Source organism: Cololabis saira, chromosome 22, assembly GCF_033807715.1.
Source record: "Cololabis saira isolate AMF1-May2022 chromosome 22, fColSai1.1, whole genome shotgun sequence".
In the NCBI taxonomy this organism is placed as follows: domain Eukaryota; kingdom Metazoa; phylum Chordata; class Actinopteri; order Beloniformes; family Belonidae; genus Cololabis; species Cololabis saira.
Window position 1 is genome coordinate 34,002,325 of NC_084608.1, and position 72,089 is coordinate 34,074,413.

The following is a 72,089-nucleotide window of genomic DNA, read 5'->3' on the forward strand; positions in this document are numbered from 1 at the left end:
GCGACCATGCTCTCTCTTCTCAGCAGTCACGTGGTTTCTTGTAACTGCAGGGAGGAAGTGCAGCTCTGATTCTAACTGGTAAAAGTATTCAGAGTTCAGACTCCATGTTGATGTGGACGGAGCAGCAGAGGAGACCAGGTTAGTGTTGGTTCAGTCTTCTGCTGTTTAAATGTCATTTCTGTGGTTCTGGTTGGAGTCCAGCTGAGGGGTGAAGTGAGATCTGAGGTTTGGGTTCAGGTGGAAACACATAACAGAAGTATAGAAGGTCCTCATAAGGACAGCTGGACAGGCGTGTGTGTGCTGAACTTCCTGTTTCTGAACATTTCCTGTTGTGGTGGTTTCTGTTATATCTACATTTTAACAGGTCAATAAACTGTATTTATACGATGATTCAGTCTCATGAAGTTGATTTAATGTACAAAGATCTCAGAGAAGATGTTACTTTGGGTATGTGGTGACTTAAAAAGACTTAAATCTTGTTTTTCTGCTGCGTGCCGTCGTCTCCACAGACAGATGTGTCACGTTCTCAGAGGTTCTCCACGCTGGAAATAACTGTTTGATCAGATTTGATTGAATTTGTTGCCAAAACTTTGCTGCATTATTTTGAACATGCAGATAAATGTAATGTGACGTTTTCAGGACAGTTTATACTGAAAAGCTGAATATTGTTTCGGTTGAAAGGATTAGTTTTCTGGAGACCAGCAGATCCTGGATCAGGAAACATGAACAACAAGTTTCTATCTACTTCAGAACTTTAGACTTCTCTCTGACACTTGAATTTAACACAAAGTTTCTTTGTAAGTCTGTTTCTCACCGAGTCATTCAGGGGTTTGTTCACCGAAGAAAGAAGGAACTTAGATACTTAGATTCATGACTAAACTAACCAACATCTGAAGTCCGACTGTTTCCTGAAAACTGTTGTTTTATGATTTCAGAGAAATAAAGGGATGTTTTTGTGTAGAAAATTGAACACGAGCAGGTAATGTTCAGGTTGGGGCTCTGTAGTGAGAATCAGTGAAGAAGTGGTTTCCTGGATGACTTTGTAGAGAAAATCCTTTTCGGGATCTCCACAATAATACAAAGTTTTTCCTTACTCCGCATCGTCTAAGTTTTTCCTTCATCCGCGGACTTGAAGAAAAACACTGGAGTCAAAGTTCAGCTGGTGTTCCGTCCAAATACTGTGCATGTCTTTATTGCAAGAATTTACAATCAACATTACGCACAGGAGAGCCGGCATGGTCCCGGTACCGACTCTAAAACTTTGCATCAAATCATCCGTCTTATATACTTTTGAAGGATCTGAGGGCCACGCCCCTGTATCAAGGAGTCTTCCTAAAAACTTCTCCGCCTGTCACTTCGGCCAGTGGTACAGCAATAACTCATTCAACCTCTTCCCCCACTATCCAAACTCCCCGGCGTCATTTTCACCACTTAAAGGTGCCGTCTCCCAGTCTCATGTCTTTGCTCAAAAATCTGGGGATTGTTTGAGCACTCAAAGGGGAGGCTTCCCCGAAAGACACTTACATTTGCTCAAACAAAGGCACCGGGTGTCCCTAAAAAAGGGGAGATAACTTTGCATACAGACAGTGAGAGAGAGAGAGAGAGAGAGAGAGAGAGAGAGAGAGAGAGAGAGAGAGAGAGAGAGAGAGAGAGAGAGAGAGAGAGAGAGAGAGAGAGAGAGAGAGAGAGAGAGAGAGAGAGAGAGAGAGAGAGAGAGAGAGAGAGAGAGAGAGAGAGAGAGAGAGAGAGAGAGAGAGAGGGGCCTCTCGCTCAAGAGGCCGGTGTGTTTTTTTTCACATACAGTGAGGCCTCTCACAGGAGGCCGTCGTGTTTTCTTCCAATCTGAGCAGATACTTTATAGCACACAACATTCCTTTACATAGAGTTGCAGTGATTCTTCACGGACACCAAAGTTTTTATAGACAACAACCATGATTATACAAAACTGTAACTCTCTTTCTACTACAAGATGGGGAGGAAAGACACACACATACCCCCACACAGAGAGAGAGAGAGAGACACAGAGAGAAACACACACCCACACCTGCGTCACACATGCTGGAGAGATAGACACTGTCCTTTTTCTTCCTCCATTAGCTCAAACTTCATATAGCAATCATTTTGAAGTAGAAGGTTCCCAGTGTTAGATTTCAACCAAATGCATACATAAAAACAATTCCTCTACAACTTCATCAGTCTTTCTTTGAGTGTTTAATGAAACAGAAAATATCTTCTCCAGGTGAAGACTCGGCTTCACAGATCCCACCTGGACAGAAATGTTGGCGTCAGGTTAGAGGAGACTCAGCTTCAGGTCTGTCTCATCGTCAATATCAGTAAAACCTCTTTCTTCCTCCTCACGAGATTTGACAAAGTCCTTCAGGGAAAGTTGTTACATTGATTTCATGACTTAGTCGTGTTCTAATAAAGTTTCTGTCTACAGATTCAAAGATGGTGGGTGTTTGTGGTTCATGTCTCTGAAAGACTGAAGTCCAGAAGATGGATGATTGTGTGGAGGAAGAGGAGGAGAGACCAGAGTCTCCAGGATCCAGCTGTCTCTCTATGAAGAGTGACCGGTCCAAAGAAAATCCTCCAGGCTTCAGTAAAGAACCTGGACCCTCAGACACAGAGTAAGACAACTGTTGTTAACTGATTCTATGACTCATCATGACTTTATATTTTCTGTCCATGGTGGTTTATTTGATGATTTAGTTTCTTCAAACATCACTTTTTCCTTCTGGTTCCTGTTTTTCCACCACGGAGTCTTCAGTATTCCTCAACCATGTGGTCCTGCTGGTTCAGAGAGCAGAGTTTGGTTCAGGATGAAACGAGCTCTCCAGATCCTACCGATACTACTGATACTACTACTACTACTACTACTACTACTACTACTACTACTACTACTAATACTACTAGTACTACTACTACTACTACTACTACTACTACTACTGATACTACTACTACTACTACTACTACTACTACTACTACTACTACTATTACTGCTACTAATACTACTACTACTACTACTACTACTACTACTACTACTACTACTACTACTACTACTACTACTACTAATACTACACTGGTTCAGGATGAAACCAGCTCTCCAGATCGGTCCAGGAGAGTCTGCAGCAGTTTAGGACTCTAGTACTCCTTCATCACATTAAAAACTAATCACTCACACATGTTTTGCTAGTAATAAATAGATATTTCCCGTTACAAATGTAAGGCATTTATTCATGTAAAGGTTTGACACAAGTAAAACAGACAGAAGCTGCTGCTTCCTGCTCTCATGTATTATGAGCCGCCAGCAAGAAACTCGCTCCCTCTACTGGACAAACCACGGTGACTCGTTGATGACATTAAAAACTATCAGTTAAAGATGTTTTGATAGTTATAACTATATAGATTAAATAAATCAATAAGATTATTAAACAACAGAAATCAACTTTCATATAATTACATGTGATCTGGTTTTAATATTTCTTTATAAACTAAAATTGATCCTTTCATACCTCCCATTGTTCTACTTCTATATGAATAAACCTTTTATTTTATATATGTAATGTGGGTCCAGGTGAATGGTTAGATAGTTGGACCTCTAAGTATTCACAGTGCTACCCAACCCTATTATTGATCATTTTAAGAATGAGGATGGTCTGTTGGACGTGTGGAGAGCCAGCAATCCTCACACAAGACAGTTTACACGGTTAAAACCTGATGGAAATGCTAAAAGGGACAATTGACTGGTTCTTTCTGGTTCCATTATGCAGTTTAAAGTCACTTCCACTGTTTCTATACTGGCTAATAAGACACTTTCAAATCAGACTCTGCAGGAAAAGGAAAGATCATTGGAAGTTCAATCATCCTTCTTAAAGAATGAACATCAAAGAATTGATATTAGACATAAATAATAGTACCAACCTTTCCCAAATACAAAAATGGGAATATCTACAATTTGCAATAAGAAAACTCTGTTGCTTTTGGTAAACCGATTAAAACATTGCTCAATTATTACTCTAGTCAGAATCGGGGGGAAGAAGATAAAAGTAGGAATCTTAAATACTCAGACTCAATCAGAGCAGTTGTACCTTAACAAAGCCCCAGGTGCTTTTGTCAGATCACGGTCCAAGTGGAAGAAGATGGAAAATCCATCCTTTATGAGGCTGGAAAAACCAAGATAAGGAAAATCTGCAGTTTCTTCTTTATTGATTAAAGGGGAGGAATGTACAAACTCAAAAATAATATCTAAAGAGTCTTTGAACGTTTGAATGATGCCTCTGCGATAAAGTACGGCCGAGCAAATTAGGAAGGAATCTTTTTGCCGTCTAGCATTGCCACGGTAACCCTATTGACGGAGAAAATTAACAACCATGGAAGGCAGGATGGAGACGCACGTGTTGATGTCTGCCATGCCTAGGAGCACGTTACGGTCCGGGCCGCATTAACGGATGAAAAAACGCTTGGAAGAATAAGTGGAAGAAGAAAAGGAAAACCGATCCTGGATCCTAAGATCTCGCCCGGTCAAACTGGTTTTCCTAATTTTTTCTGGTGTTTTTCTTTCTTCCACTACTGGCATACACATAAACTTATGAATGTAAAACATATACACATAAATAAATGAATGTGCTCTTCCAGAAGCATCAGTTTTATTCCCGTCTGGAGGCTGAATTCAAACAGAAAAGCAGCCGCACTTTTACTCTCTGAGACCACCTGAGCTTCTGGACACTGTTGACTCATCTGGATGTTTTTCTACAACAGTCAGAAATGACTTTAGTGATGAAGACATGTGTTCACAGAGGGAGGAAGAGGAGAGGAGTTGGTGTGGAGGAGCAGCCGTCCAGTCAGAGCAGAACTGTACCAGGTAAGACTGAACTTCTGTCTGCTGATGGAATCATTTCTGACAACTGGAAAGACTTTTGTTCTGTAGTTTCAGAGTTCTTCTTGTCTTTCAGCAGATGCTGGTCTGCAGGAGGTCCTAGATGAACACAAGACCAGTCTGAGGAGCAGATGTGAACATGTGACTGAAGGAACTGATGAACCAGGAAGTAGAACCCCCCTCAACAGGATCTACACGGAGCTCTTCATCACAGAGGGACTGAGTGAAGAGGTTGATACCCAACATGAGGTGAGGCAGCTGGAGACAGCTTCCAGGAGGAAGAGCCTCCATGACGCTCCAATCAGGTGCCAGGACATCTTTAAAGCCTTACCTGACCAACGTGGAGCCATTAGAGTGGTTCTGACCAACGGCGTCGCTGGCGCTGGGAAAACCTTCTCGGTTCAGAAGTTCTCTCTGGACTGGGCCGAGGGCTCGGAGAACCAAGACGTCACCGTGGTGATTCTGCTCTCGTTCAGGGAGCTGCACCTGATCAGAGATGAGCAGCTCAGTCTTCTCAGGCTGATCCAGGTTTTCCATCCATCGTTACAGAAGCTCACAGCAGAGCAGCTGGCTGCCGGGAAACCGTTGTTCATCTTTGACGGCCTGGATGAAAGCAGACGTTCCCTGGACTTCAACAACGGTCCGGTCGTGTCTGACGTCACACAGAGCTCATCGGTCAACGTGCTGCTGACCAACCTCATCCAGGGGAACCTGCTTCCCTCAGCTCTCATCTGGATCACTTCCAGACCTGCAGCAGCCAATCAGATCCCTCACAAACACGTGGACAGGGTGACAGAAGTACGAGGCTTCACCGACGGCCAGAAGGAGGAATACTTCAGGAGGAGGTTCAGGGATGAAGAGCGGTCCAGCAGCATCGTCTCCCACATGAAGACATCCAGAACCCTCCACATCATGTGTCAACTCCCGGTCTTCTGCTGGATCACTGCTACAGTTCTGGACCACATGTTGACCACAGAGCAGAGAGGAGAGCTGCCCAAGACCCTGACTGACATGTTCTCCCACTTCCTGCTGGTCCAGACCAAGAGGAAGAAGAACAAGTACCAGGAGGGACATGAGACGAGTCCACAGGAGCTGACGGAGGCTGACAGGGACCTTCTTCTGAAGCTGGGGAGGCTGGCGTTTGAACATCTGGAGAAAGGAAACATCATGTTCTACCAAGAAGACCTGGAGCAGTGTGGTCTTGATGTCCCAGAGGCCTCGGTGTACTCAGGAGTTTGTACCCAGATCTTCAGGAGAGAGTGTGAGGTCTTCCAGAAACCCGTCTACTGCTTTGTTCATCTGAGCATCCAGGAATTCCTGGCTGCAGTCTACGTGCTCCACTGTTACTCCACCGGAAACACAGATGTGCTGGAGAACTTCCTGGGAGAAGACTACACATACTCCTCTCTGGATAACTTCCTGAAGAGAGTCATGCGGAAATCCTTGAAGAGTATAAACGGCCACCTGGACCTGTTTGTCCGCTTCCTTCATGGTCTTTCTGTGGAGTCCAACCAGAGACTGTTAGGAGGTCTGCTGAACCTGACGGAGAACGATCCAGAAACCATCCAGAGAGTCATCAACAACCTGAAGAAGATGAACACTGATGGAATCTCTCCTGACAGAAGCATCAACATCTTCCAGTGTCTGGTGGAGATGAACGACCTCTCAGTTCATCAGCAGATCCAAGAGTTCCTGAAGTCAGAGAACAGATCAGAGCAGAAACTCTCTGATATCCAGTGTTCAGCTCTGGCCTACATGCTGCAGATGTCGGAGGAGGTTCTGGATGAGTTGGACATGGACAAGTACAAGACAACACTAGGGGGTGGATGGAGACTGATTCCAGCTGTGAGGAACTGCAGAAAGGCTCGGTGAGTCCAGATGGATCAATAACACCATCAGTTAGCAGTTCACTTCTTCAATTCTTGTTTTGATCTTGAAAATGAAAACTTTTGAAGTCAGATGTGTTTGTTTTATTCTGGGTCACCTCAAGTCACGTCAACCAGAGGTTCATGTTTCAAACACTTGATCTAGTTGATGTTTTAGCTGCTCAGAGATGAATCTATGTAACGGAGAAATATGAAACATCAGAACCACCGGGGAGTTTTGTTGATGTGAACTTACAGACAGTTTTACAGAGAGAGAGGGGTTTTACAGAGAGTGAAGAAGTTTACAAGTTTAAACGGCTCAGAGTTGTAAACCTACAATAGTTTTATCTGGACACAGTTGTACTTGGTACGTGACTTTAATTCTAGTAACTCTGGTTCTGTGATCTCCTGCACCGTCCTGTAACTCCTGTGGGTCAGTCTGGCTTTAAATCAGACTTTATTACAACTGACATCATGTTTTCTCTCATCACAGATTTGTTGATTGTGAACTCTCAGAGACTCACTGTGAAGTTGTTGCGTCTGCTCTGAAGTCCAACCCCTCCCATCTGACAGAACTGGACCTGAGTAAGAACCAGGACCTGAAGGATTCAGGAGTGAAGCTTCTGTCTGGTGGACTGGAGAGTCCAAACTGTAGACTGGAGACTCTGAGGTCAGTCCACTGGAGATGTTTCCACATTTATCCACTTATCATCCTCCAAAGATGGAACTGTCTCCAAAAGTTCTGTCTCTAATAGAATAAAATAGAATAGAATAGAATAGAATAGAATAGAATAGAATAGAATAGAATAGAATAGAATAGAGGTTTATTAGCATTTGCACCAGACGGTACCGGTACATTGGAATTCTTTCTTTCGTTCTCCCAAAGTCAGGCAAGGATAAATAACTATATAACAACAATTAACATATATTGCAATAACAACAATGTACATATAATACAAAAATATATACACCGGTATACAATGTCCTTGTATAGCTGAGGACCCTGAGTTGCATCACCGTTAAATACAGGACATTTACCAGGTAGATGAGAGATTTATTGTACATTTTACTTCTGCTTTCAGGGCTTTCCACAAGCGCCGGCTACCGGCCATATAGCCGACTACACAATTAAGTCCAGCCGGCTACTTTAATGACCATTATTTTTATAGCCTATAAATATTATTTTTCGATTTTAATAAAATTACATGTTTTTCTCACAGACTGATAATAATGTCAAACTGAACCGCACTCATTAAAGTTGTGATTCGCTCTGCTTGTACTGATAATAACCACAAATTACTCTGATCGACGCCGACTTCATTGAGAGAAACTCCGCTGCCCCGACATGGGTGTGTGCGCGCACTCAGCGGAGTGAATGTGTCGGAACTCGGAGGCAACAAGCAGAGATCACCATGATGCTTCTTTTGTCACCATAAAAACGGTACGTCCTTACTTACTCAGGCTATCCACTGCAAAATTTCACCAGTTTAACCAGTTCGTATTAAAAAGAGACGCCAAAAGAAAGCCTAACAGCATTGCATCGTTTAGCCCAAAACGTTCTACCGGTAATCCAGTCTTCTCTTCAATAGTTCAATTAGCACCACCTGCGACACGTGAGAGTGTTTTCATACACTTCATTAGTTACGCTAATGAATAAAAGAAGATGCAATATGTTTGTTGTAATAATAATGATATGATAATAATATATAGAGTAGATATTGATGGTGATAATAATAATAATAATAATAATAATAATAATAATAATAATAATAATAATAATAATAATAATAATAATAATAATAATGATAAATGATAATGACAAAGTAGCGGCAAGGCAAGTTCAGGAAAACAGGCGGAGTGCGGGGCTCTGAGCAGGAGAATAATCTGACACCGCAGCTTGTGGGAGGTTTATGAGCAGGCTGGATGATGAGGCTGAATAGTTGTGGAGAAAGTGATCAGGATCAGCTCCGGCCAAGTCTGACCAGGCTTTGGCGCCCTCTGGCGCCTTACCGGGCCTGTCGGGGTGGTCGTGGTAGAAGGCCCGGAGGAGGTCTTTGTCCAAGATATGTCGTCGTGGGATCCATAACCGCTCCTCCGGGCCGTACCCCTCCCAGTCCACGAGGTACTGGAACCCTCCACCTCTGCGGCGGACGTCCAACATCTCCCAAACGGTGTATGCCGGTGCTCCATCCACGATCCGGACCGGGGGAGGATCGTCGGCTGGGGGTGACAGGTCAGACTCCACCACCGGCTTTACCAGGGACACGTGAAAGGTGGGATGGACCTTCATGGAGTCCGGGAGCCGCAGTCGTACCGCCGCTGGGTTGACCATCCGGTCGACCTGGAAGGGGCCACGTACCGCGGTGCCACCTCCACCCTCAATGGCAATGTCGTGTCCTTCACGTGTGGTCGTGAACTTACTGATGACGTCACGTTTCCTCATATTCTGCACTTCACTGCATCACCAGTGAGTGTCGCCAATGGACAAAACCTCTGAAATGTGCGTACGCCAGACATGATGTGTGTGTGAAAGACCTCAACTTTCCACGTTCAAATCACTTTTTGAACATTCGACCGTGAGCGTAGAAAGTGGCGTACGCACATTTTTCATGCGCCACACGTTTTGTCCATGAGGCCCCAGGTGTTGCAGAATTGAAGTGCCAATGCCACCGCATCATCCACTGATCTGTTGGAGCGGTAGGCAAACTGAAGAGGTCAACAGTGTCTGGCAGCACAGAGTTGAGCTGTCGGAGGACCAGCTTCTCCAGACTCTTCATGGAAACTGAAGTGAGTGCCACGGGTCTGAAGTCCCAGTACATCAGGTCAGAGTACATGTTTGATAAGTACTTTGTACTTTCTTGTGTTTGTAGTCTGCAGTTTCCTGAGTCTGAACTAGTTTTAAAACAGCTGCAGGTTTTGTCATGAGGTGAGATTACAGAACCCAAAAGCAGGAGACCCAAAGGTGACAGAGGGCAGCAAAGTCCTTTATTTGAACAAAACATAAACACATACAAGAGAGAAACCTGAAGATGACTGGAAGGCGTGCAGACTGACAACCAGCACAGAGCCCCCTCAGGGACCGACGCCACCCTCCATGGTCTGTTCCAGTGGGGGGGCTACAACCTGAGCATCAGCACCTACAGAGCTTCTACAACAGCTTCTACCAGCTACTGTAAGGCTGTTGGCTCCGGACACCAAGGAGGGAACCCCCACTCTCTCACTCAGAACCATGAACCCCCCGGGACTCTGGGACATGCACAATACTTCCTAGGTAGCTGTTTTTAACTTGTACAAATGGCAGTAAACTCTGTTCTGTTCTATTCTATTCTATTCTATTATATTCTATTCTATTCTATTCTATTCAATTCTAGCAGAAAACTTCAGGATGTTCATTAAAAGGTGAACATGTCAGAGGAACAAACAGGAACCAACATCATGGACATAGAACTTTTAAACCTGTTTTATAAAGTCCCGATACCAGTGATGACCCACATGAACTTGATGACAAAGTTGATATTTGAAGAACTTACTTTTTGTTCAGATTGCAGGACTGCGTGTTGTCAGAGATCAGCTGTTCTTCTCTGGGCTCAGCTCTGAAGTCCAACCCCTCCCATCTGGAACATCTGGACCTGAGTCTGAACTACCTGCAGGATTCAGGAGTCAAACATCTGTGTGGTTTCCTGGAGAGTCCAGACTGCAGACTGGAGACTCTGAGGTCAGTTCACAGATTTAAAACATCGTAAACGCTTTGAAAAGTCCGTCCAAACAGATCCTCCACAAACACAGATGAAACTAAGGAGTGTGTTCAGTCAGAGACGTCTTCAGGTTCTCCGTCATACAGACGACTGCAGGAGATCATTCCTGAACACACCTGCAAACTTCTAGAAAGACTCTTTCTAATGACTCTGTAACACTGACTCTTTCTGCTGCAACCATCACTTCCCTTTAGAGGTTAATATAGTATAATTAATGTAATTAAACATGTCCAGACGTTTATTTCTCTCTTCTCTCCTGTAAGAGATGTGTGATGATGTTTAAAGTGTAAAAGTTGGAGTTGAAGTTTAAACTGGTGTTTCTTCTTCATTCAGGTTGCAGGACTGCGGTCTGTCAGAGATCAGCTGTTCTTCTCTGGGCTCAGCTCTGAAGTCCAACCCCTCCCATCTGGAACATCTGGACCTGAGTCTGAACAAGCTGCAGGATTCAGGAGTGAAACGTCTGTGGGGTTTCCTGGAGAGTCCAGACTGCAGACTGGAGACTCTGAGGTCAGTTCACAGATTTAAACCATCGTAGACACTTTGAAAAGTCCGTCCAAACAGATCCTCCACAAACACAGATGAAACTAAGGAGTGTGTGAAGTCAGAGACGTCTTCAGGTTCTCCGTCATACAGACGGCTGCAGGAGATCATTCCTGAACACACCTGGAAACTTCTAGAAAGACTCTTTCTAGTTACTCTGTAACATTGGCCACGGTTACATGATGTTTTTTAATTCGGAATGAATTATTCAGAATTAAATAATTCAGAATTAAACTATTTTTCTTCGAGTTTACATGGAAATAGTAATTCTGAATTGAGGTTTACATTGAAAACACGTTTGATCGGCTTTATCCAATTCCTCTTAAGGTCTGGGGGTTGGGAAGGTTCTGATTGGATAGGGGGGGCGGACCGGATGTTACGTCTACCGGAATAAAAACTAACTTAGCCGCTACAACTTTGAAAAGCTCACAATTTTTCTGTTTCCTCCCATCTGTTCTTTTAATTATTTCCAGGTCCTCCAAGCTATCTATTAAATAAATGGTCTCTGCTCTTGACCAGCGTTTACTGCGTGCAGCCATCTTGAAACTTTGTTTGGAAAACCAGCCCAGTGTGGAATATAAGCGCCATGGAGACAGACGGGCGAGAGAACGAGCCAGAATTAATTTAAAGAGGAATGAGTGTATACATGATCGTGGAATTATTTTATTCGGATTTAAAATCGGAATAAACCAGCCACTTACTTCGGAATTAGGTTTAATTCTGAATAGCCATTTTCATTTGGTATTAGGTGTTTACATGGTAATTTTTACTCATTTTAAATCAGATTTAACTTTAATTCTGAATTAAAGAGGAATTAAACTTCCCATGTAAATGCACTTACTGACTCTTTCTGCTGCAACCATCAGTTCCCTTTAGAGGTCAATATAGTATAATTGATTTAATTAAACATGTCCAGAAGTTCATTTCTCCCTTCTCTCCTGGAAGAGATGTGTGATGATGTTTAAAGTGTAAAAGTTGGAGTTGAAGTTTAAAGTGCAGTGTAAGTGGAAGTGTAGCGCCTCTCCAGTGGATGTGACCAGAACGAGGTGCTGACCTGAGTTCGTTGAACCTTCAGAGAACTTGGGGTTCCTTCAATAAAGTCAACAGAATTCACCTGATGTGCAAGCGATCGTTCACCTTTAACTAATATAGTCTTTCACTATGAGGGACTCTTCAATCATGAATTCCTGCACTTCAGCATACAATTACAAGTCATCCAATGTCTCTGGACTTACTTTTCACTCTTTAAACCGTTAAACCTAAAATTACTGCCAATTTGCATTAACTACTAAAATGATCAAAAATATCAAAAGAGAAAAAAAAAAACACATATATCAGGAAAATTATAAAACATTTACTTAAAGAAAACAGAAATAGCAGTTAAATATTGTTTTCAAAACTATTCAGAAACACTTCCAACCCTCAGGCTGATAAAAGCATTCAGAATGGTCTCTATCAAACTCAGAGAGGTCCTTTGGGCCCAGATAATTAACTTATAGCCGGCAGTAAAATAAAGTAATACTCAAATGTCCAAAAGTTGCAGCCACCAACAAACGAAGGCTGAATAAGACAACAGTCCCTTCAGAGACGTTGCACCACCCCAGTCTTGGAGGATGAGCAGAGATATCCAGCAGTTGCAGAGATGACTCAGCCTCACGGTCGCCTCCGTCCGTCCCCTCTCACGGCGACGCTGTCAGGCTCCATCACTTCTCCGTCAGGCTCACAGATCCACCCGGGCTCTGTCGATTTAGCCTGCAGGCCGCTAGCCTCTTAACAAAGTCCATGCCAAGCAATTAGGACTGTCTTAGCAGCAACTCGGTCAACGTCTTCGTTGAATGAGTGACTTGAACTGACCGACTCTACCACCACTTCAGTTTCTGAGAGTCCTGGTCGGACACCTGAGAGTCTCCCGTCACAGCAGATAACACGTGTCATCCTGCAGCAGACGTCCTGCATCCTCTCCCACAGCTGTAACTCCGCCCCCCTCCCCACTACACCCCACTAGACCAGAACTTGACCACCGAGCAATTATTACATAAAGATAAACACTGGCAGGTAAAAACTCCCCTTTAGGAGGGAAGAAACCTGGACCAGGACCTGGATCTTAAGGGTGGGCAAACATCACAGAAGAGAAGAGAAGGGGGGGGCAGACCAGGACAACAAACTACAAGAGCTAACTAGAGGTTTACTAAACACTAACTAGAGGTTTACTGAATACTAACTAGAGGTTTACTAAACACTAACTAGAGGTTTACTAAACACTAACTAGAGGTTTACTAAACACTAACTAGAGGTTTACTGAACACTAACTAGAGGTTTACTAAACACTAACTAGAGGTTTACTAAACACTAACTAGAGGTTTACTGAATACTAACTAGAGGTTTACTGAACACTAACTAGAGGTTTACTAAACACTAACTAGAGGTTTACTAAACACTAACTAGAGGTTTACTGAACACTAACTAGAGGTTTACTAAACACTAACTAGAGGTTTACTGACACTAACTAGAGGTTTACTAAACACTAACTAGAGGTTTACTAAACACTAACTAGAGGTTTACTGAACACTAACTAGAGGTTTACTAAACACTAACTAGAGGTTTACTAAACACTAACTAGAGGTTTACTAAACACTAACTAGAGGTTTACTAAACACTAACTAGAGGTTTACTGAACACTAACTAGAGGTTTACTAAACACTAACTAGAGGTTTACTAAACACTAACTAGAGGTTTACTGAATACTAACTAGAGGTTTACTGAACACTAACTAGAGGTTTACTAAACACTAACTAGAGGTTTACTAAACACTAACTAGAGGTTTACTGAACACTAATTAGAGGTTTACTAAACACTAACTAGAGGTTTACTGAACACTAACTAGAGGTTTACTGAACACTAACTAGAGGTTTACTGAACACTAACTAGAGGTTTACCGAACACTAACTAGAGGTTTACTAAACACTAACTAGAGGTTTTCTAAACACTAACTAGAGGTTTACTGAATACTAACTAGAGGTTTACTGAACACTACCTTTTAAAGGTGGAGGTGGTGTCGGCCTCCTGAACCCAAACTGGAAGTTGTTTCCATAGTAACGGTTCCTGGTAGCAGGAGACCCGTCCTCCAGATCTACATGTGGATCCTCTAGGAACTAGTAGTAAACCTGAACTCTGAGAACGGAGAACTCTGTTAGGAACATGAGGAACTATCAGGGGCCTCATTTAAAATGGACTGCGTAGGAGTCATACTAAAAGTGCACGTACACCCAAAAGCCGAAAATGGCGGGCGCAAAAAAAAATCTGGATCAATAAAACCATGTGCACGCAATCTTGCACGCAATGTTCGCTTTATGAATCACAGTCCAGCTGGAAAGCTGCGCAGCTGAATCCGCCTAATATCCCGCCATCTACACGCCCACTTTTTACCATAAATGCATATGAATGAGCCTACTGAGCATGTGAAGTGGCTTCCTGCAGTCTGTTTGGCGTCAGAATGAATGAGAGGGTGTCCAGCCACCGTGACACTGAATTTCACTGAGATCTGAGATCGAGATGTTGAGGATGAGGTGGAGGACAGGAAAACGACATTATTTTGTGGTCACAGTAAAAGTAGAAAAATAAATAGTATAAAATACAGCGAGTGAGTGGCAGCACGCCGTTGCTGCGCGGAACGCCGTGAGTGCCCCGGCGCAACAGGGGGGGGTATGTCCCCCCGTCTTTTCAAAATGTTTTTGTCCCCCCAACTTTTTACAGTTTAAAAACTAACGGTAGGATCAGCCATTAATTGCAAATCATCGACACACCCTGTGCGAGAACAGGCCGGCAGCCCCGCTTCACCCCCCGCTCCCCCTCCTCCTCTCCCGTCTCCCCTCAGAGCTGCTCAGGGCTGATTTATGGTTCCGCGTCACCAACGCAGAGCCTACGGCGTAATGCGCGTCGCCGCGTACCCTACGGCGTAGGCTCTGCGTAGTTTTAACGCGGGACCCTAATTTAGGCTTACACCCGTACCTAAAGGTTTCACACGCGCGTAAAACTCATTATATATATAAAAAAATCTGTGTCCCTTTAGGGAAGAAATGAGGGGCTCCGTGGAGCCCCTAAACGCTCTAAGAAGCCCCTAATTTGTTCTGTCCTAAAGCGGTGGGTGAAGGAGGTTCCCGGCGTCTCACCGCGGCTGCAGCAGCAGCAGCAGAGTCCTGACTGACACTGGGCTTCACACACAGAGGGACACGATCAGCGCTATTTTATCATAAGTCTGATATATGTTGTGATATGTGATGACATTATTAAGATTATGACATGAATCTGGCTTCATTTCACCACCTCACAGCCTGCGTCGCCAGTTCCCCGTGTCTTAAGTAAATTCTTACGGGAGGTAAAGATAAGCAGATTTTTCGGTTAGTTTTTTTTTTTTAGATCCGAGGCTTTGCGTAGATGGCGGCTTCCGCAACTTTCAGGCGCTTTTTCTGCGCAAGCAAGCTTTATAGATGAGGCCCCTGGTCCTGCAAATATCGTGGAGTTAGGCCGTTTATGACTTTATACACAAGTAATACCATTTTAATTGGATTCCAGGTTTTACGGGGACCAGTGGAGTGAGGCCAACACCGGAGAGACGTGATCTCTCTGCTTGATTTTTCTCAACAAGAGAAAAAACATTTTTTAGTAGTCGGGCCGGGGTCTATCAAACATGTGGATGATTGAGCTCTATTGACGACTGAGGTCAGCTCGGGGAGGTCTACAGGATCGAAGCAGTGTAGAGTCAAGTCAGAGCCTGAGGAAGTCGCTAACGCTGAAGAAACGCCCACAGCAGCTACCGGGTCGTCCTGGTTGATTTCTACTCTGATCCTGATATTTTACTGCTAAAGAAGCTCATAAAGTCGTTTCTACTGAGAGCTGCAGGAAGCTCAGCTCAACAGAGTTGAGTCTCTTTGTCAGCCTGGCTACAGCGCTGAACAGAAAACGTGGGTTATTTTTATTATCCTCTATCCACCATGAGTAATGAGCTGTTCTAGCTGTGCAAAGGGCTTTTTTATAGACTAGAGTTTTCCATGCACAATAAGAGTCTACAGACTTACAAGAGAACCACTGCCTTTCCATTTTACACTTTTTGTTTCAGCATTTCAGCATTTTCAGTGACATTAACCTTAAAAACATCACTTAGTGAACAATACCAAAACATTATTGCTGGTCAAGGACTTCTTAACATTTCAACTTCAGAGCTGTTTAACTATGAACTTATTTATACAAATATGTTTTCTGAAACATTTATTTCAACACGGTTACAGAAGTCATCAGCTGTTTCTTCTTCCTTCAGGTTGGAGGGCTGCGTGTTGTCAGAGATCAGCTGTTCTTCTCTGGTCTCAGCTCTGAAGTCCAACCCCTCCCATCTGAAACATCTGAAACATCTGGACCTGAGCTGGAACCAGCTGCAGGATTCAGGAGTGAAACATCTGTGTGGTTTCCTGGAGAGTCCAGGCTGCAGACTGGAGACTCTGAGGTCAGACATGTTTTAGTTGTGTGTTCAGATGAATCTGATGTGAAAGTTGTGTTGACACTAACCTGCAGACATCAGGCTGATCTCCTGCTGATCCACACTGACCATCTTACTGCTCTGGTTTCTTCTTCTCTGGTGTCTTTGTGCAGCTTGCAGTGCTGCGGTCTGTCAGAGATCAGCTGTTCTTCTCTGGTCTCAGCTCTGAAGTCCAACCCCTCCCACCTGAAACATCTGGACCTGAGATTCAACTACAAGCTGCAGGCTGCAGATGTGGAGCAGCTATCTGATCTGGTGCAGAGTCCACACTACCAGCTGCAGACTCTCAGGTCGGTTCTGACTGGAGCTTTTGGAGTTTTCTGGAGGTTTTGGTTTCCTCAAACAGAGAAGACTCCGTCAGTCCAGGTGAAGGAGTTTCAGGTGTTGATCGTCTGAACCTCCTGCTGCTTCTCTCTGTTAGAACCACACACACCTCACCGTCACACATGTGTGTTCTGTTAGAACCACACACACCTCACCGTCACACATGTGTGTTCTGTTAGAATCACACACACCTCACCGTCACACATGTGTGTTCCTGCTGTCAGGAAGCAGCTCCAGGTCCAGACAGAACCTGACAGAACCAGACAGAAGTGAGTTACATATTCATGTTTAAATCCTCTATGAAAGCACATCTCTGACGGAGACAGACCCCCCTGAAGACACAGACCACACACGTCCTGAAGGAAGACGGGTTTCTGCTGACGGCTAACAAACTAACATGTTGTTCAGGTTTCAGGGACTGGGCTGGAATGACGGCTGACCAGGAGTAAAGAACCCTCATCTAAATAATTATTGATCCAAATAGGAATCAGAGGGGATCAGGAGAGGGAGATGGGGACCGTGCAGGGACGGGCCACCGGTCCAGAGACCAGGACGGTCTGTAGTTCGGTTAGTGTGAGGCAGAAGACGGATCCAGGAACAGCGGGCCAGGGCCAGAACCCAAGACAGACAGATAAGCTCAGACAGACGTAGCGATCAGGGCTGGACCTGAAACAGGTCCAAGGACACAGATCCGGTCCAGCATAGCAGTCCCAGGAGAACTGCTGGAGACCGGTATCTGCAGGGAGACCACAAACCCAATCTGGCAGAGTGAGAGCTGCAGACGGTTTAAATAGAAGAGGAAGAGGTGAGGATGATGAGGGTGATCAGCTGGCAGGAAACTCTTCATCTCCCTACAGAAGGTTCTTCATGGACCGCTGTAGTCGCTGTGAGGTCGGGGTTTGTCGGTACGGCCGTATCTCTTTACAGCAGACGTTCTCCCCCGGGCTCCGCTGCTGCTGCACATTCACTGCAGCGCACCGTCCCACATGTGAACATATTGTAGAGTAAAAGTGTTGCTTGAGTCAACAATGGAAGCGTCCAACAGCTCTCTCAGTCAGCAGCTCCCCGGTCCAGAACTCATGAGTGACGTTCAGAAGCTTCCTGCAGCCGTTGTTGTCCTGGTTCTGGAGGAACGGAGACAAACGCTCGTTGATAAACTGGTCTCCACGCCAGAACCAGCACCACGCAGGTTTTCCCATCAACCTTTAACATGTGTGGCGTCTGTGGAGGGAGGAGCAGCAGAGGCTGCAGAGAGCAGCAGGAGGAAAGAAGCAACAGGAAGTAACATTAGTCTGTCAATCAACACCACTCTGATCATCCCAACCTTTATTCCATGAAAATAGATGTTATCTGTAATAAGTAGATACAGTTGTGATCCAGTGAAAGGACCAGCAGCTCTTCCTGCTGCTGCTCCCTCAGACAGTCCACACCAGATCCTGGAGCAGAAGATGTTCAGCATCGTTATGTCAGATATCACATCTCACAATCAACAAGACCAAACTGCTGCTTTCCTTCATGAAGATGCTCCAAACACTGTAAAATAAGTCACATCTGTGACTCCGCCGAGCTAAAAGTAAGACGTATAATCAGCTGAGAGAGTCAAATGTAGTTTTGAACAACAAAACAATTTGTTTACTTTCAGGAATATTGTTGAATAGTGTTTAATACTCTTATTACTATCAGTGGGATAATGCAGGTCCTGTATGGAGTTCTCCAGAACCTCTTCTCCTCCTACAATCACTTCTGTTTGATTGTGATAAGTCTGTCATTTGTGTTTCATCCATTATTAACTGAAATATGATAAAATAATTATAATAATTCTGATGAAAACACCAAAACATTGATAAATGTTGAATTTGACGGCAGCAACAGAACCAGTAAAAGTCCAGTCCTGCATTCCCAAGTCCATACAGGGTCTCCATGATCCCCCGATAGTAATCAGAGTACTCACCACTATTCTAGAATACTTTGTTACCACATTCCTGAAAGTAAACGTAGTACTTTGTTGGCTGTCGTTAAAAATGATCATCTGATCAAAGAGACGACCCGGTATCTCCGTCCTGCGTTTAATGTGGAAGCTTCAAGAATCCTGACAGACGTGTTTCTGAACTGTGGAGTTTCTGAGTGAACATGAGGGAAGATCCTGGAAACGCCAGGCAGAAAGAACCGGGCCAGGATTTGGACCAGGAACCTTGTGACTGTGAAGCTCCAGTGTTGCCACCACACCCCCCTGAACGGAGGAGGAGGAAACACTCATCTAGATGTTTATCTGTGTTTTATTCTTTCTCCAGGTGGGAGCGCTGCAGTTTGTCAGAGATCAGATGTGATGATCTGGTCTCAGTTCTGGAGTCCAACCCGTCTGATCTGGAACATCTGGACCTGAGTGAGAAGGAGCTGCAGGATTCAGATGTGAAGCAGCTGTGTGGTTTCCTGGGTGGTCCAGACTGCAGACTGGAGACTCTGAGGTTTGTTCTTTGACTGAAGTTGTAACAGTTGTGAGTCCTGCAGCCACAAACACCTGCTGCTCTGAACCATCCTGGTCTCTGGACTCATCTGCTCCTGACATCATTAGAAACCAGCTGAAGTGTCTGCAGGCTGCTTTCCTCTCCGTTGAGCACAAGTGTGCAGTACAGAGTGGTGAACGATGTTCCCTCAACAAAGACGTCTTCATTCCATCCCAACATGAACTGAACCTGTGCAGCAGAATGTTTGTTTGTGCAGAGATCGTGCAGCATCGTCTACAAACATCTTCATCTTCATCTGTCCAACATGTTTCATCTGATCCAAACACTGAGATTCTAACGTTTGTACCGACTGAGATATTCCAACACAACATGAGTTTGTATGGATGATCCACTGGTGGAGCTGCAGAGCTGCAGAGCTGAAGTCACTACGTCTTTATTGGAGCAGCAGCATGATGTCATGAATATTGATGAAGCTCTTTTTCACTGGTTCTGTTGGACTGTTGGAACCTGCATCCTGGTGGTTCAGCTCACATCTTTTATTCTTCATTCAGGTTGGAGGACTGCAGGATGTCAGAGATCAGCTGTTCTTCTCTGGTCTCAGTTCTGAAGTCCAACCCCTCCCACCTGAAACATCTGAAACATCTGGACCTGAGCTGGAACCAGAACCTGCAGGATTCAGGAGTGAAACATCTGTGTGGTTTCCTGGAGAGTCCAGACTGCAGACTGGAGACTCTGAGGTCAGACATTTTTAGTTTCAGTTTTAGTTGTGTGTTCAGATGAATCTGATGTGAAAGTTGTGTTGACACTAACCTGCAGACATCAGGCTGATCTCCTGCTGATCCACACTGACCATCTGACTGCTCTGGTTGTCTTTCATAATATTTCTCCCGATGTCTCACTATGGGATGCCCCGCTGCATTAATCTCATTACACCAATGCTGATTGGCTGAAACGCGTCCGTTCGCCGCAGGTAGCACCAGCTACCTTAGATATCCATTGTTGACGACACCACGTCATTCAACCTCCTCTTCTCACTCGGAGCTCATCTGGCGTCCTGGGCTTAGCTGAACTGTCCCCAGACAGATCTCACTAGCTTCTGTCTCCGGGCGCTAACCAGCCTTGGATGTGTTTATCTGCTGCGTCGTTCCCTCCAGCTGGAATGTTGTGCTTTCCTCGCCCTCCCCGGCTCGGTTGGCGCCGTCACGACGCCTCACCACGGCTGCTCCAGTACCGAGTGTTAGCACAGCAGCTCCTTTCTCCCACCTGGTGGAGGAACCGGAGGTTAGCGTGGGCTGGGGCTCCCAGCTCCACCCCCGCCCCGCAGGAGGAAGACGTCCTGGAACTGGACTATGGAGACGATGAAGAAGACACCTGGGACCTCCTCATGTCAGAGGATGAAGACGAGGACGAGCTCTTCATCACTCCGGCTCGGGCTGCACCGCCCGCAGCCTCCGTGTCCTCTGGGGATGGAGATGTGAGCAGCATCTGCCAGGAGCCCGGTCCCCGGGGCCTCGTCCCTCCACTGCCAGGAGCCTCCTGGAGTCCTCCACCAGGTCCTCCACCAGGTCCTCCACCAGGTCCCCCTCCAGGTCCTCCACCAGGTCCTCCACCAGGTCCTCCACCGGGTCCTCCACCAGGTCCTCCACCAGGTCCTCCACCAGGTCCTCCACCAGGTCCTCCACCAGGTCCTCCTCCAGGTCCTCCACCAGGTCCTCCACCAGGTCCTCCACCAGGTCCTCCACCAGGTCCCTCCACCAGGTCCTCCACCAGGTCCTCCACCAGGTCCTCCTCCAGGTCCTCCACCAGGTCCTCCTCCACCAGGTCCTCCACCAGGTCCTCCACCAGGTCCTCCACCAGGTCCTCCACCAGGTCCTCCTCCACCAGGTCCTCCACCAGGTCCCTCCACCAGGTCCTCCTCCACCAGGTCCCTCCACCAGGTCCTCCACCAGGTCCTCCACCAGGTCCTCCACCAGGTCCTCCACCAGGTCCTCCACCAGGTCCTCCTCCAGGTCCTCCACCAGGTCCTCCACCAGGTCCTCCACCAGGTCCTCCACCAGGTCCTCCTCCACCAGGTCCTCCACCAGGTCCTCCTCCAGGTCCTCCTCCACCAGGTCCTCCACCAGGTCCTCCACCAGGTCCTCCACAAGGTCCTCCACCAGGTCCTCCTCCACCAGGTCCTCCTCCACCAGGTCCTCCACCAGGTCCTCCACCAGGTCCCACCACCAGGTCCTCCACCACCAGGTCCTCCACCAGGTCCTCCACCAGGTCCTCCACCAGGTCCTCCTCCACCAGGTCCCTCCACCAGGTCCTCCACCAGGTCCTCCACCAGGTCCCTCCACCAGGTCCTCCACCAGGTCCTCCTCCACCAGGTCCTCCACAAGGTCCTCCACCAGGTCCTCCTCCAGGTCCTCCTCCACCAGGTCCTCCACCAGGTCCTCCACCAGGTCCTCCACCAGGTCCTCCACCAGGTCCTCCTCCACCAGGTCCTCCACAAGGTCCTCCACCAGGTCCTCCACCAGGTCCTCCTCCACCAGGTCCTCCTCCACCAGGTCCCACCACCAGGTCCTCCACCACCAGGTCCTCCACCAGGTCCTCCTCCAGGTCCTCCTCCACCAGGTCCTCCACCAGGTCCTCCACCAGGTCCTCCTCCACCAGGTCCCTCCACCAGGTCCTCCACAAGGTCCTCCACCAGGTCCTCCTCCACCAGGTCCTCCACCAGGTCCTCCTCCACCAGGTCCTCCACCAGGTCCTCCACCAGGTCCCTCCACCAGGTCCTCCACCAGGTCCTCCACCAGGTCCTCCACCAGGTCCTCCACCAGGTCCCTCCACCAGGTCCTCCACCAGGTCCTCCACCAGGTCCCTCCACCAGGTCCTCCACAAGGTCCTCCACCAGGTCCTCCTCCACCAGGTCCTCCACCAGGTCCTCCTCCACCAGGTCCTCCACCAGGTCCTCCACCAGGTCCTCCTCCACCAGGTCCTCCACCAGGTCCTCCTCCACCAGGTCCTCCACCAGGTCCTCCACCAGGTCCTCCTCCACCAGGTCCTCCTCCAGGTCCTCCACCAGGTCCTCCACCAGGTCCCTCCACCAGGTCCCTCTCCACCAGGTCCCTCCACCAGGTCCTCCACCAGGTCCTCCACCAGGTCCTCCACCAGGTCCTCCTCCACCAGGTCCTCCACCAGGTCCTCCACCAGGTCCCTCCACCAGGTCCCTCCACCAGGTCCTCCTCCACCAGGTCCCTCCACCAGGTCCTCCACCAGGTCCTCCACCAGGTCCTCCACCAGGTCCTTCACCAGGTCCTCCACCAGGTCCTCCACCAGGTCCTCCACCAGGTCCTCCACCATTTCCTCCACCAGGTCCTCCACCAGGTCCTCCTCCACCAGGTCCTCCACCAGGTCCTCCACCAGGTCCTCCATCAGCGTCTCAACAGCCAATGAGATTAAAGCAGCGGAACATCCCATAGTGAGACATCTCACTCATTACTCAGAGAACCGGGGTCATGGAAATAACCTAAAGTTTCTTCTTCTCTGGTGTCTTTGTTCAGGTTGAAGTGGTGCGGTCTGTCAGAGATCAGCTGTTCTTCTCTGGTCTCAGCTCTGAAGTCCAACCCCTCCCACCTGAAACATCTGGACCTGAGTGACAACGACCTGCAGGATTCAGGAGTGAAACATCTGTGTGGTTTCCTGGAGAGTCCAGACTGCAGACTGGAGACTCTGAGGTCAGACATGTTTTAGTTTTGTGTTCAGATGAATCTGATGTGAAAGTTGTGTTGACACTAACCTGCAGACATCAGGCTGATCTCCTGCTGATCCACACTGACCATCAGGCTGCTCTGGTTTCTTCTTCTTTGGTGTCTTTGTTCAGGTTGGAGTTCTGTGGTCTGTCAGGGATCAGCTGTTCTTCTCTGGTCTCAGCTCTGAAGTCCAACCCCTCCCACCTGAAACATCTGGACCTGAGTGACAACGACCTGCAGGCTGCAGATGTGGAGCAGCTGTCTGCTCTGCTGCAGAGTCCACACTACCAGCTGCAGACTCTCAGGTCAGTGGAGGTTGGAGTCGGTCCTGCTGCTTCCAGCAGTTTTCTCCTAAAACCAGTGTCTATCAAAGATCCAGTGTTTCCAGTGAAGCTGCAGCTTCTCAGCGGCTGCTTTCCCCAGTAAAGCTGTGAGAGGAGGATGATGACAGGCTGCAGGATCAGAGGATCCAGATGTGTGTTGTAGACCAGTGTTGTGCTGGTGTTCACGTGTCCACAAATAAAGGAGTATTCCAGCTGACGGCCTTCCAGGATGTTCAGACACACAGCTGCTCCACTGCAGCTCTGAACTCTGAAGGAACCCAGAATGGAAAATCCACCAATAACCTCGTCCATGTGGCCGTTTCACACGGAATAAAAACAGGAACAAACAAGAATGGAATTACGTTTTTGAACCAATAATATAATAAGTTAACACATTATTGGTCTAGTATGAGAAATCAAGTATTTTAAAATCTAATAACTGCAGTGATAATATAATAATATATAAACAGGACTGTATTTTTCATAAAAATGAAATGTTTGTGCAGTTATTTCATCATAAATAGGTTCAGTTGATGGAATAGTCGTCGTATTGGTTCATCCAGGTTACGAACTCTGCAGAACTCTCCTTGTTTATGAGCATAAATATGTAAACTTATCATTTCATGTGAGTCTCTGAACAAGGGAAGTCAAGACAAAACTGAAACACGAGGACACGGAGTTTCAAAATAAAACAGGAACCTAAACACCAAAACTGGGACATGAACTCCAAACCGGGACAGAACTGAGGGGAGAACCTCAACATTAAATGGACCTGACTTCCTCCAATAAATGTCCTTAACGTCAAACTGTCCAAAAGCTCCGTGACTGAGAAGAATCCAGGCTTTCATCCATCAGCCGTCCTGGACCAATAAGTGTTTCATTACCAGCTGAGATCTCTGTGGTCCAGCAGCCTCGTAGAGCTTCAGAAAAGTAGAACAGTCTTCCTGGTCCAGTTCTGGGTTCTCTGCTAGTTCTTCTCTCATCCAGACGTTTGGGGTTGAATGGTGCCCACAGTTCCCAGAATGACAGAGAGACTTGACTGAATGTTCCAAGTATTGACTGATCTTGTTCAGGAGGAGATTCAGTCATTCTTGATCAGATCTCTGGAGGAAGGTGTTGAACTCCAGGCTGGTTTCCAGCATCCTCAACCATGGCAGCTAAAGCGTTGGCTCTGGATTGAACATCAGCTTCAGGAAGAAACCCAGGTTCCTCATCAGGAAGGACGGGTTTGATACCAGACCCAGAAGCAGCTTCAGCATCAGACAGAGCAGCCAGTTCAGTGTGAGCAGAGGTGCATGCTGGGACGCTGCACGCACCTCTGCCTCACTCATCATTATTTACCTGCTCACATTCATTAGAGCCACCATGGTTTTACATGTCAGTTTCCATAAACTCTCATATTTTTACAGTCTTGTTGTGATTTCAGGTGTAACTTTAAAATTATTTCCAGATGTCGTGAGTTTAGTGTCAAATAAAACAACAGTCTCATCTGTTTTTATCTGCAGACCAAATTGGAACCAAACAGACGGTGGACCAGGTGGATTCTTCTGAGAGGAGACGTCCTCCTATAATCTGTCAACACCAGTAAAGGTTGGTGAAGCTTGTGTCTCCACCAACCTCCACCTCTCCCTCATCAAACACCCTGGTCTGCTCCCACCGCACCTTCCTGCTCTCAGACTAACATTCCTTCTGTCCCTGCTCCTAAATCTGCTGAGAGCAGCAGTGAAGAGACACAACAGCGTGAAGAAGAAGACCCAAACCTCCTACCTGCCGGGAACCTGAGCAGCAGCTTTGAGGAGTTCACACCTGCCTGCACTGATGAGTCTGCTGGTGAAAGCTACAGGTTCCAGTGCTCCCGTCCAGGTCAGTACCAGTGCAGAGAGACGGCTCTGGTGTTTCACATGAAGGACGGAGGCCAGGTTCTGTACAGGATCCTTCCTTGGAGCAGGAGCCAGCTGAGCCCACATCACAAGAAGCCTGCAGGACCCCTGTTTGACCTCAGGTGTGTGAAGGAGGGGTCCATGTGTCAGCTTCACCTCCCTCACTGTGAGATCCGCTCCACAGGGGGATGTCGCTTCTTGTCGGTCGCTCACGTGAACGATGATGGCATCGAGTTCATCAGGCCTCAGAAGATAACAGAAACTCATGTTGTCATCGACGTCACAGGGTTTTCTTGTTACGGTAACGTCAAAGATGAAGCCTCTCCCTCTGTTCCGATCCGAGCGTTGGTTCTGCCGTTCTACAAGCCTCCACAGGATCCAGACACTGAACACATCATCAACGTGTTGCTGCTCCCACATAATGTTTCTGTCAAGGATGTTGTGCGCTCCAGGAAGACACTAGACAGAGATGAGACGTACGTACAAACCCCCGCTCACTGTAAACTGCAGCCCCAGCAGGTTTACTCTCTGACCACCAGTCCTGGAGGAGACTCCGTTGAAGTCCAGCCTACAGAGGCTGAATTTTTTGAAGACTCCTACAACAACTACTTAGAAACGTTCCAGCTGATTTATGAAATGAAGATGAAACACATCAGACTGAGTTTGAAGGACAGCAGCTCCAACGGTGTCTGGGAAAGACGGGTTTGTGTTTCTTCCTCTGAGGTAAAAGCGTCTCCTGGATCAGCCCGTCTGAACCTCCCGCCACAAGAGCAGCTGCTGGAAGTCTGGAGCAGCCTCGTTGAGAGGATCTCAGAATCTAACCTCCTGAAACTGCTGGACAAACTCCTGGAGAGACGTGTCATCAATTATGATGAGTTGGAGACGGCAAAGGAGAAGACAAACAGAGGAGAGAGAACTCGCTGTGTTGTTGATACGGTGAGCAAAAAAGGTCGAGATGCAAGTTCAGAGATGATTGAGATTCTCAATGACCTGGACCCGTTCCTCTGTGGAGATCTGGCCTTGATCTGAAGAGCATTACTGCCCCCTTAAACTGCACGTGTGTGGAAGCTGCATCATGATTTCCAGGAAGGAGTTTTGATCTCAACTCTTGCCATCAGAAATATCTGCTCAACTAATCACCACAGAGGGTTTTCTCTGAAACAGCTGTTCTAAATCTCCTGGAAACAACATTCCTGGGAGGTTTAGCAACATACATGGTGCATCTCTGCAGGATGGAGGTTTCTTTCCAGTAGCAAGTTGCTTTATGGCGCCTCAGCTGTTGGTAAGTGTCTGCATTGCCAGGAACGGCCCTCCAACAAGAATTATGGGAAAGTTCTGCAAGGCAAAGACGAGGTCCTGCCTCATGTTAAGTGTTAACTTGGTTCTTCAGCAGAAGATGATCTGCAGCCCTCCTGACGTTCCCTCACACTTCTACACTTCTAATTCATGCTGATTGTTGCTGTTTATGCAAAAGCAGCAACAGAAACTCAGCAACCATCTCAGCTCCTTCAGGTTCATCTCCTCGTTGCTGGTTTTGTCTTCTTGGTTCTTCTTCATCGTCTGTTTCATTCACTGCAGTGGTGGCTGGCCACCAGCAGAAGTGGCACACTACTGCCACCTAGTGGTCCTGAGCAGGACTTTGCTGAGCCAGCGGATCCTCCCAGGTCCAGCCCTGTAATGGACACATGACGGCTGAAAAGACGGAGGATCTGGTCGGTACCGTTACCTTCCAGCCTTCCAGCTTTTATCCTGAGCGGATGCTGATGGAAACCCACTCATCTGACTGTATTTGGCCTCCAACTCAAGACGCTTTCTGTTTCCAGGGTGTAATGTGTCTCTCCAGTCCAGTTGTATCTTAATCTTGATAGTTTTCTTGTTTTCTAACTCTTCAGACAGATAAGATGGATGTTTGATGCCAACTATAAACATGTATCTTTAACATATGAATTAACTGTAGCTGTGAACTTATTTTGTGGACGTGTTGTTTTCCCACAGAAATATATTTGATCATACAAAGACGTCATAATTCTTTCCTGCAGCTCATAAAAGAGCCTGTTGCTCAACAAGATGTTTTTCTGTTACCTTTTAAGGTAAAAGCAGCAAATGAAAGGTCTTAACCTGTTCACCCCGAGGGATTTTGGAGGTGAATTTCACCTGAAGAGGCCTATCCAAATTAAATCAACAATATCTCCACAATTATATGGACAATATGCATAATCTTGGTCTCAATGGATAGTTAAGACCTCCCAGCATGCATTTCCAGTGTCAGAAACATTGTGAATGTTCACATGTCTGAGCAAATTGTGATAAAACAAAGAAAAATTTTAAATTTTTATTCTCATTTTTTCAGTGGAAAACACCTGGATAGCAATGCATATAATTATAAAGACACCACTGTCTGGATTCAGCAACTCCTTGACTACAACTGTACCAAGTTACATGAGAATAGCTTAAAGCACATGGATTTTATAAAGGTTTTAGTGTGGATAGTACCAGGCGGAATACCTGTCAAGTTTTGGATATAAAAATACGTGAAATGTTCCCGCCGCTGTCCCAGCAGCTCAACCGAGGTCCAGTATCTTACATTTAAGACAGATTTAGGAGAAATCCAAAATAACAAGCTGTCAACCACTTACAAACTACAATTATGTGCTCGTAGCCTGATAGGACGACCTTTGTTGACACTGAAATGCTGTGTACTTCCTATGTACGTAATTCCTATAATAGAACCTAAATGAAAACACAAAGGGGAATTAAAGCACATTTATTTTTTTTATATTTTCAGTTTATATACACATTGATTGTCTTCAAGTGAAACATTTACATTTTCTTTTAATTTGTCATTTTCACTCATGTGGCTCTCTGGCCTTCACTGACTGATGACACAGACACACATTTCTCTCCTGCTTATCTTTGGGAAAGTAAATTCAGTTTCCCATTTTTAGAGATATTAACACGAAGTCTTTGCTTTTTGTGCAGAAATGTCTTCTCTCTCTGGTTACATCCATCCAGCTCTGATTTGTTGTTCAGGCTGCTCCCGTTGTCACCTCTAACCTCACTAGAACTGCCACCCAGGGCACAGCAGGAGGCAGCTATCGCGAGGCTAGTGACAACTCAGTTTGCAGTTTAAAATTATTATATTATAAAACGGGAAATTCACGGGAAAATACTAATACGGGAGGGCGGCGGGCAAAAGGGTAAAATACGGCAGTTTCCCGGCCAAAACGGGAGACTTGACAGGTCTGCCAGGCGGACTCTCTTTTTGGTACTTGGATACCTATACTGGGCTAAAAATGTTTGTTTTTTTTACCATTTTTTGAAGGGAATATGGTTATAAAATACTTTGATGATTTGATGATACATGATTTCAGAGGATCAGAGGAGGCTGGTCCATAGAGGCAGGGGAGGCTGGTCCTCCTCTATTTTTGAGAGGCAAGAGGGAGATTAAAATATTTAAAAAAAAAACAGTAACTGGTTGAAATAAACCATTACCAAATCTCAGTATCATTTATAAAATATTTTTTTCTCTCTTCTTTGGAAGAAAATCCATAAAAAAATGGTTCAACAGTGACACCTCAGGCCACAGCAGGCTAGAGGAGAAAGAGCAGTCTGTGTGAGGAGAAGGGGGTCTAAGGGAGGCTGGGGGGCTTCTGTCCTCCGGGGGAGGGCTCTCCTTCCATTCACTCAATGCATTCATTTTTTTTTTCATGCTAATCTGTGATTGGCCAAAACACGTAAAACGACGCGCCAAGGGAGGCCAAATAAAACAACAGTCTCATCTGTTTTTATCTGCAGAACAATTTGGAACCAAACAGATGACGGTGGACCAGGTGAACTCTTCTCAGAGGAGACGTCCTCTGAGAGCAGCAGTGAAGAGACACAACAGCGTGAAGAAGAAGACTCCAACCTGGGAGAAGGATGTGAGCCTTTTATCAGAATGAAGGCGATCCCAGCGAGCAACGCTCCGCCTTCCTCTGGTCCTCTAAAACTCTCCACCACAGGTTCCTGTGAGAGGAAGGAAAAGTCCTGCAGCAGGTCCCGTTCAAGCAGCTTTCCCTCGCCCACTCATGAACCTTCTGCAGAAAGCAGAGCCCTAAAAAGATGTGGAAGTTTCCCTGCCGGGAACCTGAGCAGCAGCTTTGAGGAGTTCACACCTGCCTGCACTGATGAGTCTGCTGGTGAAAGCTACAGGTTCCAGTGCTCCCGTCCAGGTCAGTACCAGTGCAGAGAGACGGCTCTGGTGTTTCACATGAAGGACGGAGGCCAGGTTCTGTACAGGATCCTTCCTTGGAGCAGGAGCCAGCTGAGCCCACATCACAAGAAGCCTGCAGGACCCCTGTTTGACATCAGGTGTGTGAAGGAGGGGTCCATGTGTCAGCTTCACCTCCCTCACTGTGAGATCCGCTCCACAGGGGGATGTCGCTTCTTGTCGGTCGCTCACGTGAACGATGATGGCATCCAGTTCATCAGGCCTCAGAAGATAACAGAAACTCATGTTGTCATCGACGTCACAGGGTTTTCTTGTTACGGTAACGTCATAGATGAAAACTCTCCCTCTGTTCCGATCCGAGCGTTGGTTCTGCCGTTCTACAAGCCTCCACAGGATCCAGAAACCAAATACCGCATTGCTGTGCTGTTACTTCCGAAAAATGTTTGTCTTAAGCATGTGAAAAATACCAGGAAGGAATTATTTGGAGATGAGACGTACATAGAGACCCCCCCTCACTGTAAACTGAACCCCCAGCAGGATTACTCTCTGACCACCAGTCCTGGAGGAGACTCCGTTGAAGTCCAGCCTACAGAGGCTGAATTTGATCAAGAGTACGATGACAATTACTTCCCAGCATTCCATGTGACTTATGAAAACATGTTGGAACATATCCAACTGTTTCTAAAGGACAACGCCTCCCACAGCGTCTGGGAAAGACAAGTTTCTCTTCCTTCCTCTGGATTACAACGGTCTGTTAGATCAGCCCGTCTGCGTCTCCCTACAGCCGAACGTCTGCTGGAAGTCCGGAGCAGCCTCGTTGAGAGGATCTCAGAATCTAACCTCCTGAAACTGCTGGACAAACTCCTGGAGAGACGTGTCATCAATTATGATTAGTTGGAGACGGCAAAGGAGAAGACAAACAGAGGAGAGAGAACTCGCTGTGTTGTTGATACGGTAAGGTTTAAAGGTCAAAAGGCCAGTTCAGAGATGATTGAGATTCTCAATGACCTGGACCCGTTCCTCTGTGGAGATCTGGCCTTGATCTGAAGAGCATTACTGCCCCCTTAAACTGCACGTGTGTGGAAGCTGCATCATGATTTCCAGGAAGGAGTTTTGATCCCAACTCTTGCCGTCAGAAATATCTGATCAACTAATCACCACAGAGGGTTTTCTCTGAAACAGCTGTTCTATTTCTCCTGGAAACAACATTCCTGGGAGGTTTACCCACACACACCGTGCATCTCTGCAGGATGGAGGTTTCTTTCCAGTAGCAAGTTGCTTTATGGAGCCTCAGCTGTTGGTAAGTGTCTGCATTGCCAGGAACAGCCCTCCGACAAGAATTATGGGAAAGTTCTGCAAGGCAAAGACGAGGTCCTGCCTCATGTTAAGTGTTAACTCGGTTCTTCAGCAGAAGATGATCTGCAGCCTCCTGACGTTCCCTCACACTTCTACACTTCTAATTCATGTTGATCGTTGCTGTTTATGCAAAAGCAGCAACAGAAACTCAGCAACCATCTCAGCTCCTTCAGGTTCATCTCCTCGTTGCTGGTTTTGTCTTCTTGGTTCTTCTTCATCGTCTGTTTCATTCACTGCAGTGGTGGCTGGCCACCAGCAGAAGTGGCACACTACTGCCACCTAGTGGTCCTGAGCAGGACTTTGCTGAGCCAGCGGATCCTCCCAGGTCCAGCCCTGTAATGGACACATGACGGCTGAAAAGAAGGAGGATCTGGTCGTACCGTTACCTTCCAGCCTTCCAGCTTTTATCCTGAACGGATGCTGATGGAAACCCACTCATCTGACTGTATTTGGCCTCCAACTCAAGACGCTTTCTGTTTCCAGGGTGTAATGTGTCTCTCCAGTCCAGTTGTGTCTTAATCTTGGTAGTTTTATTGTTTTCTAACTCTTCAGACAGATAAGATGGATGTTTGATACCAACTATAAACATGTATCTTTAACATGAATTAACTGTAGCTGTGAACTTATTTTGTGGACGTGTTGTTTTCCCACAGAAATATATTTGATCATACAAAGACGTCATAGTTCTTTCCTGCAGCTCATAAAAGAACTTGTTGCTCAACAAGATGTTTTTCTGTTACCTTTTAAGGTAAAAGCAGCAAATGAAAGCTCTTAACCTGTTCACCCCGAGGGATTTTGGAGGTGAATTTCACCTGAAGAGGCCTATCCAAATTAAATCAACAATATCTCCACAATTATAAGGACAATATGCATAATCTTGGTCTCAATGGATAGTTAAGACCTCCCAGCATGCATTTCCAGTGTCAGAAACATTGTGAATGTTCACATGTCTGAGCAAATTGTGATAAAACAAAGAAAAATTTTAAATTTTTATTCTCATTTTTTCAGTGGAAAACACCTGGATAGCAATGCATATAATTATAAAGACACCACTGTCTGGATTCAGCAACTCCTTGACTACAACTGTACCAAGTTACATGAGAATAGCTTAAAGCACATGGATTTTATAAAGGTTTTAGTGTGGATAGTACCAGGCGGAATACCTGTCAAGTTTTGGATATAAAAATACGTGAAATGTTCCCGCCGCTGTCCCAGCAGCTCAACCGAGGTCCAGTATCTTACATTTAAGACAGATTTAGGAGAAATCCAAAATAACAAGCTGTCAACCACTTACAAACTACAATTATGTGCTCGTAGCCTGATAGGACGACCTTTGTTGACACTGAAATGCTGTGTACTTCCTATGTATGTAATTCCTATAATAGAACCTAAATGAAAACACAAAGGGGAATTAAAGCACATGTATTTTTTTAATATTTTCAGTTTATATACACATTGATTGTCTTCAAGTGAAACATTTACATTTTCTTTTAATTTGTCATTTTCACTCATGTGGCTCTCTGGCCTTCACTGACTGATGACACAGACACACATTTCTCTCCTGCTTATCTTTAGGAAAGTAAATTCAGTTTCCCATTTTTAGAGATATTAACACGAAGTCTTTGCTTTTTGTGCAGAAATGTCTTCTCTCTCTGGTTACATCCATCCAGCTCTGATTTGTTGTTCAGGCTGCTCCCGTTGTCACCTCTAACCTCACTAGAACTGCCACCCAGGGCACAGCAGGAGGCAGCTATCGCGAGGCTAGTGACAACTCAGTTTGCAGTTTAAAATTATTATATTATAAAACGGGAAATTCACGGGAAAATACTAATATGGGAGGGCGGCGGGCAAAAGGGTAAAATACGGCAGTTTCCCGGCCAAAACGGGAGACTTGACAGGTCTGCCAGGCGGACTCTCTTTTTGGTACTTGGATACCTATACTGGGCTAAAATGTTTTTTTTTTACCCTTTTTTGAAGGGAATATGGTTATAAAATACTTTGATGATTTGATGATACATGATTTCAGAGGATCAGAGGAGGCTGGTCCATAGAGGCAGGGGAGGCTGGTCCTCCTCTATTTTTGACAGGCAAGAGGGAGATTAAAATATTTAAAAAAAACAGTAACTGGTTGAAATAAACCATTACCAAATCTCAGTATCATTTATAAAATATTTTTTTCTCTCTTTGGAAGAAAATCCATAAAAAAATGGTTCAACAGTGACACCTCAGGCCACAGCAGGCTAGAGGAGAAAGAGCAGTCTGTGTGAGGAGAAGGGGGTCTAAGGGAGGCTGGGGGGCTTCTGTCCTCCGGGGGAGGGCTCTCCTTCCATTCACTCAATGCATTCATTTTTTTTTTCATGCTAATCTGTGATTGGCCAAAACACGTAAAACGACGCGCCAAGGGAGGCCAGCCTCCTTACCAATCAACAACCAGAATACAGGATTGACATGTGTTGGTCCAATCACAGCTTCCAAATTTCATCTTCAAATTTCATCATCGACAACAGCCACTCTGCCTTGTGACTTTACAAGATCTAAAGAAAAGGTGAGTATTCATAGTTCAATTTAGTTTCAACTAGTTTTAGTTTTTCCAATCACTATCACGCCTGTTAAGAAATTTGCTCCGAAAATTTCGGGATTTCTGTCTGCCTGCCGGCTCCGAAGCTGATTTATGGTTCCGCTTTAAATCGACGCAGAGCCTACAGCGTAGTAGGGTATACCCTGTGTTGAAAAAAATCGATTCTCAGATTTTAAATCGATTCTCATATTAATTCCTAAAAATCGATTCATATGTCTAAAGATCGATTTAAAAAAAAAACATTTTTTTTTTTTTTTTCATCATTACATTACAACTTTTGGTACTTTTTTGTTTATGCCCAAAAAAGCAATATTTTGTTGGACACGAGAATAACTGGTGCCATGTTTTTGCCTTTAAATATGTTTAAAGGTTTGAAAACATTAAAGTTTTCAGTTATAATCTCATAAATTGTCTATATTTCTTTGCTTTATTATACTGTCTTGGCGTTAAATTTGCATAAATGTTAAAAACCAAATTCTCATGAATGGGGAAAAAATAAAAGCGATTTTTCTTTCGTCCTCTGTTTCCTCCCTGGATGTGTTTGGTAATTCTGACCCACACGATGTTTCTGTTTCAGTTCTATCAGCATTCTGGGAGGTGATTGGTCCTTACAGCATCATTAGCTGCCAATACTTGCTGTTGAATCTCAATATGATACTAGTATTAATATGTTGCATAACTAGACAGTCATATAATTCATGCAACAGCTCAAAAAACAGTTTTATTAACAGTAACCCAAATCAATATCGGATCGAATCGAATCAGATCGTGATAATCGATTCTGAATCTTAAGAATCGGAATCGAATCGATTCTTGATATTTGAATCGATCCCCAGCCCTAGTAGGGTACGGCGTACGGTTGCGCGTCGCCGCATAGCCTACGCCGGAGGTTCTGCGTCCGGCAGGCAGACAGAAATCAGCCTTTATTCTGCAGAGGTTGCAAAAAACTTGCAAAAAAGTGATTATGTACATTCACTGAGTGAATATTATGAAAGTAAAATATATATTTCTCGCTGTATGACGATGAAAAGCATTCTGGGAATTTTTTTTGTCCCTAGAAAACTATTTTTTTCTTTTTAAATCAGAGGGTGTTGTGTAAAATTCCCACTGTGACGTACTGGGTGCCTTCACAAGTGTTGAACACTGGGCTGCTTCTTGTTACACCTCACATCCTTAAATACTTTAGTAGGCCTGTATGGTTCATCTGGAAACAACAGGATTGAATAAAATGATGTTGTTGTTAAGAAATCTTGTAAGCCATTCTTTTACTGCTTAATTTTTGTTGAATATAAGAAAATAGGGATAAGTAGTCAACTAATATAAAATAACATGACGCCGTGGGTTGGTTTTCCTCCCGTCCTCCCCAATTTTTTCAGTCACCAGCCGCCACTGATATATATATATAAAAAAAAAAATACTGTGTGTATATATATATATATATATATATATATATATATATATATATATATATATATATACTGTATATATATATATATATATGGCTCCAGAGGTCTGATGGAGGAAGTCTCTTCAAGTGGAACATCTCGTCTGAAAGCTTGCGATATGTAGAATGTCAACAAAGTTTACGTCAATTCCCAAAAGCCATGAGGAGTCAACTAAATTGCCGGCAGTTATTGATGAGAGTCAATCTGGATTTATGCAGAATCGTCATATTTCAAATAAAATAAGATTAATTTTAGATATAATTGATTACCCTGAATTTGTGCAGGATGACAGTTTTATTCTTTTTCGATTTCTATAAGGCTTGTGACTCCTTGGAACATGCTTTTATTATTACTGCTTTGAATAAATTTGGCTTTGGTCAATCCTTTTGCAATGCAGTTCACACATTATATTCTAATAGTAATAGTTCTATAAAACTTGCTAGTGGTACTTCCCCAAGGTTTTCTTTGAAACGTGGAGTTAGGCAGGGGTGCCCCCTATCAGTGTATCTTTTTCTGCTTTCTGTTCAACTCCTTCATTCACATCAAACTCAGCTCTTAAAGGGTATGGTTGTCGCTAATAAAGAAATATTCATAAGTCAACTAGCAGATGACACTGCTCTCTTTCTCAGGGAAGTTTCTCAGGTATCAGTAGCAATCAACTATTCAGTCCTTTTCAATCGCCTCTGGACTTTCCCTTAATCTTAATAAATGCGAGCTTTTGCCTGTTAAAGACTGTCTGGCAGCTTAAATTCATGGAATCCCTGTGAGAAACTGTAACTTACCTCGGTATTCAAATCACTAAAAACTAGCACTCTAGATGCTTTGTAAACTTCAATCCTATTATAGAAAAAAAGAATAATACAGTAATCCTTAATCACTGGCTGCAGAGAGACTCGTCTTTGAAGGGAAGAGTTTTGCTTTCGAAGGCTGAAGGAATCTCACGTCTAACCTGCTGCTCAATCCTTGCATTTTGATAACACAACCTGTAAATCAATTGATAAAATTACACAATTTTTTATGGAAAAACAAAACCCACTACTTACGAAAATCTGTCACTTTAAGCTCCTATGACAAAGGTGTTTTGAATTTTATTGATTTCAGCGCGCTTAATAATACCTTCAAGATAAACTGGATCAAAAAGTATTTGAAAAAACCCACATCTATTTGGAATTTTATTTCTCACCACGTATTCTCAAATTTAGATGGCCTTAATTTCATGCTGCTCTGTAATTATAATATTCCAAAAATACCACTCAAACTTTCTCACTTCCATCAACAGGTTCTCTTAGCATGGACATTGATTTACAAACACAATTTATCTCTGCAAAGTTGCTTCATTTGGAACAACTGTAATGTTGTTTACAAAAACAAAACATTATTTTTGGATAAGTGGTTTGACAATGGAATTGTTTTAGTTAGTCAATTGTTCAAAAAAGATGGGTGGATGTATAATTACTCCAAATTTCTAAGGAGATATAAATTACCAATAACAGCTAGAGAGTTTTCAGTCGTGTTTGATGCTATTCCTTCTGGTCTGTGCATGTTATTCAGCTGCTCCTACAGTTCTCCTGCTCTATCATGCTCTATCTATCTCTATATATCTATCCTCTACCAACAACCCTCCTGATGGGTCCCAGTCTTCTTTTGGTAGTGTTTGCTTCTCATCTGCTAAGCTTCCGAATGCCAAAGTAAGAGCCGTGTTTCAGGACGGTTTAACTTCCATCCCACCAGCCACAATTTATTGGCTCAATTTCGTGACAGATATTGAGTGGACAAAGATTTGGTCGTTACCACAAATATTCTTTCTAACAAATAAAGTCAAAGAGATCTCTTTTAAATTGATACACAAATTACCCTGCAAAACAATATTTATAAAAATTTAAGAGTTATGTTAATTTTTTCTTTTTGCCAAAGGCATCCTGAAACATATTCTCACTTGTTCTGGTCATGTGAATTCACTTATAAATTCTGGAGGGACTTCCACAAGTACATTGCTGATTCTTTTCTGATTTTCATCTTTATTTTAAGAATGTTATTTTTGCTTTTCATAATTTTAATCACAAAGATGGGGACGCTTTCTTTTTTATAAATCTGTCTTTATTTTTAGCAAAGTTTCACATACATAAGTGCAAATTCATCCACAGAAAACCTGAACGCTTTATACTCAAAGAAGAACTTGATCAATATATGAGGACGATCTATTCATCAAAAACCCAAAGGCTCAAAAGACAATCTGCATCTGTAAATCGCTGAATTTGTTTACATGAAACCTACTCTCGCACATTATGCTGCTTTTATTATCTTTTTAATTTACATTCAACTGTCTTGTCCTTTACTGTATATATATTCTATTGTTTATTTCCTTTCAATTTGGTGCTGGAATCTCTGTATTTGTATGTTGTGTTTGTTCTTAAGTTTTCATTGTATTTCAAGATTTAAATAAATAAAAAAGTAACTTGTTACGCGTGCTTATTGGATGTCTGCTGCAGTTGTGCTAAATAAACGAGTAACTATGATCAATAGAAACAATATTTCAGTAAAATTTCAGAAAACTGTCAACGATCATAATATGTCTCCTTTAATCATTTCATTTTAACCTTGGAGAAAAACATTATGACTTCACATGAACTCCTGCATGAACTACTGCTGTTGGCAGCAAGTCTTGCTCGTGTCTAAAGTCTTGCATTCCTCGGTTCTGTATTATGAATGCTCAGTCTCTCTTTATAAATGTCAGAATTAACCTGTAGTTTAGTTTTCTGCCACCTGCGTTCAGCTTTTCAACACTATTTTGTATAAAGTTTATACAGTTATACAATCTGCAACCTTACTGACGCAGCAGTATTAATAACAACACAAATAAAACGAAATACAACAAAATAAAAAACATTTGTAGCTTTTGTTTATTTTTCTACAGTTTAGTGACTGGTGTTACGGTGTTACGACCGCCCTCTGGTGGTGACACTAGAAACTACAGTTTTGTTCCATTTAACGACATTATCGTCTGTAATTCATTTTAATTACAGAACTATTGATAGATTACCGATTGTAATTACATTAAATAATGACAGAAGACAGATGAAGATTGTTTTTGCGCTAATTTCTTCTCAAAACAGACTCGTTGTCGTCATGCTTTTTACTGTTTATTGTGGATTTATTTTGAAAGGAACAACAGGAAGTACTTTTGTCATTTAAACCTTCTAACTTTACACTGACTGCAGTTACCTTGTATAACCGCTAGAGGGCGAACTGTTGCAATCCTTTATTGAAAAAACACCATAAAACACGGTTTATTACATACGGAAGAGTATTAGGGCCACTTAAAAAAAAATAAAAAGAATTCTGAGAAAAAAGTCAGAATTCTGACTTTAATCTCAGAATTCTGAGAAAAAAGTCAGAATTCTAGGCCACTAAAAAAAAAATAATAATAATTCTGAGAAAAAAGTCAGAATTCTGAGAAAAAAGTCAGAATTCTGACTTTTTTCTCAGAATTCTGACTTTTTTCTCAGAATTCTGAGATTAAAGTCAGAATTCTGACTTTTTTCTCAGAATTCTGACTTTAATCTCAGAATTCTGAGAAAAAAGTCAGAATTCTAGGCCACTAAAAAAAAAATAATAATAATTCTGAGAAAAAAGTCAGAATTCTGAGAAAAAAGTCAGAATTCTGACTTTAATCTCAGAATTCTGAGAAAAAAGTCAGAATCCATCCATTATCTATACCCGCTTTATCCCTTGCGGGGTAACGGGGGTCTGCTGGAGCCTATCCCAGCTCATTTCAGGTGAGAGGCAGGGGTTACACCCTGGACAGGTCACCAGTCCATCACAGGACCACATATAAACACACAAACCCTGCTCACAACCACACTCACGCTCAGACCTACGGGCAATTTAGAATCACCAATTAACCTAGCATGCATGTTTTTGGACTGTGGGAGGAAACCGGAGTACCCGGAGAGAACCCACGCAAGCACGGGGAGAACATGCAAACTCCACACAGAAAGACCCCGCTGGGCCTGGGAGTCGAACCGGGGACCTTCTTGCTGTGAGGCAACAGTGCTTACCACTAAGCCACCGTGCTGCCCCAAAAAAAAAATAAAAAATAAATAAAATTCTGAGATTAAAGTCAGAATTCTGAGATTAAAGTCAGAATTCTGACTTTTTTCTCAGAATTCTGACTTTTTTCTCAGAATTCTGAGATTAAAGTCAGAATTCTGACTTTTTTCTCAGAATTCTGACTTTTTTCTCAGAATTCTGACTTTTTTCTCAGAATTCTGAGATTAAAGTCAGAATTCTGACTTTTTTCTCAGAATTCTGACTTTTTTCTCAGAATTCTGACTTTTTTCTCAGAATTCTGAGATTAAAGTCAGAATTCTGACTTTTTTCTCAGAATTCTGACTTTTTTCTCAGAATTCTGAGATTAAAGTCAGAATTCTGACTTTTTTCTCAGAATTCTGACTTTTTTCTCAGAATTCTGAGATTAAAGTCAGAATTCTGACTTTTTTCTCAGAATTCTGACTTTTTTCTCAGAATTCTGACTTTTTTCTCAGAATTCTTTTCATTTTTTTTTAAGTGGCCCAGAATTCTGACTTTTTTCTCAGAATTCTGAGATTAAAGTCAGAATTCTGACTTTTTTCTCAGAATTCTTTTTATTTTTTTCAAGTGGCCCTAATACTCTTCCGTAATTACATAATATCAGTGACGTGCGGTCAGAGCATGGATGTATTAGGTCAGAGGAGGCAGGGGAGGCTGTGCCTCCCCTGCCATCATAGAAAGAAAGAAGTGTAAAATGAAAAAAATATAGCCTATATTTTTTTATATTTATCAATTGATTTGTACTATAAAGTAATTTTCCATTTAACTTCACAATTTTTAGATTATTTTTTTCCTTAAAATCCCGAATTTTCACATTTGCCGTTCAAATGCTGAGAAGATACGGGCGGTGAGGCAGCGCAGCGCTGAGCCTCCCCTTGGATTGCGCAATCACTCGGCTAACTGTGCTGCCATGTCATGTACTGAGACCAGATCGCTGTCTCTTTGTATGTCATTATTAAAATTTTCAAACACGTTTGCTATATGAAATAGGTTTCCATAGTTAAGCTGATTTATGTAATGAACAGCAACTATATGTGTGTAATGTGTTTCTTGTGCCGGCGCAATCATAAAACAGCTGAAAATAGGCACGGGGGAGGCACGCACTTCTCGTGCCTCACGGTAGGGGGCGCTGGTGAACTCGTGGACTCTTCTTGCGCGACTCTTGCTGCAGAATAAGTGACAAGCAGAAGTTTACAGTTATCCGTTATCTTCTCGCCTGGTCTTACTTTCAGAATGGAGGATTACATTTCTAAATTGAACGGATTTTCCAATTTGGATTTTCAATCGAAGCAGGAGGTAATACTTAGGGGAAGACCAACGCCGGAGCTAAAATGTTTGCTCCATCGAGACAGAGAGGCTTTTAAAGATGTAGGAAGATAAGGAAGCGTTCTACAATCAGGTCATCGCTGCTTTTGTTCAGAAGGAGCGGCGCATGGACTTCATTTATAAGTAAAGGTAAAACCATAATAACTTTTTTTTAATTAGATGTGCTTTTTGTGCGCTACAGGTTGTATGTGTAAAGCATGTGTATGTGAATGACGATAGGAGGTTTCAGTGGTGAAACTTTTTTTTGTGTTTACATCAATGTTATGGGCTGGTTATAAAGATATATCTAGTTTAAATAAAAATTTAAATTTATAGATGCTCTCGGATGATGCCGCTGTAGTGCGCATGTGTAACCCATATTTGCGTAGAAGTTGGCGAGTGAGGAGAGGAAAGGAGTTAAGGCTGATTTATGGTTCCGCGTTACACCAACGCAGATTACGGCGTAGGGTACGCGGCGACGCGCGCCGTACGCCGTACCCTAAACATTTTTGTTGTGTTTATGCGCTATGATTGTTTTTATGTGGTGTTCCGCCGTGTCACCAAATTGCAATGTGCTTGTGTTATTGATGTGGATTTTTTTTTAAACATATATATATATATGCGCTGTGGTTGTGTTAAGAGTTAAAGCTGTCAGTAGTGCCAGTTGTCATTTAAATGGTGATGCATCTGCTGAGAGATTGCGTCAATCACAGCGTCTGTTTTGCATTGTGATGGGCAGGGCCCGGTTTAATGATCTTTCATCGGGACCCGGTGCTGAGTTGTTTCGCCACTGGGAGGTTTTAAACATAACCAGTTAACTGCTGCCATTCAAATGGTGAATACGTTGCTCTGGAGGGTTCATATGCTTGTAAATCTGACTGATGAAGTCAGTGCCTCCCCATCCATGAATCTCACCGCACGTCACTGCATAATATATACTATAGAAATAAACTATATTATACTATAACTTTATTATACTATAACCAGAACTGTCACCTGGAGGAAAACCCTTAAAAAAGAGAAGAGACGAGCGGAGCCGAGTAAATGGAAAAGCCCCAGAGGCCGCGTCGTTCTGGGAGAGAACCATTTCATTGTTTTAAACAGTTATTTAAACATATGCATTGATGCACATTTGTTTAACACTGACTCCTTTAACCGTGAAACTGTGGTTTTGTTTTGCTTCTCACAGCAGGTATGGGTTTTTTTCTCAATTCTTTTATTTGTGTCAAAGGTTCATTCTAAAACAAACATGGCAAATCTAAATTCCATACAAATACATTTGTAATTGAAACGAGGTTGATAAAGGGAACAGTAGATTGGACACTGTATGTAAACCTGAGAATAAAGTGTGTAGAGATTGAATGTCCCATGACAATTATACAGTAATATAATATGAAAATAAGGTACAAACAATAATAAATAAATTAAATACATGACATTTAAGTAAAATAATACAGCAAAGTCCATCATACAAGGGGTAAGTAAGGATATCAGTCTTCTAAATCAGTGGGAAAATGTTTAACACTACATACATTTTTTGTGCTTTTGTTTCAGTTATTAGTTTTAAAGATTTTAAATATAATCCAAATTAATTCTTTGTTTCTTTCAGGAATCTCATTCCTTATCTGCAGATGTAAATGTTTGGAGGTCACAACGGGTAATGAAATGTGGTTTTCTCCCAGTTCTGAGCGTCTGCTGGAACCAGCACAGATAAAAATGTCTTTACTGGAGATTCCTGCATGCAGACTGGGACAGCCATGTCATTACACTTTACTGCTAGTTACACTTAATAACATGACTTTGATTACTGCTAACATTTATGGATACAATTCTAAACCAGAACATGATCGTCTACTTGAATGGATAGAAAATAGAATGTTATTATTATTTCAATTTAACCTTAGATAATATAATTGATAGATGGCTCCAGGGCAGCCCTCGCCCTCTAACACAAAACTGGAATTGTTTATGGAAAAATGTGACATTGTGGATGTTTGTTGAGAGGGTAAAATAGGTGTAACATCCAATATCTGAACAGGTTCTGGTCTCAGAGCAGAGATCCAGGAAAAAACCAGAGAGGAGACGCACACTTTTGCTCCCAGTGCAGATTTATTTAGCACATCACACGTGACGTTTCCAGCACATTTTGCTCTTCAGACTAAATGTGGAAACAGAAGACGCCCCGTTTTCAGCCTCCCCAGGGTTTACATGGTATAGAAAAGAAAAACATCAATTCAAAACACCTGCTGTAAAATAAAATACAAAGTTCATGTATCCAGATATCCAAACATCTTATAACTAGAAAAGGAAACATCAGGCCAGCTGGCCGTCATACATATCTAGTGATGAAAAGAAAAGCAGAAAAAAACAAAGGCGTCTCTTAGTTTCAGGATGGCTACATTTTAAAGTTCATACAAGGTTGTATTTTTATAAAAAATGAACACATTTCTGTTAAAAAGACAACAAAGGACAAATCCACCCATAGGTAATCAACAATAACAATCCTTTGTCCAGATCAAGGATATAAGGAATTGAACTGTAATTTATGAGTAAATCTTTTTACAAACGTTTCTCTCCCCAGTTCAATTAACTCTCCACAGGAAAAATCTGTTTCTCATTAAAACCTGAAATACTAACAGGAAAATACGAGCTCTATTCCAAAGAGACATTATGTTACTGCTTATTGGAATCAATTTATTAAAAATATTAACTGGAAGAAAGTGTGGATGCTCCCTCAGAAATCTTTAATTGTAAACAAGGTTAAGGAGTTTCCTTCAAAATGATCCATAAGTTTTACCCGACCAGTCATTATATGTAGAAATAAAAAAAATAAAAAATATTAATAGAAACTGCTCATTTTTTTTACCTTGATCCAGAAACTGTTTTACATGTTTTGGTTTTGTTCTTACACTAAAACATTTTGGGCAGAACCCGGTAGATTATTATTGATCCTCTCACCCAAGATTTTTCTTTGCTTTGGGAAAATGTTGTGTTTGGTTTCCTATTATGTCTTAGAGAAGAAGAACAATGTTACCTTTTAATAAATCTAGTTTTAATTTTGGCAACATTTTTTATATATAAAAGTAAATTCATTATCAAAAAACCTTGTTTTGTTGTGTTTCAGAAGGAAATGTAAATGTATTTTAAATCACTTATTGATTGTTCTAATCAAAAGGCGATTAAGACTGTGAATATTTGCAGCCTCTCCAAAGTTTGTATATAATCCACTGTAACCCCTGGCTCTTCTGTTCTCTGTTCCACCTGTTTACTGTTCACTGGACGCTGAGATATTTATACTGGATATTGTAATCCTTGTCAATAAAGATTTATTTAAATAAAACATGTCCGCTCCTCGATTCTTCTCTATTTTAGGTTTCATGATCTGTTTTATGTTTCATATCTTGTGTCATGTCAATATTGTCTTTTATTGCAGTTTTGTACTTTGGTCCGCTGTTTTTGTTTAAAGTGCTAAAAAATAAAGTAAATAAGTAGCTTTTTTTTTTATTCTTCTGCAGAAAGTTTGATGACTGTTGTTGCGATGATGAGAACAGACCGCCCTCTGGTGGTGACACTAGAAACTACCGTTTTCTTCCACTTAACGACATTATCGTCTGTAATTCATTTTAATTACAGAACTATTCATAAGTTACCGACTGTATTTACATTAATTAATGACAGAAGACGGATGAAGATTGTTTTTGCACTAATTTCTCCTCGAAACAAAGTCGTTTTGCCTTATTAAGTGTTTATTGTGGATTTATTTTGAAATGAGTAACAGGAAGTACTTTTGTCATTTAATTCTTCTAACTTTACACAGACTGCAGTTACCTTGTATAACCGCTAGAGGGCGAACTGTTGCAATCCTTTATTGAAAAAACACCATAGAACTCGTTTTATTACATAATATATACTATAAAAATAAACTATATTATACTATAACTTTATTATACTATAACCGGAACTGTCACCTCCAGGAAAACCCTTAAAAAAGAGAAAAAAGAGACTCCTTTAACCGTGAAACTGTGGTTTTGTGTTGCTTCTCACAGCAGGTTTGGGTTTTTTTCTTAATTCTTTTATTTGTGTCAAAGGTTCATTCTAAAACAAACATGGCAAATCTACATTCCATACAAATACATTTGTAATTGAAACGAGGTTGATAAAGGGAACAGTAGATTGGACACTGTATGTTCGTTCGTTTTTATTTATTTCAACATGTATAAAAAAAGAAGAAGAAAAGATAAGAAAACAAATACAGGTGGACATTCCACCACATAAAGAAAAAAAACACATCAAAACACATATTTCAGTTACATGTTCGAAAAGGAGTGGGAGGAAGTATAAATGTATTTAATCCCACCCCCTTTCCACAACTAAACATAAATTATATGTCTGTATTTACTTTTTATACTATACACTAATTTGTATAAATAAATATATATAATTTTTACAAAAAATAACCTGTTTAATACCAGATGTAAGCTCTATCATAAATATAATATAGTATGTAAAACTGAGAATAAAGTGTGTAGAGATTGAATGTCCCATGACAATTATACAGTAATATAATATGAAAATAAGGTACAAACAATAATAAATAAATTAAATACATGACATTTAAGTAAAATAATACAGCAAAGTCCACCATACAAGGGGTGAGTAAGGATATCAGTCTTCTAAATCAGTGGGAAAATGTCTTAACACTTCATACATTTTTTGTGCTTTTGTTTCAGTTATTAGTTTTAAAGATTTTAAATATAATCCAAATTAATTTAAATCACAGCCGGGATGTTAAACATGTCGGTCCTCGATTCTTCTCTATTTTAGGTTTCATGATCTGTTTTATGTTTCATATCTTGTGTCATGTCAATATTGTCTTTTATTGCAGTTTTGCACTTTGGTCCGCTGTTTTTGTTTAAAGTGCTAAAAAATAAAGTAAACACGTAGCTTTCTTTTATTCTTCTGAAGAAAGTTTGATGACTGTTGTTGCGATGATGAGAACAGACCGCCCTCTGGTGGTGACACTAGAAACTACCGTTTTCTTCTATTTAACGACATTATCGTCTGTAATTCATTTTATTTACAGAACTATTCATAAATTACCGACTGTAATTACATTAATTAATGACAGAAGACGGATGAAGATTGTTTTAGCACTAATTTCTCCTCGAAACAAACTCGTTTTGCCTTTTTAACTGTTTATTGATGATTTATTTCGAAAGGAATAAAAGGAAGTACTTTTGTCATTTAAATCTTCTAACTTTACACTGACTGCAGTTACCTTGTATAACCGCTAGAGGGCGAACTGTTGCAATCCTTTATTCAAAAAACACCATAGAACTCGGTTTATTACATAATATATACTATAAAAATAAACTATATTATACTATAACTTTATTATACTATAACCGGAACTGTCACCTCGAGGAAAACCCTTAAAAAAGAGAAAAAAGAGACTCCTTTAACCGTGAAACTGTGGTTTTGTGTTGCTTCTCACAGCAGGTATGGGTTTTTTTTCTTAATTATTTTATTTGTGTCAAAGGTTCATTCTAAAACAAACATGTAAATCTACATTCCATACAAATACATTTGTAATTGAAACGAGGTTGATAAAGGGAATAGTAGATTGGACATTGTATGTAAACCTGAGAATAAAGTGTGTAGAGATTGAATGTCCCATGACAATTATACAGTAATATAATATGAAAATAAGGTACAAACAATTATAAATAAATTAGATACATGACATTTAAGTAAAATAATACAGCAAAGTCCACCATACAAGGGGTAAGTAAGGATATCAGTCTTCTAAATCAGTGGGAAAATGTCTTAACACTTCATACATTTTTTGTGCTTTTGTTTCAGTTATTAGTTTTAAAGATTTTAAATATAATCCAAATTAATTTGAATCACAGCCGGTATGTTAAACATGTCCGGTCCTCGATTCTTCTCTATTTTAGGTTTCATGATCTGTTTTATGTTTCATATCTTGTGTCATGTCAATATTGTCTTTTATTGCAGTTTTGCACTTTGGTCCGCTGTTTTTGTTTAAAGTGCTAAAAAATAAAGTAAACACGTAGCTTTCTTTTATTCTTCTGCAGAAAGTTTGATGACTGTTGTTGCGATGATGAGAACAGACCGCCCTCTGGTGGTGACACTAGAAACTACCGTTTTCTTCTATTTAACGACATTATCGTCTGTAATTCATTTTATTTACAGAACTATTCATAAATTACCGACTGTAATTACATTAATTAATGACAGAAGACGGATGAAGATTGTTTTAGCACTAATTTCTCCTCGAAACAAACTCGTTTTGCCTTTTTAACTGTTTATTGAGGATTTATTTCGAAAGGAATAAAAGGAAGTACTTTTGTCATTTAAATCTTCTAACTTTACACTGACTGCAGTTACCTTGTATAACCGCTAGAGGGCGAACTGTTGCAATCCTTTATTCAAAAAACACCATAGAACTCGGTTTATTACATACTATAAAAATAAACTATATTATACTATAACTTTATTATACTATAACCGGAACTGTCACCTCGAGGAAAACCTTTAAAAAAGAGACTCCTTTAACCGTGAAACTGTGGTTTTGTGTTGCTTCTCACATAGGGTTGCCACCTTTCAGAAATAGAAATAAGGGACGTCCTGATTTCAGCAGCGCAGGAGCCAAAAAAAAGCCCCTAAACTTCTAAACTGAATAAAAATGTGTTTATTTTATATGAAAAAACAAAATGCTTTGATTTAAAGTTTAAAGTGCTTTAATAGCATTGAACTTGCATGACTGTACAGACAGCCAGCCATACTAGCAACTGAAATATCCTCCTATGCTACTGTATGTCCACATCAGCCCAGATGTATAATATAGCCTGCAGGTGAAGAATATGGTGTAAAAGTTAATTTATTTCAATAATTCAACTAGAATATGGTGTAAAAGTTAATTTATTTCAATAATTCAACTAGAATATGGTGTAAAAAGGTTCATTTATTTCAATAATTCAACCAGAATATGGTGTAAAAGTAAATGTATTTCAATAATTCAACTAGAATATGGTGTAAAAGTTACTTATTTCAATAATTCAACTAGAATATGGTGTAAAAGGTTCATTTATTTCAATAATTCAACTAGAATATGGTGTAAAAGTTAATGAAAATACGGTACAAATCGCGTCCCGTATTAGTTCAATACGGGACGCAACATTTTTTTCTCAAATAAAGGACAATTCCGTATTTTACGGGACGGGTGGCAACCCTATTCTCACAGCAGGTATGGGTTTTTTTCTTAATTCTTTTATTTGTGTCAAAGGTTCATTCTAAAACAAACATGTAAATCTACATTCCATACAAATACATTTGTAATTGAAACGAGGTTGATAAAGGGAACAGTAGATTGGACATTGTATGTAAACCTGAGAATAAATTGTGTAGAGATTGAATGTCCCATGACAATTATACAGTAATATAATATGAAAATAAGGTACAAACAATTATAAATAAATTAAATACATGACATTTAAGTAAAATAATACAACAAAGTCCATCATACAAGGGGTAAGTAAGGATATCAGTCTTCTAAATCAGTGGGAAAATGTCTTAACACTTCATACATTTTTTGTGCTTTTCTTTCAGTTATTAGTTTTAAAGATTTTAAATAAAATCCAAATTAATTTGAATCACAGCCGGTATGTTAAACATGTCCGGTCCTCGATCCTTCTCTATTTTAGGTTTCATGATCTGTTTTATGTTTCATATCTTGTGTCTTGTCAATATTGTCTTTTATTGCAGTTTTGCACTTTGGTCCGCTGTTTTTGTTTAAAGTGCTAAAAAATAAAGTAAATAAGTAGCTTTTTTTTAATTCTTCTGCAGAAAGTTTGATGACTGTTGTTGCGATGATGAGAACAGTCCGCCCTCTGGTGGTGACACTAGAAACGACCGTTTTCTTCCACTTAACGACATTATCGTCTGTAATTCATTTTAATTACAGAACTATTAGTAAATTAGCGAATGTAGTTACATTAATTAATGACAGAAGACGGATGAAGATTGTTTTTGCACTATTTAACCTCCAAGAATCAGACTTGTCGTCGTGCCTTTTACTGTTTATTGACGATTTATTTTGAAAGGAATAACAGGAAGTACTTTTGTCATTTAAACCTTTTAACTTTACACTGATTGCAGTTACCTTGTATAACCGCTAGAGGGCGAACTGTTACAATCCTTTATTCAAAAAACACCATAGAACTTGGTTTATTACATAATATATACTATAAAAATAAACTATATTATACTATAACTTTATTATACTATAACCGGAACTGTCACCTCGAGGAAAACCCTTAAAAAAGAGAAAAAAGAGACTCCTTTAACCGTGAAACTGTGGTTTTGTGTTGCTTCTCACAGCAGGTATGGGTTTTTTTCTTAATTCTTTTATTTGTGTCAAAGGTTCATTCTAAAACAAACATGTAAATCTACATTCCATACAAATACATTTGTAATTGAAACGAGGTTGATAAAGGGAACAGTAGATTGGACATTGTATGTTCGTTCGTTTTTATTTATTTCAACATGTATTAAAAAAAGAAGAAGAAAAGATAAGAAAACAAATACAGGTGGACATTCCACCACATAAAGATAAAAAACACATCAAAACACATATTTCAGTTACATGTTCGAAAAGGAGTGGGAGTGTTGCAGGTCCCAGGTGGCAAGGACAAGCATGCAGATAATAATGTCCTGTTAAACAGGAGAAAGAAGCACACAGAAAGTTTCAGTTGTTTCCAGACCGGTTGCTCTCATCGGAATTTATTCACAAAAATCATAAATCCATAAATCTCAGTTTCCTGGTATCATCATTTCAATGTATTTTACTTTTCTGTCAATTCTCTTCCCACCAAAACACATCAATAAACCATCACTGTATCACTGTAGTTATTATTTACCATTACAATACTGCGTTTTTGACCCATATCCTTTTCCATAGTACCCCAGTCACATAGCATCACTTCAAAACACACAATAAAGTACTATAATATGAATGAATGAATGAAAAGCTTTAATGTCCCCGAAGGGCAATTTGGTTTGCAACCACAGGACAACATACATATATATCCCACTTCAAACACACAATACAATAAATAAATAAATATAATAAAAACAGTCAACACATCACATTGTTCCCCCTATATGCTGTTTAAAAACTTTACCGCAGATGGGATAAATGACCTGAGGTACCTGTTTGTTTTAACCCTACAAGGAAAAGTGTACCTTCTCTTGGAAGGGAGAAGCTGAAACTCAGCATGAAGAGGATGGTGAGGGTTCGCCAGAATGGCCTTTGCCCTCCGAGTGGCTCTGGCTTGATAAATGTGATCCAGATCATTCAGGCTAATGCCAATTGTTTTCTGGCAGAGTTTGACCACATTCCTCAGCTTGTTTTTATTTAAAATGCTGAGGTTACCAAACCAGCAGATCAAAGCAAAAGTTAAAATAGACTCAATAAAAGATGAATAAAACATTTTAAGAAGCTTCTTATCGACGTTAAAACACCTCAGTTTTCTCAGATAAAACAATCTCTGATTTGCCTTCCTACAGATAGCGTCTGAGTTGATTCCAAAAGACAGTTTGTTGTCCACGATGGTGCCTAAATACTTGTACTGGCTGACGACTTCCACTGCTGTGCCTTTAAGAAAGGTTTGAGTTGTGACAGGCGGATTCTTCCGAAAATCAAGAATCATGTCCTTTGTTTTTGACACATTTAGTTGCAGGTAGGAGTTATCACACCATCTAGTAAAATAATCAAGGACAGGTCCATGGCCCACCTCCTGGTCCTGCAAGAGGCTGACAATCACGGAGTCATCAGCAAATTTGATTATAAACCTTGACTCGAACATGCTCTTACAATCATTGGTGTAGAGCATGAACAGTAAAGGTGACAGGACACACCCCTGGGGCGAGCCTGTGGAACACAGCAGAGAATCAGACAGGGTTTCATTGACACGAGTTCTCGGCGGCCTCATAGTCAGAAAGTCGACTAACCAACATATGGTTCCCAAATTAATGCTGGGTATTTTTGACAGCCTTTGAGCAAGAATATGAGGCTGCATGCAGTTAAAAGCTGATGAAAAATCCGCAAAGCATAGGCGTGCATGTGTTTTCCTACCCTCCAGGTGCCTGACAACAAAATTCAACAGTGTTGCCACAGCATCCTCCACCCCTTTCCTGGGTTGATAGGCAAATTGGAGTGGATCAATAATTGTCTGTGTCACAGAGAGCAAGCTTTTTTTCACCATGCGCTCAAAACTCTTCATCACCACTGAGGTGAGGGCCACAGGACGATAATCATTCAGTGTCTTTGGTGATGATACCTTCGCCACTGGGACAATAATGGACTCTTTCCATAATGAGGGGACTTTGTTCAGTGACAAGGACCACTGAAAGATATATGTGAAGATACCACTTAAGAATGGGGCACAGCATTTAAGTAGTCGACCACTGATACCATCAGGCCCATGACTTTTCTTAGCGTTGGTCTTTTCAAAAGTGCTCCACACAGTGATTTCATCTATCTGAATCTGACTGCTTACTGAAGCAGCCCTGAATACAGACAGTTCATCAGAAAAATCATTTGAGTCGAATCTCAGATAGAACTGATTTAGTTCTTTTGCCAGGGTAAGATCAGATTTATCAGCATAAGACACTCTTTTTTTCTTATCCTGGATTCCCACCATAGACTTGATTCCTTTCCAAGCAGAGCGAGAATCACCACTCCTCAATTCATCTTGTACCTTGTAGACCCTCATTCATTGTCTTGCGTTAGTATTATTTACCTCCAAATCAGTGCACTTTGCAATGCTCCTTTAAGTAATTTTACTCATCTTATTTTCAATATATATTTCAATTTCAATATTATTTTCAATAATGCAATAACACCTTTAAGTTACTGTATATGTTAATTAAGTCATTAATACTGAGAGCTGTACTTTTTCATAACCATGTCCAGATTCAAAAATATAACTAGTCACACATCTTAGAAACACATATAATTCACCAAAATATAATACCGAACAAAATATGAAACCGGGAGCTTTTTTAACAGTATAACCCAGGTTCAGTATTCCTGTAAAAGCATGGTATATGGACGTCGCCATTTTGCCTCGATTCTCTCAGCCAAACTACTGTGTTCTGCACTGAATTCAATTAACAACAAAAACCCGATTTTACAAACACTTCAAAGTTAGGCTCCACCATCAAAATGTGTACTTAATATCATCACAATCATGTGTATATCATTTTGTGAACTGGTGCACTAAAACCAACCTGTTAAACAGGAGAAAGAAGCACACAGAAAGTATCAGTTGTTTCCAGACCGGTTGCTCTCATCGGAATGAGGGACGGGGCTTCCAGCCTGTAGCTAACAGCTTCTTACTCGTGAGGGAAAAATGATCCTATGCTGCCCCCTACTGTCCAAGCGAAAACTCGTAGTTACTACAAATAAATTGACCAGTGGCAGCTCCAAAAACAAATTAAAATCACTAAATAAAATAAACAAACGAACCCAAAAATGTGACTACATTCTAGGTGGGTCACACGCTCCCCGACAAAGAAAATGACTCCCGGCATTCAAAACGAAACACTCTTTTCAAAACACTTTTTCTTTCGTCTCCAAATCAAAATCCCATATGTACATGTCTGTGTGTAAGTCAGTATGCAAAGGTTGGGACAGTGTATGGCATCATGACAGTGTATGGCACTGTTGGATAGTGTGTGGGATAGTGTGAGTAGTGTGGTGTTAGGCCTGACTGCATTCCCCACGCTGGCAATCTTGGTCCATAAAGTCCAATACTGTTGACTGACCCCATTGGCTGGTAGGATGGTTGACCAAGAGACTCATATGTCAGTGTCCTGGGTGGTCTCCTGTCCCGCACTGGTCTCCTGACTAGATCACACTGAGGGGAAACAGAACTGTCATGATTATTGTCATACCTTGCTTGGTCATGCTCATGCTCTGTATTCTGCTCATGATAGTCTGCAGTCTGCTCATATTCATTTTCACTTTGTTTAGGTTCAACTTCATTTTCTTCAGGTTCGTCTCCTGTGAAGCTGGGATATTGTCTGTGCTCTCCTGCTGGTGTGGTCAACCTTGCTGGTTCCTGTAAGGATGGAGAAGTCACAGGGTTCTTTTGAGACACATGTGTGGTTGTAATATCTGGCCTTTGTGACTCAGCTGGCCTTGCTCTAAGCCAGTACTGTGTTCTGGGGTCATCATCGTCCGAGTCAGATGAGGCACTGCTTTGGAATGTCTCTCTCCGTTCATTCCTTTCAACTTGACTCCTGTTTCTTTGTTTCTCTTTAGTCTTTGCTGGGTTTTTTGACTGTTCAGCAGTACTCACAGGAAGATCATTTACAAGGTGGAGGAGATTCCTGTGCAGAGTACGGACTTTTCCACCTGTCTCTGGTGACACTTTATATACAGGGCTGTCATTTATTTTCTCTATCACAATGTTTACTGTTTGTTCCCAGTAGGACCTGAGCTTTCCCGGGCCTCCTCTCTCACTCATGTTGCGAACCAAAACTCTGTCACCGGGCTGTAGAACAACTCCCTTCACATGGCGGTCATAGCGTTTCTTTCCTTGTGCACTGGACTGTTGGCTGTTCTCGGATGCAATTCGGTAGGCCTCTTTCATTCTCGTAGCCCATTTGTCAGCGTACCCTTGTGGTGTTTCACCTTCCTCTTCAGTAGAAAGACCAAATAGCAGATCTATGGGGAGGCGGGGGTGGCGCCCAAACATGAGATAATGGGGTGAGAAGCCTGTAGCCTCGTGTCTAGTGCAGTTATATGCATGCACCACCTGTGGTAAATGGTCCTTCCAGTTGCTTTTTTCCTCTTCCTGCAGTGTTCTCAGCATCTGAAGCAATGTCCGGTTGAACCTCTCTGCAGGGTTTCCTTGAGGATGATACGGGGTTGTCCTGGAGTGACTCACCCCAGACAGCTGCTGCAGGGTCTTAAAGAGGCTGTTCTCAAATTCTTTCCCCTGGTCGTGGTGTAGACGGGAACAAAATCCAAACCTAGTGAAGAAGTCACCGAATATTCGCTCTGCAGCTGTTCTGCCTGCTTTGTTCTTGGTGGGATACACTTGGGCAAATCGGGTGAAGTGGTCTATAACTACTAAGATGTATTCATATCCCCCCTTGCTCTTCTCCAAGTGCATGTAGTCAATAGACACAAGCTCAAGAGGTGCAGTGGTTGTGATGCTGCCCATTGGTGCTCTATCATGGGTCACAGGTTTCTTTTGCTTGATACAGGGGCACTGTTTTGTGACATAGGCCTCAATGTCCTTTTTCATGAATGGCCAATAAAAACGATCTCGTGCCAGCGCAATGACTCTCTCTGATCCTAGGTGAGCCATGTCATCATGCAGATGCTTTAGAACAAGGGGCCGATATTCAGCAGGTAGGACAAGCTGCTGCCGTTCTCCAGCTCTCCTGTACAGCAGATCACATTCCATATACATCTTACCCCACTCGTGCATAAGTCTTTTCACAGTGCCACCTGCTTTCTTTCTGTCCTCATTCGTCAGTGTTGTTTTCGATTGTTTGAGTTTGATTATCTCACTGATGGCTGCATCCTGTCTCTGAGCTCTAATCAGTTCACTCTGGCTAATGGTCGGTAAGGGGGACTTCACTTGTGACTCTGTACTTTGTGCCAGGCTAAGAGAAGCAACATAGGCAATGTCATTTTTTTTCGCAGCCTCACTTCCCTCCCATGTAGCACAGATGGCATCTCTGTCAAACTCTTCAGTACACACCTCAACGTAGCTGTTTATGTCTAGTGGGAGACGGGAGAGTGTGTCAGCATCCACGTTGACTTTTCCTGGCCTGTACTTGAGGTTGAATCTGAAGTCAGCAAGCTCTCCGACCCATCTGAAGCCTGTGGCATTCAGCTTTGCAGTACTCATAACATATGTCAGTGGATTATTGTCTGTATACACTGTAAATGACGGAGCATAAAACAAATAATCCCTGAATTTCTCACATACAGCCCACTTTAATGCTAAGAACTCCAGCTTTCCAGAGTGAAGTCTATAGTTCTTCTCAGCAGCGGTCAAAGTTCTTGAGCCGTATGCAATGACTTTCAACTTTCCATCCTGTCTCTGATACAATACTGCACCGAGTCCCAGCTGACAGGCATCGGTGTGAAGGACAAAAGGCAGTTCAAAGTCAGGGTATGCAAGCACGGGGGGGTGTGACAGGATGTCAATGAGCTGCTCAAGGATCGTCTGGTGACAGTCAGTCCACTGTATAGGGGTCTTGGAGGACATTTGAGCACCTTTACCTTTCTTTGTCTTCCCCTGTGTCGCATCAGGATTTCCTTTCACTTGTAGCAACCCATATATTGGCTTAGCGATACGTGAGAAATCTTGGATATACATCCGATAGTAACTGAGAAAGCCTAACAACTTACGGACATCACCCACCGTAGTGGGTATCTTCTCCCTCAGTGACTTCACAGCCTCGATGTCTTTTGGGTCGATTCTCACACCACTAGCTGACACCAATCTGCCCACGTACCTGACCTCTGGCTTGAACAGCTCACATTTTGTGGGTCGCAGTTTGACACCATGATGCTGAAGGGCTCTCAGGACTTGACGCACTGCATCAACATGATCGGCGAAGGACTTGGAGTAGCACAAAATGTCATCGAGGTATGGAATACAGCAGTTGTCGCGCAACGTGACCAACATCTCCTCCATACTGCGCTGGAAAGCAGCAGGGGCATTGCTGAGACCAAACGGTATTCTCACCCATTCATATAGACCCCAAGGCGATATGAAGCCTGTCATGTGGCGGGATCCTTCAGCTATGTAGCCCTAATGATAGGCTTTACCTTGGTCGAGTATGGTGAACCAGCTGTGACCGCCCAGGGTGTCCAAGAGGTCCTGGATACGAGGTAGGGGGTGGCGGTCCGGAACGGTTTTCTGGTTCAGCTGCCTGTAATCTATACACAGTCTTAGAGATCCATCACGTTTTCTGACACATACTACAGGTGCTGCAAAGGGTGATTTTGACCTGACAATCCAACCTTTTGCTAGCAGCTCTTGGATGTACTGTTTGACCTCCTGGTAGAGTGGCTTGGGAATGGATGCATATGTTCTTTGGACGGGAATGTTGTCTTTCAGATGGATGGTCATCTGGAGGCTGGGAATGTCGCCGATATCACCATCATCGCGAGCAAAAGCACCTGATTCCTCCATCAACATTTGTTTCACCTCCGCTTGCTGCTCATCTGTCAGATGACTGACATCCACGGGGGGGAGCCATAGGTCCGCAGTGGGTGGAGCCTGTTTAGAGCTGGGGAGAAGCGAAGAATCAACGGTGTTTACATGACTAATCTTAGGGTCACTGCGGAGATCGTCAGTTTCTACTACTTTGTCAATGAGCTCAATGCTGCCTAGAACTGTGTAGCTGGACAACTTAATATCATGGCTGGAGTGGTTTGACACTGGCACTTTAATGAAAGATCTGTCGGTCTGATAAATCTCCATCAAGCCTGCTCCAATGCTTAATGCCTCCAGCTGTGCACTATCGAGGTTGGGTTCAAACAACACAAATGGCTCTGAGGGGTTAACATTTGTGGGGACCCTGCACTTAATGTGAGCTACCTGACCTGAACAAACTGTGATCTCCTTGAAACCCACTTTTACAACAGCATGTCCTTCTTCTGGGGAGCTCTGAGTCTGAATAAAAGTCACTATGGCCTCGGCACGAGCATCATCAATTTCCATGGCACCAACAAGGAGATTAGACAGAATGGACATGAGTTTGGGTCTACCTTCATTGCTTTTAATGAGTTCTTGGATTACATTAAAACCAACTAATGGTCTGTCCAATTTCAGGTGACTCACTAGGAATGGCACACGAAGGGATAAATCTGGGTCATCATTTCCTTGCAGGTTTACCACCACCTCAACCCATCCGTCGTAGGGCACCTTGTCACCGGTTACAGCCGTCACATTCAGCTCCTCGTCCAATAGCTCACAGAGAGGTCGAATATCTTGGCCAGGTAGGTACTTGTTCTTCCATGTGCGGTCAATTAGGCTTACATTAGCTCCTGTGTCCAACAAGACAGTGACAGAATAGCCAGCCATAGTACATTTTAGAAGGGATTTGCGGCCAATGAGTGGAGCTAACTTGCATGGCTGTGTAGTATTGTTAGTCTGTGCTGTGTTGGCTTTACTGACCTTTGGTTGCTTTTGGCCTGTACGGGGGTGGGACATATGCTCAGGACCGATCAAAGGTTGTCCCTCTGCCTTGACCGGGTCCCGTTTCCCGACAATTTGTGTTTCTTTAAGCACCCAACTGCACGATGGCCCTCTTCTCCACATGCAAAGCAATGGTTGCAATCTGGTTTGGACTGCTTGACACACTCCTGGCAGCCATAGGGTCGCTGGTTCTTTCTTTCTGTTCGGGGCTGTTCAGGGTTATTGTAACGGGGTGGTACACTGGGCCATGTCGTTGCTTGTGCCTGCGTAACTAGCTGTTTCAGCGTCTCCATTGCTTGGGTCAATGCTTCAACCTGGGAGCTTAGTCTCTGTATTGTCTCATCTTTAGTGACAGTGCTGACTTTTGCCTCACTCTTTACTTTCTCTTCAGGTTCAGCCTGGGTGCTATGGGCCTGGGTTACTTTACGGCCAGTGCTGCTGCGGCCAAATCTGCGTTTCCTCTCACTTTCCTCTGTTGTAGTCTTTATTACCTGTCGCAGCAGGGCTTCATCAGGTACTGCTGGGTCAGCTAGGAGAGGCTTGAGGTCACGCCTGACATCTTCATATTTCTCTCCTATGCCTTGACATATAGTGTTCAAGAATATGCACTGAATCGTGGCGGCATCATACTTGACTACTGAGTTTGTCTGTCTAGCAGTGAACGTAAGTTTTTGTTTTAGGCCAATCATTCTATATAAGAATTGCTGTGGTGTCTCGTTTTCATGTTGCCTGGCACACATCAAATCTTGAAAGAGTTCTGTGCATCCTTTTTCACCTAGATGTGACTGAAGGAAGCTCTTGAGTTCTGTGACAGTCAGGTCATCTTTGTTTGTCAACATATCTCTGAAGTTGCCAGGTTTGATTGCACGAAGCACACCTCTAATGACCTCGCCCTCAGCATGTTTCTCTCTGAAACCTTCATCTATCTGCTTGCATAAAGTGGTGTAGCTGAGGTCAGATGTAGTGTCACTTACTTGGCCCCCATGTATCCTGAACTCCTTTCGCTGGAGGTAAGCGAGATCTTGTAGGGAGACCAACCTCTCAAGGTTTCGGTGTGATGTGGGGTTGATGTCGCTATGGTGACGTGGCTGCCTGCCACCTTGTGCTGAGGTTGGAGTCATTACAGGGTAATTTACCTTGGCTGTTCACACGTGGGTCAGTTGAGGTTGTCAGGCCAGAAGATGGGGTGGGAGTCACAGTATATTCCTGTAATTTCCTGCCTATTTCTTCATACATGGCTTGTAGTTTCTCAATTTCTACAGTTGACGTGTTTGTGTGGGTGTATGTGTTGGGGTTAGTGTGTGATTGTGTAGTGTAACCTGAGTGTGTGGGTGGTGCATTAGAATCAGCTGTATCATCTGAAGTGACAACAGGGCATTCAAGATAATCACGACTTTTCAAAACCTTAAAAATTACGTCGTTCAAATTCAACAAATGACTAACACCCTCATCTTCAGAGTTAAGCAAATCTTCAGAATGCATAAAGGTAAGGATATGATCGATGCAGCTTTCTTCATCCCTGGATGTCAGATGGTCATGGTCAGTTCCAATGGACTTCGCGATCTCATAGGCCTCGGTGCCTGAGAGAGTGTAAAGTTTCTTCTTGATGTTGAACAAGACTTCTTTGCATACTAGAGACATGGCTTTAACTGCAGTGATGACACCTTGCTGCTGTCGTCGCACTGTAGTCACGTAACTTCGCCTCTGTGGTTCCCCTAAGTCCCTGTAGTTGCACTGTAGTCTCAGGACACACTGTAGTTTCTGTAGACACACTGTAGTCTCTGTAGGCCCTTTCGGTTACACGTCAGCTCTGTACTGTAGTCGCACTGCAGTCACGCCACCTCTGCACTCTGTAGTTGCACTGCAGTCACGCCACCTCTTCACTGTAGCCGCACTGTAGACACAACTCCCTCTGCTCTGTAGCCGCACTGCAGACACGCCACCTCACTTCAGGAACGTGCAGTCACTTGGGCCTCCGGGTTCGTAACATCACTGGATCAGCAACTCTTTAGCCACAATGGACGTTGCCAATCCCGGACGAGCCCCCAAATATCTGTTGCAGGTCCCAGGTGGCAAGGACAAGCATGCAGATAATAATGTCCTGTTAAACAGGAGAAAGAAGCACACAGAAAGTTTCAGTTGTTTCCAGACCGGTTGCTCTCATCGGAATTTATTCACAAAAATCATAAATCCATAAATCTCAGTTTCCTGGTATCATCATTTCAATGTATTTTACTTTTCTGTCAATTCTCTTCCCACCAAAACACATCAATAAACCATCACTGTATCACTGTAGTTATTATTTACCATTACAATACTGCGTTTTTGACCCATATCCTTTTCCATAGTACCCCAGTCACATACCATCACTTCAAAACACACAATAAAGTACTATAATAGACCCTCATTCATTGTCTTGCGTTAGTATTATTTACCTCCAAATCAGTGCACTTTGCAATGCTCCTTTAAGTAATTTTACTCATCTTATTTTCAATATATATTTCAATTTCAATATTATTTTCAATAATGCAATAACACCTTTAAGTTACTGTATATGTTAATTAAGTCATTAATACTGAGAGCTGTACTTTTTCATAACCATGTCCAGATTCAAAAATATAACTAGTCACACATCTTAGAAACACATATAATTCACCAAAATATAATACCGAACAAAATATGAAACCGGGAGCTTTTTTAACAGTATAACCCAGGTTCAGTATTCCTGTAAAAGCATGGTATATGGACGTCGCCATTTTGCCTCGATTCTCTCAGCCAAACTACTGTGTTCTGCACTGAATTCAATTAACAACAAAACCCGATTTTACAAACACTTCAAAGTTAGGCTCCACCATCAAAACGTGTACTTAATATCATCACAATCATGTGTATATCATTTTGTGAACTGGTGCACTAAAACCAACCTGTTAAACAGGAGAAAGAAGCACACAGAAAGTTTCAGTTGTTTCCAGACCGGTTGCTCTCATCGGAATGAGGGACGGGGCTTCCAGCCTGTAGCTAACAGCTTCTTACTCGTGAGGGAAAAATGATCCTATGCTGCCCCCTACTGTCCAAGCGAAAACTCGTAGTTACTACAAATAAATTGACCAGTGGCAGCTCCAAAAACAAATTAAAATCACTAAATAAAATAAACAAACGAACCCAAAAATGTGACTACATTCTAGGTGGGTCACAGGAGGAAGTATAAATGTATTTTATCCCACCCCCTTTCCACAACTAAACATAAATGATATGTCTGTATTTACCTTTTATACTATACACTAATTTGTATAAATAAATATATATCATTTTTACAAAAATAACCTGTTTAATACCAGATGTAAGCTCTATCATAAATATAATATAGTATGTAAACCTGAGAATAAAGTGTGTAGAGATTGAATGTCCCATGACAATTATACAGTAATATAATATGAAAATAAGGTACAAACAATTATAAATAAATTAAATACATGACATTTAAGTAAAATAATACAGCAAAGTCCATCATACAAGGGGTAAGTAAGGATATCAGTCTTCTAAATCAGTGGGAAAATGTCTTAACACTTCATACATTTTTGTGCTTTTGTTTCAGTTATTAGTTTTAAAGATTTTAAATATAATCCAAATTAATTTAAATTACAGCCTTAAGACAGAATTGTAAGCGTAAAGCCTTGTTTTTATTTTCCAAACAACTTCCAACAGATCTTTGTTTCTTTCAGGAATCTCATTCCTTATAATGTAATGACATGTGGTTTTCTCCCAGTTCTGAGCGTCTGCTGGAACCAGCACAGATAAAAATGTCTTTACTGGAGATTCCTGGATGCAGACTGGGACAGCCATGTCATTACACTTTAGTGCTAGTTACACTTAATAACATGACTTTGATTACTGCTAACATTTATGGATACAATTCTAAACCAGAACATGATCGTCTACTTGACTGGATAGAAAATAGAATGTTATTATTATTTCAATTTAACCTTAGATAATATAATTGATAGATGGCTCCAGGGCAGCCCTCGCCCTCTAACACCAAACTGGAATAGTTTATGGAAAAATGTGACATTGTGGATGTTTGTTGAAAGGGTAAAATAGGTGTCACATCCAATATCTGAACAGGTTCTGGTCTCAGAGCAGAGATCCAGGAAAAAACCAGAGAGGAGTCGCACACTTTTGCTCCCAGTGCAGATTTATTTAACACATCAAACGTGACGTTTCCAGCACATTTTGCTCTTCAGACTAAATGTGGAAACAGAAGACGCCCCGTTTTCAGCCTCCCCAGGGTTTACATGGTATAGAAAAGAAAAACATCAATTCAAAACACCTGCTGTAAAATAAAATACAAAGTTCATGTATCCACATATCCAAACATCTTATAACTAGAAAAGGCAACATCAGGCCAGCTGGCCGTCATACATATCTAGTGATGAAAAGAAAAGCAGAAAAAAACAAAGGCGTCTCTTAGTTTCAGGATGGCTACATTTTAAAGTTCATACAAGGTTGTATTTTTATAAAAAATGAACACATTTCTGTTAAAAAGACAACAAAGGACAAATCCACCCATAGGTAATCAACAATAACAATCCTTTGTCCAGATCAAGGATATAAGGAATTGAACTGTAATTTATGAGTAAGTCTTTTTACAAACGTTTCTCTCCCCAGTTCAATTAACTCTCCACAGGAAAAATCTGTTTCTCATTAAAACCTGAAATACTAATAGGAAAATACGTGCTCTATTCCAAAGAGACATTATGTTACTGCTTATTGGAATCACTTTATTAAAAATATTAACTGGAAGAAAGTGTGGATGCTCCCTCAGAAATCTTTAATTGTAAACAAGGTTAAGGAGGTTTCCTTCAAAATGATCCATAAGTTTTACCCGACCAGTCATTATATGTAGAAATAAAAAAAATAAAAAATATTAATAGAAACTGCTCATTTTTTTTACCTTGATCCAGAAACTGTTTTACATGTTTTGGTTTTGTTCTTACACAAAAACATTTTGGGCAGAACCCGGTAGATTATTATTGATCCTCTCACCCAAGATTTTTCTTTGCTTTGGGAAAATGTTGTGTTTGGTTTCCTATTATGTCTTAGAGAAAAAGAACAATGTTACTTTTTAATAAATCTAGTTTTAATTTTGGCAACATTTTTTATATATAAAAGTAAATTCATTATCAAAAAACCTTGTTTTGTTGTGTTTCAGAAGGAAATGTAAATGTATTTTAAATCACTTATTGATTGTTCTAATCAAAAGGCGATTAAGACTGAATATTTGCAGCCTCTCCAAAGTTTGTATATAATCCACTGTAACCCCTGGCTCTTCTGTTCTCTGTTCCACCTGTTTACTGTTCACTGGACGCTGAGATATTTATACTGGATATTGTAATCCTTGTCAATAAAGATTTATTTAAATAAAACATGTCCGCTCCTCGATTCTTCTCTATTTTAGGTTTCATGATCTGTTTTATGTTTCATATCTTGTGTCATGTCAACATTGTCTTTTATTGCAGTTTTGTACTTTGGTCCGCTGTTTTTTTTTTAAGTGCTAAAAAATAAAGTAAATAAGTAGCTTTTTTTTTTATTCTTCTGCAGAAAGTTTGATGACTGTTGTTGCGATGATGAGAACAGACCGCCCTCTGGTGGTGACACTAGAAACTACCGTTTTCTTCCACTTAACGACATTATCGTCTGTAATTCATTTTAATTACAGAACTATTCATAAGTTACCGACTGTATTTACATTAATTAATGACAGAAGACAGATGAAGATTGTTTTTGCACTAATTTCTCCTCGAAACAAAGTCGTTTTGCCTTATTAAGTGTTTATTGTGGATTTATTTTGAAATGAGTAACAGGAAGTACTTTTGTCATTTAATTCTTCTAACTTTACACAGACTGCAGTTACCTTGTATCACCGCTAGAGGGCGAACTATTGCAATCCTTTATTGAAAAAACACCATAGAACTCGGTTTATTACATAATATATACTATAAAAATAAACTATATTATACTATAACTTTATTATACTATAACCGGAACTGTCACCTCCAGGAAAACCCTTAAAAAAAGAGAAAAAAGAGACTCCTTTAACCGTGAAACTGTGGTTTTGTGTTGCTTCTCACAGCAGGTATGGGTTTTTTTTCTTAATTCTTTTATTTGTGTCAAAGGTTCATTCTAAAACAAACATGGTAAATCTACATTCCATACAAATACATTTGTAATTGAAACGAGGTTGATAAAGGGAACAGTAGATTGGACACTGTATGTTCGTTCGTTTTTATTTATTTCAACATGTATAAAAAAAAGAAGAAGAAAAGATAAGAAAACAAATACAGGTGGACATTCCACCACATAAAGAAAAAAAACACATCAAAACACATATTTCAGTTACATGTTCGAAAAGGAGTGGGAGGAAGTATAAATGTATTTAATCCCACCCCCTTTCCACAACTAAACATAAATTATATGTCTGTATTTACTTTTTATACTATACACTAATTTGTATAAATATATATAATTTTTACAAAAAATAACCTGTTTAATACCAGATGTAAGCTCTATCATAAATATAATATAGTATTAGGGGTGGGACGATACGGGTAACTCACATTTCGATACTTTGGCGATATGTGGCCCACCATATCGATAATATCACGATATTTTCGATATTTCGATATTCGATATATTGTAAGAAATTTCATCAACGATATATCACGATATATGTGACTGAAAAAGAAAAAATACCCATAAAAAAGGAAAACGTCTGTATTTATGCATTTATTTAATTGCAAAACTTGTAACAAACAAAACAATGCAAAAAAGTGCATTTGTGGACAAATTAAAGTGCATGAAAAATAAAATTACACTGTACAGCTGGACACATTCAAGTGTATGAATATTAACAAGTTTTTATGCAAACCAGGACAGTGCAATGCGCTCTAATACTGAAACGTCAGTAACAAATTAAATCAAAGTGCTTTATGTTAACCTGGGCAGTGAACACATCAAGGCATATTCTTCTTGAGGAACACTAACTGATCCGCATGCTCAGACGTAAGAGCACACCTCTGAGCAGAGATTATATCACCAGCTGTAGAAAATATTCTTTCTGATGGCACACTAGTCCCTGGGACACACAAGTACCTCTGGGCCAGCTTGGCAAGGTGTGGGTACTTGCATGCCTCAGATTTCCACCAAGCCAATGGTTCATCTGACAGTGGTAGAAGTGGAGAATCTTGATATCGCTGGACCTCCTTTTCAGCCCTGGAGTTAGGTGATGATGGGGTCGGGGCAGATCTGGCGTGCTGGAATGTTTGTCCAAGGAGGTTAGCAAGTGCAGATTTCCTTTTATTTGGCGTGTGTAGTGGTCCGTCCTCATCACTGACATGATCAGCAGGACCACTCCCCTCAGTGCTTCCTCCCTCCTCAACATCACACTTCATTCCCATGGCTGCATCCTCCTGTAAGACAAAAAAGCATTTGGTACACCATTATTATTTTTGTTATTAATAAAAACATGTTCATCACGACATCAAATCATCAGCCACTATTCATTTAAAAATTTCACAAATCATTGCAGATGATTGTATGTGCAGATGGCATTTATGTACCAGTAGTGTTAAGGTTGACACTTTAAAGATACAAATTCAACTAGAATTCAAATGACCCAACTACTGTTCAGTGTTTATAAGTTCTAATTACCATCAGGGCAGCAGCCTTGGACACCACCATGGCATACGTCTCCTGCACTTCTGAGGGCGACAAGAAGAGCATCGACTTGAACCTGGGGTCTAGAGCGGATGCAACATAGAGGAAGCTTTTCTCCTCTGCAGACATGTAGCGCTTGGATAGGTCCTCGTGGATGGCAGGCTTTATGTCTTTGATGAGAGGGGCATCCTCAATTGTGCAGAGCGTGTCACTCAGGAGTTGAGCGTGAAGAGGAGCGATGACAGAAACGGTTGGGCTTTTCTCCTCACACATGCTCTTTGTTGCTACCAGCATGGGATGGAGAGCTTTCACAACCTCTTCTGCATTCCTGATGTCTCCATCAGTCAGGGTAGAGATGTCAGTGATATTCTTTCTGACCTTTTAAAGAAAGAAAAGAACAGAATGAAGGTTAATCAAAACCAAGTTAATATATAATGTTTTAACAAATGAATTTATATCATGTTAATGTAACACAATTTTTTATATTGTACAGGACTGTCTCAGAAAATTAGAATATTGTGATTTTCTGTAATGCAATTAAAAAAAAACTAAAATGTCATACATTCTGGATTCATTACAAATCAACTGAAATATTGCAAGCCTTTTATTATTTTAATATTGCTGATCATGGCTTACAGCTTAAGAAAACTCAAATATCCTATCTCAAAAAATTTGAATATTCTGGGAATCTTAACCTGTAAACCATAATCAGCAATATTAAAATAATAAAAGGCTTGCAATATTTCAGTTGATTTGTAATGAATCCAAAATGTATGACTTTTTTTTTTTTTTTTTTTTTTTTTTTTTAAATTGCATTACAGAAAATAAAGAACTTTATCACAATATACTAATTTTCTGAGACAGTCCTGTATATAATTCACAAATGTTGAAACACATCACACACTACAGATTTTCCATACAATTCAGTAACAAGATATAATAAACACCTCACCTCTGGAGATAAGAGGCAAGCAGTAACAGCTGGCTGTTAGTCCAGAAAGCGGCTGATCATCTCATAGGCGGACAACAACGTCAGCTATCAGCTTGTGGTGTGGGAGGTTTAGCATCTTCTGATTCCTCTTCAGGGCCTCAGCTGCTGGGGTGCTCCTATGGAAGAACGTGCAAATTCTCCTAATTCTCCCGAGCAGTCGAGCGACATTTGGCAGTTTCAGGGCGCGCTGCACCGCGAGATTCAACACATGAGCGAAACAGCGAACGTGTAAATATCCTGTAATCTCAACAGCGACGGACATGTTCGCTGCGTTGTCAGTAACCACTGCTGGCTCTTTTTCAGTGAGCTTCCACTCCTCTGCAGCATTCTTAAGCACTTCTGCCATGTGAGCGCCAGTATGACTTTCATTCATAGCCCAAGTTTGAAGGACGTAGGTTTGTGCATCCCAGTTTTCGTCTATGAAGTGGGCAGTAATGGTTACAAAGGACTCGGTGGCCCGTGAAGTCCAGCCATCGCATGTTAAGGCAACTCGTTTAGCAGAGTGAAGTGCATCCTCCACTTTTGCCCTGGTCTCTGCATACAATGCAGGGATGACTTTGTCTGTGAAGTGCCGACGACTCAGCACCTCGTACCTTGGTTCCAGCGTTGCTAGCATTCTGCAAAAGCCATCATTTTCCACCACGCTGTATGGGCGAAGGTCCTTGCAAATAAATTCGGCGATGGACTTGGTGATACTCTGTGCCCTCGGCGACCCAAATGGCAACTTTGTTTTAAAAGCAGTCGCGATTGTCGGCTGATTTTGTTTGCCTTCACCTGCGACTAGTTCACCGTGATAGCGAAGGAGGTGGCTCTGCAGATTTGTAGTGTTGCTGTTAAATTTTACCTTCGCCAAACAGTTCTTGCAGACTGCATATTCTTTATCCAGTGTTTTCCCGTCATCTGTCTCATAAAAGCCGAAGTGTCTCCACACTTTAGAGTGGAAACTTGCGGGTGGGTCTTTGATTTGTTTGTCTGTTTTCGTATTTTCCGCCATTCTTGCCTGTTCTCCTCACGTGGTTCTTCTTCTTCTGTTGTTAACGCTTCTTCTTCTTCTTCTTCTTTAAATTTTCGGCAGACTAGGCACGGTTTAGTGCATTGCTGCCTCGCACTGGTTTCTTTACGTCATTGCAACTCTGAGCCACACTGGTCTATATTCTACAATATAGACCTGTAGATCTAAGGAAGTGAACTATCTCCTCAGCAGCCTCTCTCTGCTCCAGCCCTTTACCCAGCATATTTGGGAGAGAAAAGCTCTTAAAACCCATCCCTGATAATGCTAAAAATAGTTCCCTTCTTTGCTCAGCATAAGTTGGACAGTGCATCATTACACGCATGACAGATTCCAGTGCTCCGCAACTCTGACACTTGCCGTCAGGATGCTTCCCCACCAATACTAGCCCACTTGCCAGAGCACAATGACCCAGTCTAAGCCGCGTCATCTTGATGTCATCCATTCTTTGCATGGTCACTCTTGCACTAGGCTGCACTGATGGTTGGATGTTATATAGTTTCCTCCCTCTACTATCTCCCTCCCACTCCTGTTGCCACTGACTCTGGAGTTTTTCATGAATAATGCTCCTACACTCCATCTTTCCAAGTGGCATTCCCACATCCACCTCATCTTTGCCCAAACTTTCCTTAGCTGCCTGATCTGCCCTCTCGTTTCCTTCCACCCCTACATGTGCAGGTACCCACACGAACCCAATGCTAACCCCCCTCCTCTCCAGTTTTGTTACAGTCATTAAGATTTCCCCAACAATGTCCGCTCTAGCTCTGCCCCCCTCTGCTCCCCCCAACGCCATCACGGCCGACATAGAGTCAGTGCACAGCACTACATGCTCCAACCCCCCTTCCTCCACCCACCTCAGTGCCCACAATAATGCTACCAGCTCTGCAGTAAAAATAGAAATCCCATCTGTTAGCCTCCTGCTTTGGCAGATGTGGACATGAGGGACGAACATTCCAAATCCCACTTTTTTCGTGTGTGGGTCCCTTGAACCATCTGTGTAGATTTTAATATATCCACTCCACCTACACTCAAGGTGTCTCTCCACCCCTTCCACCACATTTCCAATCTTCCCCTCACGTACAATTTCTCTCACCGTCATGTCCACATCTGCCTCGGCCCACAACCACCGCGGGACAGACGGCCAGCATATCGTGGGTGCTATACACACTCCCCCTAATCCCAGCTCCTTTACATAGTCCCTAACGGACTCCATATAACTGCCCCTATTGAGCCTTGTCTGCCCCTCCTCAAACTCCCAACACTCATCCAGTAAATCCTTTGATGGGAGAGCTGATAAAAACCCCTTCAACTTAACCCAATAGTTAAGTGCTAATTTGTTTCGCCGCAGTCTCAGAGGGGCCTCCCCTGTCTCCACCAGCAGTGCAGAGGTCGGCGTCGTCCGGAATGCACCTGTGCATACTCTCAGGGCTCTAGCTTGCACCACATCCAGTTTAGCCAGTGTTGTCTTAGCCGCCGACCCATATGCTAGACATCCGTAATCAAATATTGATCTCACCATGGCCCTGTAGATCATCAGGATTTGGCTCCTGTCTGCTCCCCAATTACAGCCAGTTAGGCATCTCATGATATTAATGACCTTCTCACACCTAACACCCATTTTTTCCACATGTACTCTATATGTCAGCCTCTCATCCATCCATACCCCTAAAAACTTAAAGACCTTAACCCTCACCAGTTGTTCTCCATAAAGCCCAAGCCCCAGCCTGCCAACAGTCTTTTTCCTGCCAAATATCACATAATTGGATTTAGCTACTGACAGCCTGAAGCCCCACTTGTCCGCCCAACCCTGCACCTTGTCCAGAGCTCTCTGCATCTCTCTCATCAAGTACTCGATGTTGCGCCCCCTCTTCCACACTGCTCCGTCATCCGCAAATAGGGATCTACCAAAGCCTTCTCCCACGTCATCAAACATGTCATTCACCATTATATTAAACAGTACAGGGCTAATCACACTCCCCTGCGGAGTACCATTATCCACTGTGACAATATCCGACAGGCTTCCTCCCACCCTCACCTGTATTGTACGGCCTGCCAAAAATTCCCTGATCCAGTTTAGCATCCTTCCTCGTATCCCTGCATCATACAATTTAACTACCAAACCCTCCTTCCACAGCATATCATATGCTCTCTCTATATCCAAAAACACAGCAACCACCACCTCCTTATTCACCAGCGCTTTCTTTATATCTTTGTCTAGCCCAAGAACTGCGTCCATAGTTCCCCGCCCTAGCCTAAACCCGCTCTGGTGTGGGGCAAAATAGCCTCGCTGTTCTAGACAGTGTATCAACCGATCAGTAACCATCCTTTCCATCACTTTACAGATGACTGCTGTGAGAGCAATAGGCCTATACGAGTCAGGGCTACTGGCTTCCTTTCCGGGTTTCAAAATTGGTACAATCACTGCATGTTTCCACTCAGCTGGGATCCCTTCCTTCCATACTGTATTAATAAGGGCCAACAGTTCATCTAATGCCACATCATCCATCTGCTTAAACACTTCATATCCCAATCCATCCCTCCCTGGGGTGGTATTGCGCCCTTGCCCTATTGCCCGCCTCAGCTCCTGTTTAGTAAAGAATAAATTAGCCACATCGCTATTATCACTATTAACACCCAGTTTGTATCCTACCTGCTCAAGCATTTGTTTCCTCCTCAGCTGACCCTCTTTACCCACATTACTCACACTGTGCACCCTCTGATAAGTTCTAACTAACAAGTCAGCCTTCTCCTTGCTGCTCACTCTCTCCTCACCTCCTTCTACCAAAACTGGCATAGACCTACCTCTATTAATACCAGCCATTTTACGTATCATATCCCAAACCTGCCCCACAGTTGTTTCTGTTCCTATTGTACCACAGAATTTGCGCCAGCTTTCCCTTTTTGCTTCTTTAATAACCTTCCTCGCCTTTGCTCGCAGCCTCTTATACTCAATAACATGCTTTTCAACTGGAGTTCTTCTCAGCCGCCTGTATGCTATATTTCGGGCCCTCACTGCCTCCTTGCAAGCTTTATTCCACCACGGCACTATCCTCCTCTCTTTCCTACCCTTCTTCACTGGAACAGCCTTCTGTACTGATTCTGACACCACATGACAAAAGGACCTACTCCATTCCTCTATACTGCCTTCACTAGCCACTCTTTCCACACCTGCAGAAAGCGCTTCCCTAAATTTATCCCAGTCAGCTTTACAGTAGTCAAGCCTTCTCACTACACCTCTCTCCTCCACCTGTAGGTCCCTACCGAACCGACTTAGTATGGGGAAATGGTCACTTCCCATAGTATAACACTCCATCCGTTCCCATTCCCCACACCTGGCTAGCTCAGCTGATGAAAAAGTAAGGTCCAAGCATGACAGCCTCCCACTTCCAACCTGAAACCTAGTTGCTTTACCATCATTCAGCATCACAAGTGAGTGGTTATCCAAAAAGTCTTCAAGCACTGCACCATTTTTATCCCTACTTTCACTGCCCCACAGTGGGCTATGTGCATTAAAATCCCCTGTCCACACCACTGGGGGGCGTACTTGATCCATCACTCCATCCAGTTTACTTATATCCAACTGATGACATGGGTTGTAAAAATTGATTAGCGTGAACCTACCTGAAGCACTCCATATCTCAACCACTACACACTCAAGATCTGTGTTCACATTTATTCCTCTATGCTGGATTCCTTCTTTAATAAACACTGCACACCCACCCCCAGCCGTATTTCTATCCTTCCGCAGACAGACATATCCAGGAATCACGAAACTCAACACTGGCTTCAGCCACGTCTCCTGCACACATATTAATGCTGGTCTCTCTTTAAATTCTGCCACAAACCTTTTTAGCTCTTGTCCATTAGCTATTAGACTCCTTGCGTTCCACTGGAGAATAAAAAACATAATTAATTCAACTATCATCCACATTTTCTCGATCCCTTTCACCTCTGCCATTACCCCCTTTCTCTCTCGAAAACACTTGAGCATGGAGAGCAGCTGGTTCTACTCCCCCTATCCCCAGGACCCTCTCAGCAGCTTGCACGACACTTCTCACAACATCAGAGCTGTTCTTGGTCTGCTTAATCTCACACAATACCTCAACCATGAAGGCCAAGAAGTTCCCTTTACTCACCACCACAGACTCCTCTGTTGCATATGCAATCATCGGGAAGACCTCCCTCTCCCTTCTTTCTTCTCCTGTCTCACCATCCTTACCAACCTTCCTCAGAGCCTCAGCATATGATACCCCCTTATTCACTTCCCTATACTGCTGCACCCTCTTGGCCTTCATATACTGTTCACACTCTCGGCTCCCTGCAATGTGTCCTCCTCCACAACTGCCACACTTAACCTCCCTTTCCTCACATGCAAAAATCTCATGTTCACCACCACACTTGCCACATCTCCTGGCTCCACGGCATGCCGCTGCAATGTGGCCATAACGTTGGCATTTATAACACCTCAAGGGTGGCTTCCTATACGGGTGCACTTTAAAGGACAGGCATCCCACAAACACTCTCTCTGGCAATGCTTCTTCCTTAAATGTTAACACCACAGTTGTTGAATCATGCCTCTCTCCATCCCGGAACACTCTTATTCTGACTGCATCATCAATGCCAACCTCTTTGATCCCCCTGGCTAACTCTTCCATGGTGATTTCAGTCGAAACCCCATAGATGACACCTTTCATGCCATTATTGCTGCCACCTAAAGCAAATCCTTCAACTCGCTTTTTCCCTATCTGCTGTAAGGATAGAGCTTTAGCCATCTGAGCTGCAGTTTTACAGAAAACAAGTAGTTTTCCATCAGCCAAAATTCTTGCATTAAGAATTTCTCCCAACTCTCCCTTCAAAGCCTCTGCCAGCCTAATTGGATTGAAAGACCTAAATCCTGACTGCTCCTCTTTCAATTTTAATATAACTTTGAATTCATCTTACTGACTATTGTCCATTCTGACTGTCTTTGCATTCCCCGACTCCTCTTCCTCGTCATCCCTTTTCTCCCTATCCTTTGCTCTTTTCCTATTACCTTTCCCCTTTTGGGAATCCCACCTCCCTCCTTCAGCCATTATTTTAGGGACAGTAGTTCACTTCCTTATCTCAAAGTTATTAACTTTAATTGTGCTTTTACTACGCCTCAGGATTCAGTCTCTCTGCCACGTCAGCGCTCAGACGCTCCGACCTGCTCACGCGCTCCCGATGGGCGCTCCTGTCCCTGTTGTTAACGCTTCTTCCGGTCGCTGCTTTTACCATTTACCGGATTAGCGCCACCACAAACAGGACAGGAGAGATTGAGTACTGCCGGTCGGTGACAACCGCGTAAATCCATTATGTGTTGTAATAAAATATAAAATATCGATATTTGCCATCAGTATATCGATAATTTATTGCGACAGAGGGCACAACAATATATTGCAATATCGATTTTTTTTCCCACCCCTATATAGTATGTAAACCTGAGAATAAAGTGTGTAGATTGAATGTCCCATGACAATTATACAGTAATATAATATGAAAATAAGGTACAAACAATAATAAATAAATTAAATACATGACATTTAAGTAAAATAATAGTAAAAGTCCACCATACAAGGGGTAAGTAAGGATATCAGTCTTCTAAATCAGTGGGAAAATGTCTTAACACTTCATACATTTTTTGTGCTTTTGTTTCAGTTATTAGTTTTAAAGATTTTAAATATAATCCAAATTAATTTAAATCACAGCCGGTATGTTAAACATGTCCGGTCCTCGATTCTTCTCTATTTTAGGTTTCATGATCTGTTTTATGTTTCATATCTTGTGTCATGTCAATATTGTCTTTTATTGCAGTTTTGCACTTTGG

General features: G+C 42.3%; 2 protein-coding genes and 1 pseudogene across 2 annotated transcripts; all 3 read left to right on the plus strand.

The window, feature by feature from the left end:
• Nucleotides 1–4,764: 4,764 nt before the first annotated feature.
• LOC133423407 (NACHT, LRR and PYD domains-containing protein 12-like) lies at nucleotides 4,765–23,520 on the plus strand (annotated as a pseudogene).
• Nucleotides 23,521–24,774: 1,254 nt separating this feature from the next.
• LOC133423409 (caspase recruitment domain-containing protein 8-like) lies at nucleotides 24,775–28,080 on the plus strand. The gene is made up of 2 exons (XM_061713584.1): nucleotides 24,775–24,786; nucleotides 25,086–28,080. The coding sequence occupies exons 1-2, from the start codon at nucleotides 24,775–24,777 to the stop codon at nucleotides 26,316–26,318; spliced, it is 1,245 nt and encodes a 414-aa protein (XP_061569568.1). The 3' UTR covers nucleotides 26,319–28,080.
• Nucleotides 26,975–30,678, plus strand: LOC133423410 (uncharacterized). Its single transcript, XM_061713585.1, has 2 exons — nucleotides 26,975–27,005; nucleotides 29,105–30,678. Exons 1-2 carry the CDS (start codon nucleotides 26,975–26,977, stop codon nucleotides 30,391–30,393), a joined length of 1,320 nt encoding a protein of 439 aa, XP_061569569.1. The 3' UTR covers nucleotides 30,394–30,678.
• The last annotated feature ends 41,411 nt before the right edge of the window (nucleotides 30,679–72,089 follow it).

Coding starts and splice junctions, on each gene's coding strand:
- LOC133423410 (XM_061713585.1), top strand. CDS start 26,975: ATGACGGCTGAAAAGACGGAGGATCTGGTCG. Junction 27,006..29,104: donor AAAGACGGAGGATCTGGTCG/GTACCGTTACCT, acceptor GGAACCAAACAG/ATGACGGTGGACCAGGTGAA.